The sequence below is a fragment of the Colossoma macropomum genome, unplaced genomic scaffold, assembly GCF_904425465.1.
Source record: "Colossoma macropomum unplaced genomic scaffold, Colossoma_macropomum, whole genome shotgun sequence".
In the NCBI taxonomy this organism is placed as follows: domain Eukaryota; kingdom Metazoa; phylum Chordata; class Actinopteri; order Characiformes; family Serrasalmidae; genus Colossoma; species Colossoma macropomum.
Genome location: NW_023495955.1, coordinates 147,872 through 217,237, shown reverse-complemented (window position 1 = coordinate 217,237; position 69,366 = coordinate 147,872). Strand labels below are relative to the sequence as shown.

Below are 69,366 nucleotides of genomic sequence, written 5' to 3'. Positions count from 1 at the left end.
AATGTACAGACATGACATTCAGAGTCTTTATTAAACGTCAGCAACACTTTAGCCTCAAAGTCCTCATCAGTGACTCTGTTTGGGGTGAGAATCAGGCCTGAATAATCTCTCCACTGCTGCAGAGCTGCTGCGGCTCCAAAATTTTGTAGGCGCTACAGCTTTAGCTACATTTCATAAAACTGTAGCGTCTACAGCTACTAGCTACAAAAATGTGTAGGTAACTACAAAAAGTAGCGCGCTACTTAGCTTCTCCCCCCATCCCTGCCTGCTCCCAACACACTTGATCCAACTCATCTTGATCAACAATAATAATTTCTATATTCTTTACGGATTATCAGTGAATTTGTGTTGGCTCACTAAGCATCATTATCAAACTCAGTAGCTCCTACTGGAAATGTTTTAGCTTTATCTAAACTTTAGTAGCATGTGCAATATGATAAAAACACAATGGAAACCGAAAATGAAAAATTAGCCATGAGTGAAACTAACATTGTTAAATGTAAGTAAACCTCACAGTTTTTTTTAAGTGAACTGTGGTCTCACGATCTACCACAGCAGAAGTCAAACAGTGCTGTGAGGGAATTTCTGTTTTCTGCTCCCACATGGCAGCAGACTGCTCAAGACGAAGGACTTTAATGGTAGGTTATCTTAAAATGAAGTACAGCTTAATGTGACTGTACTGACTGTCTATCCAGCTGTTTTTCATGTTGATAAAACTCTAAACTTGCTGTACTGTGATTGGTTTTACTAGTGTCCCAGCTTAAAGTAAGCTCAGTTTGTTAACTAGCCTAGCTAGCACGAAGTCAGATGTGGCTTCCTTAAACCGAGTATGAAGGTTGACGATATTTACATTAATACAGGTTTTGCTCTTGCTGAAAAAATTCTCTTTGAGAATAACTGAATTAGAAAATTCCCTCTCTATCTGTGCTGCTAGCTTTGCTATCTATTCAACTGTTCAAAGCTTAGCCAGTTAGCTTTAGTCACAGTAAGAGTGTTAATTACATTTGTTCAGCTGCATGTACCTAAAAAGTGAATACAAAAGGATTATAATTCTTTGAGTAAATTCAAATGACAGTTACTCAACTATTGTAGCTTATGTGTGTGAATAAAATGATCCACTTTTTACTCAGCTCCACTTTATATTGAAATCTTAATTCTGGTTTTCATTCTGTTGGTGTAGGTTTGGCTCCTGTTGTGCTTTATTTTGGACCGAAACTATCTTAAAAAGAAAATGGCACCAATTCAGTTTCAGGTCTGCAATTAATACTCAGTTACACTTTTAGAGGTTCTTAATGCTTTAGGAATTCTCATTGAATTATTCTAATACCTTTTACTCCTACTATTGAAGCTATGTTTTGCTAGGCTAGGCTTCTGGTTGAGTCATTATTTCATTGATGTAACTTTGTGCGTTATAGTTATATGTTTACCTGAGTATGGGTTAAGGTTGCTCTACACACCTCTGACAAAGTCCTGTTACTAGTTGGTTACAAAATGTGAAAACATATATTTTGTACAACAGGTTAAGAATGTTTGTTTTTTCCACTTTAAGAAATTTATCAGCAAGATTAAAACTCTGTCACATCAGTAAAAACACTTCTGAGAAATATTTAATGCTGAGCAACTTCCTGTTGCAGTTTTATTTAGTTTTATGGCTATGTTTCTCATCATAAGATCATGGAAATGGAACACACACACAGAGGCTTAGGAAATGTCCATTTATCGGTGCAGACGTCTTCTGTCTGCTTACTGCGTGATATCATGATATCTTCGATCAGATAAAGGAATAATTTATTTCCTCCATTAAGTAGCTGGTACTTGGTGCCATCCGTCATATTTCTGAGTGACTGTGTACAAATCAATACATGTTATCAGTCATATGTCTATATTCTGTTCTTATTTGCCAAAGAAATATGTATGTTTCCATCATAAGTTATATTTTTTAGCCTGCAAAAAAAAAAATGATTCACCTCAAGAAAATGTACAAACTTTTATGCTTTCTTGAAAATTGTATTCAACAGTTTGCTGTCTCCATGAAGCCATTTTGTTTTCTATGTGCCAAAATGCGCACAACAATATGTGCATGGAAACCCAGCTGATGACACTATGTGTGTGTGTGTGTGTAGTGATATATATATATATTATATATATATATATATATATATAGCGTCTCTCAAATAACTTGTGCTTTTTTGTTTTCCTTTTGTGGCAAAAGTGGCGCAAAAGTAGATGTAGATGGCATTAGGGACCCGCAGAAACCAGGGCCAGAAAGGTGTTCAGGTTGAAGAGAATTTTCCAAACAGGAGACAGTTTATTCACAATGTCAGGCATTTTAGGAGGGAAGGGATTTTACTGCTTTAGAGATTTTTAGACTGAAGAAAATACCAAACAAACGTAATGAAATGAGCACTGAAGATGATGTCTGAAATGTTCTGCCTTTCCTGGATAGGAATGGTCTTTGCTTTGAGCAGTTTTTATCTATTTTCTTTTTTTAATTGGTGATATTAGAGTTGCAGCTTTAAACATTGAGGCTTTGTGATCCAGAGAAACTGAAGGGATTTGTGTTACCTTTTTACAAGAAATGCACGGTGATGCTAGTAATGCTGCTGACTAGGCTACAGAGTGGGGAGGGGCTTGCCTTTTAAGTCATGACACTTCTTCTAGTGGTGGGGTTGCTATTATCACAGAATTTTAGAGGTGACAGCAGGTTTTGAGAATGGCATTTTTGTTTTTAATTGTATTTATGCCCCAACTGGGGGGAGTGGGCAGAGTGGTTTTTCAGACACTCTTGACACTATGGCCCATTCCCGTTTCTTATTTTTACCCCTACCCCTTGTTTTCAAATGTCATCTTGCCCCTTGGAACAGAGTTACAAGGAGTAGTGGTTGAAATCTTCCCTACGAAATGGAACAACCCTCAAATAAAAAGAGCATTACTTTATTAACAGGCTACTAGCGCTGCTCTGTAGGCGACGCTGCCATTCTGCAGTGATAGCAGAGGAGGGTAAAGTTCAGCAACATCACTGCTGGGCTTTAGTTACATTTAAGGTATCATATGCCTTCAAAGAGGGGCAATTATTTATTATCACCCACCCCTGGTTCTGAAAACCCTCCGTTTGAAGGGTCATGTAGCCCCAACACTTTGTCTTACCCCTCTATCTCAACAAGAATCAGGACACCCTGCCTCTAGACGAGAACACACAAAACGGAGGGGCAGGGCTATGTGGTAGGGGCGAGGGCTGAAATGGGAATACTGACTTTTTAATACTGGGTGGGATCTTAGCTGTACAGCAGTTAGCATGGACAGGAACCATATGGAGCCACATGCTGCTTCCCAGAAACAATTGTGTGAGATGCTGGAGGCCCAAGACTATGCAATATCTGGAGCTTTCACAGCAAGCAGAGACAGTATACGTGGGCTCATTCAAGAGGTAAAGCACTTTCATTGGCAAGGCTGGATCGTTTCTGTGGTTTTAGTTGTCAACTTCCTGCTTTTACACACTGTCTTATTTCCCCAGTTGATTTTTTAGACTATTGTGTGGTCCAGTGTACAATAAGGAAGTGTCACATTAAAGCACAGCATGCATACTGACATTAACACTGCACTGCTAATTTTAGAGAGTCTTTTACTTTTTTGAGATGTTTTTAACTTACAGAAAACAGCTTTTCAACAATGGTGGGATGTAGCTAAAATACAAATTAAAGGATTCTGTCAGCAGTACACTCTCAATGTCACAAGGGACATAGTCAGATCCCTCAAAGCTCTGGAGATTGAAACAGTGGCGCTCCAGGGTTTAGCAGAGGCCACAGGAAATCAGGGCATATTGAAGCTCTGAGAGCTAAAAAGACTGTATTAGCTGACCTTCTTGGCATAATAGCAGAGCAGGGCTGGGCCGCTCACATTTTCAGTGTGTGATGGAAATGGAATCTCCTTCAAAGTTCTTCTTTGGTCTCAGAGTAATAAATAGAAAGGTTTATGCATGCTTTCCAAACAGAATCAGGGCATGTCTTTTCAGAACCTACTGAAATTCGCAAGCTTTTTCAGCTTTTTCTTCCTTCCACAACCACAGCCAGCTCAGACGAGAGTTTGCAGCAATGCTAGATGCTGATCTCTCTCTGGGGGAGCTATATGAGGCTCTCCAGGGCATGGAGAATGGGCGCCAGGTATTGATGGTCTCCCTGTCGAGTTCTATAAAGTGTTTTGGTCAGTGTTGGGTCGGGATGTGCTGGATGTTCTCCAGAACAACATGAGGGAGGGAATGCTTCATTTCTGCTGATGGAAGGCCATGCTGACCTTGCTGCCTAAGAAGGGAGAGTTGAACCTTGTTGAATAACTGGCACCCCGTCTCGCTGCTATGTATGCACTGTAAACAGCTCTCAAAAGTGTTAACCTCGAGACTGGCGAAAGTGATGGTGCAAGTGGCTCACCTTGACCAGATGTACTGTGTGCCTGAAAGGTATTTTATGATAATATTTATCCAATTTGTGATCCAATTTTGCACATCTCCAGACTTTTTGGCTTGAAGACTGGTCTCATTTTTTGGACCAGGAAAAGGCCTCTGGAGAACTTTGGTTTCAACCAAAGTTGGTTTTGTAGCCATGACCAAGGTTTTGTACAGTGATATTGAGAGTGTTCTTAAAGTTAATGGTGGTTTATGTGCTCCTTTTAAAGTACACAGAGGTATCAGGCAGGGCTGTGCTCTGTCTGACACGCTGTACTCTTCAGCCATTGAACCTCTGTTGTGCAAACTGAGAGACTGCATCTCTGGTTTGTTTGTGCCTGCCTGCCTGTCCCACTCCTCTGTGTGTCTTGGCTTATGCAGATGACCTAGGTGTGATATCAAGTGCCCAGACTCGTGTAGACATTTTAGCTGCAATTTTAAATGATTGTAGGTTTTATCATCTGCAAAGTTAATTGGAATAAGAGTGAAGCTGTTTTAGTTGGGGAGTGGGATGGTGGAGAGCCCATGCTTCCAGATGGGTTAACGTGGAGGAGGGGTGATTTTAAATGTCTGGGGATGTATTTGGGGGACAGTAACTGTAGTGAGAAGAACTGGGACAGCATGGTTGAGAAGGTAAAAGGTCATCTTAGTAAGTGGAAGTGGTTAGTCACCCAGATGTCCTTTCAGGGAAGGGTACTTGTTATTAACAACCTTGCTGTGTCATCACTGTGGCATAAGCTGGCTTGTGAGGATCTGCTGGCAAAGCTGCAGGTTGTGCTGGTGGATTTCTGTTCGGGACACATGCACTGTATTCCACAGGGAATTCTAAACCTGCAAAAGGAGGAGGGGGGCAAGGAGGACAGCTGCCTTTCATCTCCAGTTTATCCAGAGACCCCTTGCTGGTCCCAGGGAACTGATTTGGAGGGCTTTGTTTTGAATTGACACTAAAGCACTGGATTTTGCTGGGGTGCCTTTTTTTTTATTGTGACCTAGAGCTGGGCGATATGGCCAAAAACGTTATCACGATAAACACAATTTTATATCGTTCGATATCGATACATACCGCGATAAATGTCAAATCATTATTTCTTTCAAGTTTGAAGGCTGATTTTTGCTCCTGGGTGGTTATTTGCTGTTTTAAACTATCCTTTATGGTCAGAATACGACAAACACTCACCAAACAGTGGAACATTTCACAGATCTGTCATGGGAGAGTGGGAGAAAGTGTCTGGAGAGCTGTTTTTTTATCAGAAAAGCACGGCTATTTTGTAATAGTCATAATTTAAGAAAAAAAACATTATTTTTAGCTGGTGACGAGCACTCGGTTACCCCGTTACAAATGACATCACAGTATTCAGACACCAGCTAGTGACGACTGGATATTAAATTTTAGTAGTTTAAGGGGTGAACCGCAAAATATCAACACCAGACAAACAGAGTCCTCCTTTTAGGTACGTTTAAACTGAAAGCAGTGCTTTTGTGTCGTGTTTGATCTACAGTATCATCAGTTTGCCGTGTCGTGCAGTGACGAAGCACTGCTTCAAGTTAGCCAGCTGCTAAAAACAGCTGTCCTGGAAAGATAGCGCTCTCCCGCTCTCCAGTGCCTCACAGCGTCCTCAGTTTACTTTTGTTTAAATCAGGGCTGTAACTCACATGAACTCACTTCTTTCTTTCACTTTTGTTGCTTGGGAATGCACTAATACTTAAGTATGACTGTCCGAGCGCTGCAACAGCGCTGTAGTTGTGAGGATTTTGATCTAACGCTGCTAAAGCTGGTTAGGATGTTAGCAAAGAGGTAAGCTCGCTGTAGGACAGTACAGTTACACCACTGACCTCGTCACTCACACTCGGTCACAGGAGAGCAGACCGCCGGTCGCTCCGCTCAAACAGGGACTGTATAACTCCGCGTTTCAGCCGTTGCTAAAGACTCATCTTACTCGTGGTCCCCTCCCTCTCGGAAGTGCGCCCTCTCCTGGCGACAGCAGTGTAGTGTTGCTTTCCTTGCAGTAGAAACCGCCACCAAGGCTTTCGCTAAAACGTGGAAGTGTGAGAATGGTGTATTATATCGAACATGTCGCATCGCTCTATCGAGGGAAAGTTATATCGCGATAATTATCGTTATCGTTTTATCGCCCAGCGCTATTGTGACCTTCTTTATTGCACAAAAACCGACTGGCTCTGCTTTATACTGGCCTCTGGGAGAACCTCTGGTCTACGTTATGCATCTGGACTTAGAGGCTACGACCACCCTTGTATTGACCAAAGTCTTAGTGTCTTCAGGAGTCACAACCCTTCGTCGGTTGGTGGACGTGGCAGGACCAGATCTCGTGCATGTGGAGAACCTGACTGCGAGGTTAGGGGTGAGATCTCTCTGTGTTGTGGCTCATCTCCTCCAGGGCTGGAGGTCGGCCCTCTCTCCTGAGGAGTGGGAGCAGGTGAGAGACTACAGTGTGGGGGTGATCAGGCCTTCAGAGCATGACCCCTTCCCACAAGTCATCATCATGCCTGACTTACAGGACTGCAAGAGCCCTCTTCTGGAGTGTGAGGGGGAATCCAGCGTGAACTTGAGGCCAGTGTCTGGTAAGCTGCTGTACAGAGCCCATGTGAAGGTGCTGAATAAGAAAAGACTGCGCAGTAGAACTGACACTCCTTGGTGTGAGGGCTTTAATCTGAGCCAGACTGGAGAGGACTGTATAAACAACCGTTAACTAAGAAGGTTGCTGATTTGCAGTGGAGGGTGCTACATGGTATTGTCTCAATGCTTTTATTGCTGTTTAAACCCTGAGATTTTACCACAGTGTCCATTTTGTTTCCAAAGAGAAACAAACATGCTTTTCTGCATTGTTTTAGGCTGCATCCTTTATTTGACATTTTGAAGAGTGTTTTATGTCTCTTAATGTGACTTTTACACTCCAGACTTTTATCCTTGGCTTTAAGTATGTTAAGAGAGAAAAGTCCAGGTGCTAAGTGATCAACTTCATCCTTGGACAGGCAAAAAAAGTGATATATGTCTGTCGAAAAATAAAGGTGGGGCGTAGTACTGGATGTGATGCCACAAGGACTCTCTCTAGACTGGTTAGATCAAGGATTTTAATTGATTGTAATTATTATAAGAGCAAGTGTGATGTGGAGGCTTTTAAAACAGTGTGGTGCTGTGGAGAGGCGGTGTGCTGGGTGTATGATGACGAGCTCGGCTTTGCTTCTGAGGTCAGCTGAGCCAAAAGTGTGTTTTTTTTTTTTTTTTTTTTTTCTTTTACTTTTTATAACAATATTTTATTGTACTTATTTATGTTTTAAAGTAATTTAAGATGACAGTGTGACAGCTGAGGGTTTTACAGAAAGACTCCTCTTCTCTTTCTCTCTTCCCCTCACTTTCACTCTATCTCTCTCTATTTCTCTCTCTCTCCCTCTCTATTCTCTCTCCTTTCTTCTCTCTCTCTTACTCTCTCTCACTCTCTCTTTCTCTCTTTTTTGTGTCAAATTTAACTCCCCTGTTTTACCATATAGCATTTTCTGTCAAAAACCTGAAACAGTTTTTCATGTTTGTACTGACTGTCCCAGGATGGTGCCACTCTTTGAGCTCCAAGGCTGAGCTCTCAGAGGATTGTGTTTAAGGGTGTAAGTACACACAAGCACAGAGCTCCAAATGTATTATGACAAATTTCTCAGTGGGACAAGCAAAATTAGCAATATGGGAATTGTTTGGGCAGGTATCTGAAAGGCAGGACACAGATGTTCTAAAACCGTTTCAGGCATTGGTGGAATCATGCATGAGAGTGGAGCGTCAGATTCCTCAACTCCCACAGACCCACACATACATAACACCTACATAGACCCACACACACACATGCATAACACCCACAAGGACCACACATACATAACACACCACACACACACATATATATAACAATATTGGACTAACTCACTCCTCACCTCTTGCAGCTCCAAATTATGGAACACTGTATAAATATAGTCACTGCATTTCACTGAAACACTTCACTTTAACAATATTAGCTGCTAGAATTACTGTATCAACCAAATACTGTATATTGCTGCTCTGATTGCTACCTCAGTGACTGCTATGCTCATGTATGCAAGGCTATCTGCTAATCTGCTAATATGTCATAGTATGTTACATCCTCCTTTGCACAGCTCCACATACTCTCAGTACCGTGTACTGCCTGTGTTCTGTTTGTATTTACTGTCTTTCGTATTCATTGTACTGTATTGTCTACACTGTGTATATTGTACACAGTGCAGACAATACAGAATGATCTTGTGTTGGTCCTGGAGGAATGTTGTTTTGTTTCACTGTGTACTTGTATAAATCTGAAATGACAATGCCTGACTTGACTTGATGGAGGACTTGAGTGTCTGTAGATGATACAAGAGTGTTGTTTCATTGCTGAAGTTTCCTAATTGTAATCTGTATCCCCTGACTTTTTCCCTTTTTTTCTCTTTATTTAATATGGTGTTTCAATAAAGGGGTTTTAAAGTCACAGTCTCTCTTTCTGTCTGTCTCTCTTTTTCTCTTCTTTCTTTGTCCCTCTCTTTCCATCTCTCTCTCTCTCACTCACTTACTTTCTCTCCTCCTGCTTTAAAATTGCTCCAAGTCTTAGTGAAATCACACATTAGAGTTGAGTTTGTTTTTATCAAACCACTGCTATTTCTGGTTTTCAGTGTTAGCTTTTTGTGTTTGTCTTTTTGTAAATAATCAACATGGTGCCTTTTAGACTATAGATTAAAGTTTTAGTTAAAATCCAATTACAGACAATAACAATAACTTAAAAAACTGAATAAAGCAGTCGGGGCTACTGAATGAAGTTTGCGGATCCAGGAGATCTGGCTTATACTGGTGAGCTGAGCTGAATGATCTGACTTACACTCATAATCAGCTCTGCAACATTTACACTTCATTCACTAAGAGTTTATTTCCGTGATTCTGAACTGCAGAACTGACTGAGCTGCTTAAAGAGCTTTTAAATGATGCTCACTGTGATCAGCTGATTTTAAATAAAGTGCTGAAAGTACTGTTGGGTTTGCACAGCTGGTACAGATGTGTTGGGCTTTAGAGAGAAACTCAGGACTAAAATAATGGGTAGTCAGTAATCAATAAAGTAGTCATACTACAGTTTGAGAGAAGTAGTTAGTTATTTGTAATGGATTACTATTTTTTGAGTAACTGCCCCAACACTTGGATCTGGGTGCCACATAGGAGCTCATACAGATATATGGTTTAACACTTTCTTACATTTATGCAGGTACTAAACGCTTTAATTAATTTGTGCTCAGATGTCCCATTTTAGAAGAGTTGAATGGTTTAATGAGTTTGATGTGTTGAAAAATAAATTACCAGGATGTTGTTATTACAAAGCCGATGTGACACAGTAAGTGTCAGACAATATTTTATTTCATATAGCAGTGGGGAAAAGGTGAAGGAGTAGGTTTTAATGGATGAATGATGCTGGACTGTGAACTACAGAGCCTGTAGCCTAAACTGAGCAGCAAGCAGTGTTACAGGTTACATTTTACAAGCTTGATCTGTAAACTGCCCTCATGAACACTCACATTTATATCCTAGTGATGTCAGCCTGCAGTGTGTTGCTGCACATCTGAACATCTCAGGCAGTCAGAGTCACTCTGTGTAGTGCAGCTGTCTCACTATCAGAACGTCACTGTTTCCACACTGAATCTCATGATTCCTTTAGAATCTATCGAGGTCTGGACCTCAGTGTCCTCACGCTGGTTATGACCATGTACACAGATACTCAATAACTCATAATGAAGAAAACAGCAGTTTATTAATATCTCTTTAATAACGTCTTTCAGACAATGTTTAAAGGAAACAGTCATAACAGGCAGAGAAAATTATTCACAATGCATATTGCTTTGTATGAATAAAAATGCTACACAAAGTATTTTGCTTTTGTAATACTGTTACTAAGAAGTTTACATGCTAGTTTAATAATACTCTGTTTTCCAGTATATATACAGTATATAATTATCACTTCAAAAACATTCGTTTAATTTAAAAGCACTAAGCAGTGTGTCTTTGTCTGTAAAACTATATAACATTATAATCAGTACTAATAAACATAAACACAGGAGTCAGAATGTGTTGTTTTCAGTAAAGATCTAAAGATGTAGGTTAGACAATCACATTTAGAAGAACACATGTTTGGTTCATCACATGCATCTGTTCAATTCATTACCTGATTTAATTTAATGAAGGTCTCATAAGATAAACTGCATATTGGATGGTAACTGTTAACGCTGGACGACCTCCAGGAGAGCTTAGATGGCCTAAGACTTTTGCACTGTACTGACCTGGGTCATTTTGCTTCTTCAGTTTTAGTTACTCATCCCACAATTCAATCTTAATAAGCGATTGACCAAAGGCAGACATTGTTCCCTTCACCAGAGCTCCTTTTCCAGAACGTGTTATGACACTCCCTGTACCTTTTCCTCTAGTAATTGGATCAGTAGTTTTATTTTTCTTTATCTTCTTGTACTGTGCTTTATCACAGTTTGTGTTTCGTTCAAAAATGCCAAGATAAAATTTGTTTTTGTATAAGTTACGGTCAAAAGGCACAGAGAACAAGATGACCAGTTCACCAACATGGCTTGTTTCTTCCTGGATGATTTGGTACATCAAGATTCCAACAGAACCACGGGGTACATTTGTGGTTTTGGAGAAGGAGCACACTTCTTGGGAATCCTTTTTGATGGTAGGTTGTGGAGGATGGTGACATTGTCCACTGGAGGTGTAGGTCCTGTTACACAGACAGAGATTATAATTCATAATGTTACATACAGATATGTAGCAGATTACAGGCAGACGGACAGTGTGAGGCAGACAGACATAAAGGGAAAACATAGTCACAAGCAGCAATTCAGAGGTCCATGAACATTTTCACAAGTATGACCATAAAATTCTGACCAGCGTGATGAGAGTTACTTTAAAATGCGACAGCAAAATCATTTCTTTGTTGGTATCTGCATTTGGCAGATTTTAAACTATGTATAATTTTTCTGGACTACTTACAGGTAACGACTTTTATAATGTGTGTTGAATATGGATCAATTGGATTGGATGTCAGTTACTAATGTGAGAATCTGATGTGGTAAATTTGTTAACAGCTTTAAAATGCTGCAGTAAACTAACTTCATCTTTGGTTTGTGCATAGTATGACAGACTTTGAACCAAAATCTCCTTTTAACTACTGACTGGTAATGGCTGTTTTATACTGTGTTGAATTTGATTCATGAGTCAACTAGACAGGATGCAACTGACTAATGTAATGAGCTGATTTAGTAAAATTTAGACCCCAATAAGTTTAAAATACTGCATTAAAATGATGTTTGGTTTGTACATGACATTATAATTTTTAAATATCTTGAATTTGATTTATGGGCATGACTACCAAATTGGGTTAAACATTGGTGGCCAAAAAAGGATTTTTGTCGTATTAGAATGTTAGAACATATAAAATGTTGAGGATGTGGCCTTAAGCTGGCTATCAGCAACACCAGCAAAGCACCCAATTAACCAGCTGGGATACTAAAGCTACCACAGCAAACATTCTCAACATTCTCTCTAATAATGTGTTCACTGTTACTACAAACTGGGTAAAGTTGTGATTGTAATTAATTCAGAAGGTTTCCAGTGACATTGAGTTCTGCAGCTTAATATCCCAGAAGCCCATTTCAGTCTGAGAGACACTCACTGACAACATTCATCTGTTCTTACCTTGGATTTGTTAGGATGAACTTTTTGCTGTTATTGGTGATTTGAATGCTGACATTTCTGTTTGTGGTTATGAACCGGGATATTTCCTCAGCAGTGTCGCTGAACAATGATGCAATTTTTAAAGGATTCATTGCCTGTTGAGAATGAAAAAATGAACATTATCATTTAAAGATGTTAGTGATTATTTAATGATGTGTAGCTTTTATCTTCGCAAAAGATGGGATACCAGCAAAAGTGGGCCAAAGAAAATCTTCATTCTGTGTTGCTCTTTGAATGACAGGAGATGATTACCTCAAGGGTGCTTCTCTGTGGGCTTTTGTTTTTTTATTGAACTCGCAGCATCTCTTTTTGTTGTGGTCACAACATCAGAGTATTTTTTAAACACGTAAGGAAGGGCTCCTGAGTAGCGCAACCGTCTAAGCTAAGTTGGCACTATCATCAGGAGATCCCGAGTTCGATCCCTGGTGATGCTACTGCCATCCGTAGCCGGGTCTCCTAGAGAGCACAATTTGCCTCGCTCTCTCTGAGTGCCCCCCCACCCCACTTCTCCCCCATCACTCAATGTGATGCTAGTCAGCGCAGGCGTCTGTTAGCTGACGTAACAGATCTGGCGGTTGGCGCTTTCCTCCGAGCGCGTTTAGCTGTCCAATGACGTTGCGTGAGCGGCAGTTCGAAAACCTACGGTGGTGCCTCACAGGTCTCGGAGGAAGCCTGTGCTAGCCTTCGCCCTCCTAGCGTTGATAGTATCGTGTGATTGGGGGAGTCCTAACTAGCGGGGGGAATTGGAAACGACTGAATTCGGCAGAAAATTGGGTAAAAATCCAAAAACTTTAGTCTTCTGAATGGCTGGTTCATGATTCCTCTGATTGTGTCCATCCATCTTGTTGCTGGTTGTCCTTGAACTCTTCCAAGCATGATGGTTTTTTCCAATGAACTGGTTCTTCTCAGAATATCTCCAAAGTACGAGCTTCAGTTTGGTTCTTTGGTTGTTGTTACAAAATTCTATTTAATTATTTGAGTAAGTGGGGTTCACGTTCTGTCCCACTTCTGCTGAACTTGCGAGGAAAAGTAAGACCTGTTCAATAAACGATTTAATTAGGTGTGGTTTAAAGAACAGTATACAGATGTGTACTTATCTAATTCATATCATCACTCCCAGAACAAAACACTGCATCGGGTGGATCGGGTGCCCACTGCTTCCTGCTGTACAATACTGTGCAAACCTCACCTGCATGAACTGACCCTCCTGATGACTCTGCTGCTGCACAGACCTGAACTATTTAATCAGAGTCATGGCTTCTCCTGTTTCTCCCCTTTTCTGTGTGTTATATTAATGGTAAAACCTGATTCTCTGTTCATTTTGCTGTTGTGTTACTGTTTGCTATCTGGTGTCGACCAGAGGAGGATGGGCTCCCCTTTTGAGTTCCTCTCAAGGTTTCTTCCTCTTGCTCTTAGGGAGTTTTTCCTTGCCACTGTTGCCACTGGCGACACTCATGGAGGCTTGGACCCAGATTTTTCTGTAAAGCTGCTTTGTGACGACAGCAAGAATGGCCTGAGTTTGATTCCCGGCCGGGCGACCAGGGTCATTTCTGTGTGGAGTTTGCATGTTCTCCCCGTGTCTGCGTGGGTTTCCTCCAGGTACTCCGGTTTCCTCCCACAGTCCAAAGATATGGAGTCAGGCCAATTGGACATGCTAAATTGCCCCTAGGTGTGTGTGTGTGTGTGTGTGTGTGAATGTGTATGTCTGTCTGTCTGCCCTGCGATGGACTGGCGACCTGTCCAGGGTGTATCCTGCCTACAGCTGGGATAGGCTCCAGCACCCCACCGCGACCCAGAAGGATAAGAGGTTTGGATGATGTGTGTGTGTGTGTGTGTGTGTGCTTTGTGATGACACCTGTTGTAAAAAGTGCTACATCAATAAACTTTTACTTGACTTGACCTAACCTGACCTTTTGAAATATCAGTTACCCTTCACATTGTGTAAAAATTTCATAATGAACGGACGGATAGAAATGATTCAGAATAACTAAGAATAAAGTCATTTTAACTTGACTTCCATTAAATGTTAATAATACAGTATTTTTCCTTCTTATGTAAATTTACCATTTTGGATATAAAAGATTTGTGTCCAACAATATATCATTACACACTTTTTCACAGGATTTTATCTTTTGTTGGGCTCCAGGTGGCAAGTTTTTTTGAGATGCTGACACTGTGCTGTGAATTAATCCTAACTGATGCAACATCCAACTGTAACTGAGCTCTAAAAACCTTTGTTTTGTGTTTTTTTTTTGTATTAGACACATTGTTGCTCATTAAAAAATGGACATGTGATAGAAAACATGGAAGATAAACAGCAGCTTCTATTATCTCAGCTGGGCCTGGTCTCCCTGCTTGCACCGTGTTATGCGTTTTAGACCACTGACTTCCTTCCCCCGTGGGGGAGGGGCTGTAACACAAAACACATACGATTTACAAATATCAACCATATCAAGAAGGCATCGGACTGTCTGACAATGCTGAGAAGTGAAAAACACCCTGGCTGGCCTCCCTTGTAGATCCATCTTATTGGTGTACAGTTAGAGACTGAGAGAGTAGCCAGTTCCTTGGAAACTATCTTGTGGTAATTGTTTCCTGTGAATGGAAGCACAAGGTAGGTGTTTCTAATAAAGTTTCTATTGCAATGATTCCATTTCTTAAAACAACTGTTTGATCTTTTATTTGCAATAATCATTCATGCAAACCTTCTCCCTCCATAAGAACAACAGCAACATATGAAATGTGTCTAAATGACGACATGGCAAAGTTAGTGTTTCGCATGTTATGTTTTTTAGTTAAAGTCACAGGTTATTTTATCTTTTCTAATGACACTCAGACGGCTTAGTTAAAGAAATACGCCCTTGTATCTTTTTTCTCACTATGTTCTTCTGGTCAGCAGCTTTAGCTACAGTAATCCAAGTGAATCACCTTCAGGAGAACACCTCTCACTTTCTGAAAAAAATAAACTGTTACTTATGTAGCTTTATTTGTGTTTAACTCTATATAAAACATCACATTCATTTGATAATCAGCTAAAAAGAAGAGCCCACCTGTGTCCCACAGCACAATGGCTCTTTGCGTGCAGTTCTGGACTTTATAGTAGGTGGAAAACTGACAGCTACTCAGAGGTTTCATGCTCCACCCAAAGGCACACTTCTTAGGCAACTTATTTTGGCTCTTGTGATAAGAACTGGAGAAAGAGCTTTCTACTATAAACACACCGGATTAAACCTGCACAACGCTGTCAGCACACAAGCTGACAAATCTTATCACATCCAGCATGTTTTAACTTGTTTTAATAGAAGGACTAAAACCTGGCACTGGTACAATTTGCATTCCTTCAGTGAGGATGTGACTACCTTTGTGAAAAAGCAGTATACTTGAATATGATGAATGATTCTTGAATATGAAGAATGATATTATTCTACTTATACTTTATTTGGTGTGCTAATTTGGCACTGACGATATACTTCATAAAAATATATACTGTGATTATTTTATGATAAAACTATACTTTTGCACATTGTGCCCTAGGAGCATTACTGCTGTGTTAAAGATGTACTTCAATGAAGTTGCTTAAAAACACGTCCATTTTGTGTTGAAACACTGCTTCATCAAATTATGCTTACAATGAACTGTGCTTTTATGCTCAAACTATACTTTCACCAAAAGAGCATTTATTTTGTGTTAAAAATGTGCTTCATCAAATTATGTGTACAAAAAACATATTTTGTGTTAAACTGTGCTTTAATGAAGAGTATTTACTTCTGCATGAAAACCGTCCGTTAATGAAGAGTATTTATTTGAGTGAAACTGTGCTTTAATATGGAGTATTTATTTGAGTGAAACTGTGCTTTAATGAAGAGTATTTATTTGAGTGAAACTGTGCTTTAATGAAGAGTGTTTATTTGAGTGAAACTGCTTTAATGAAGAGTATTTATTTGAGTGAAACTGCTTTAATGAAGAGTATTTATTTGAGTGAAACTGTGCTTTAATGAAGAGTATTTATTTGAGTGAAACTGTGCTTTAATGAAGAGTATTTATTTGAGTGAAACTGTGCTTTAATGAAGAGTATTTATTTGAGTGAAACTGTGCTTTAATGAAGAGTATTTATTTGAGTGAAACTGCTTTAATGAAGAGTATTTATTTGAGTGAAACTGTGCTTTAATGAAGAGTATTTATTTGAGTGAAACTGTGCTTTAATGAAGAGTATTTATTTGAGTGAAACTGTGCTTTAATGAAGAGTATTTATTTGAGTGAAACTGTGCTTTAATGAAGAGTATTTATTTGAGTGAAACTGTGCTTTAATGAAGAGTATTTATTTGAGTGAAACTGTGCTTTAATGAAGAGTATTTATTGAGTGAAACTGTGCTTCATGAAGAGTATTTATTGAGTGAAACTGTGCTTTAATGAAGTGTTTATTTGAGTGAAACTGTGCTTTAATGAAGAGTATTTATTTGAGTGAAACTGTGCTTTAATGAAGAGTATTTATTTGAGTGAAACTGTGCTTTAATGAAGAGTATGTATTTGAGTGAAACTGGCTTTAATGAAGAGTATTTATTTGAGTGAAACTGGCTTTAATGAAGAGTATTTATTTGAGTGAAACTGCTTTAATGAAGAGTATTTATTTGAGTGAAACTGCTTTAATGAAGAGTATTTATTTGAGTGAAAACTGTGCTTTAATGAAGAGTATTTATTTGAGTGAAACTGTGCTTTAATGAAGAGTATTTATTTGAGTGAAACTGTGCTTTAATGAAGAGTATTTATTTGAGTGAAACTGTGCTTTAATGAAGAGTATTTATTTGAGTGAAACTGTGCTTTAATGAAGAGTATTTATTTGAGTGAAACTGTGCTTCATTGAAGAGTATTTATGAGTGAAACTGTGATTTAATGAAGTGTTTATTTAAGTGAAACTGTGCTTTAATGAAGAGTGTTTATTTGAGTGAAACTGTGCTTTAATGAAGAGTGTTTATTTGAGTGAAACTGTGCTTTAATGAAGAGTGTTATTTGAGTGAAACTGTGCTTTAATGAAGAGTATTTATTTGAGTGAAACTGTGCTTCATTGAAGAGTATTTATTTGAGTGAAACTGTGCTTTAATGAAGAGTGTTTATTTGAGTGAAACTGCTTTAATGAAGAGTATTTATTTGAGTGAAACTGTGCTTTAATGAAGAGTATTTATTTGAGTGAAACTGTGCTTTAATGAAGAGTATTTATTTGAGTGAAACTGTGCTTTAATGAAGAGTATTTATTTGAGTGAAACTGTGCTTTAATGAAGAGTATTTATTTGAGTGAAACTGTGCTTCATGAAGAGTATTTATTTGAGTGAAACTGCTTTAATGAAGAGTATTTATTTGAGTGAAACTGTGCTTTAATGAAGAGTATTTATTTGAGTGAAACTGCTTCATTGAAGAGTATTTATTTGAGTGAAACTGCTTTAATGAAGAGTATTTATTTGAGTGAAACTGTGCTTTAATGAAGAGTATTTATTTGAGTGAAACTGTGCTTTAATGAAGAGTATTTATTTGAGTGAAACTGTGCTTTAATGAAGAGTTTTATTTGAGTGAAACTGTGCTTTAATGAAGAGTATTTATTTGAGTGAAACTGTGCTTTAATGAAGAGTATTTATTTTAGTGAAACTGTGCTTTAATGAAGAGTATTTACTTGAGTGAAACTGTGCTTCATTGAAGAGTATTTATGAGTGAAACTGTGATTTAATGAAGTGTTTATTTGAGTGAAACTGTGCTTTAATGAAGAGTATTTATTTGAGTGAAACTGCTTTAATGAAGAGTATTTATTTGAGTGAAACTGCTTCATTGAAGAGTATTTATTTGAGTGAAACTGCTTTAATGAAGAGTATTTATTTGAGTGAAACTGCTTTAATGAAGAGTATTTATTTGAGTGAAACTGTGCTTTAATGAAGAGTATTTATTTGAGTGAAACTGTGCTTCAATGAAGAGTATTTATTTGAGTAAAACTGCTTTAATGAAGGGTAAGTGAAACTGTGCTTTAATGAAGAGTGTTTATTTGAGTGAAACTGTGCTTTAATGAAGAGTATTTATTTGAGTGAAACTGTGCTTTAATGAAGAGTATTTATTTGAGTGAAACTGCTTTAATGAAGTGTTTATTTGAGTGAAACTGCTTTTATGAAGAGTTTATTTGAGTGAACTGTGCTTTAATGAAGAGTGTTTATTCGAGTGAAACTGTGCTTCATTGAAGAGTATTTATTTGAGTGAAACTGTGCTTTAATGAAGAGTATGTATTTGAGTGAAACTGTGCTTCAATGAAGAGTATTTATTTGAGTAAAACTGCTTTAATGAAGAGTAAGTGAAACTGCTTTAATGAAGAGTGTTTATTTGAGTGAAACTGTGCTTTAATGAAGAGTATGTATTTGAGTGAAACTGTGCTTTAATGAAGAGTATTTATTTGAGTGAAACGGTGCTTTAATGAAGTGTTTATTTGAGTGAAACTGTGCTTTAATGAAGAGTTTATTTGAGTGAAACTGGGCTTCAATGAAGAGTATTTATTTGAGTGAAACTGGGCTTTAATGAAGAGTATGTAAGTGAAACTGTGCTTTAATGAAGTGTTTATTTGAATGAAACTGCTTTAATGAAGAGTACGTATTTGAGTGAAACTGCTTCAATGAAGAGTATTTATTTGAGTGAAACTGTGCTTTAATGAAGAGTATTTATTTGAGTGAAACTGCTTCATTGAAGAGTATTTATGAGTGAAACTGTGCTTCATTGAAGAGTATTTATTTGAGTGAAACTGTGCTTTAATGAAGAGTATTTATTTGAGTGAAACTGTGCTTTAATGAAGAGTATTTATTTGAGTGAAACTGCTTTAATGAAGAGTATTTATTTGAGTGAAATTGCTTTAATGAAGAGTATTTATTTGAGTGAAACTGTGCTTTAATGAAGAGTGTTTATTTGAGTGAACTGTGCTTTAATGAAGAGTATTTATTTGAGTGAAACTGTGCTTCAGTGAAGAGTATTTATTTGAGTGAAACTGTGCTTTAATGAAGAGTATTTATTTGAGTGAAACTGAGCTTTAATGAAGAGTATGTATTTAAGTGAAACTGTGCTTTAATGAAGAGTATTTATTTGAGTGAAACTGTGCTTTAATGAAGAGTGTTTATTTGAGTGAAACTGTGCTTTAATGAAGACTGTTTATTTGAGTGAAACTGTGCTTTAAAGAAAAGTATGTATTTGAGTGAAACTGCTTTAATGAAGAGTGTTTATTTGAGTGAAACTGCTTCATTGAAGAGAATTTATTTGAATGAAACTGCTTTAATGAAGAGTACGTATTTGAGTGAAACTGTGCTTTAATGAAGAGTATTTATTTGAGTGAAACTGCTTTAATGAAGAGTGTTTATTTGAGTGAACTGTGCTTTAATGAAGAGTATTTATTTGAGTGAAACTGTGCTTCAGTGAAGAGTATTTATTTGAGTGAAACTGCTTTAATGAAGAGTATTTATTTGAGTGAAACTGTGCTTTAATGAAGAGTTTATTTGAGTGAAACTGGCTTTAATGAAGAGTATTTATTTGAGTGAAACTGCTTTAATGAAGAGTATTTATTTGAGTGAAACTGCTTTAATGAAGAGTGTTTATTTGAGTGAACTGTGCGTTTATGAAGAGTATTTATTTGAGTGAAACTGTGCTTCAGTGAAGAGTATTTATTTGAGTGAAACTGTGCTTTAATGAAGAGTATTTAAGTGAAACTGTGCTTTAATGAAGAGTATTTACTTGAGTGAAACTGTGCTTCATGAAGAGTATTTATTGAGTGAAACTGTGCTTTAATGAAGAGTTTTATTTGAGTGAAACTGTGCTTTAATGAAGAGTATTTATTTGAGTGAAACTGGCTTTAATGAAGAGTATTTATTTGAGTGAAACTGCTTCATTGAAGAGTATTTATTTGAGTGAAACTGCTTTAATGAAGAGTATTTATTTGAGTGAAACTGTGCTTCATTGAAGAGTATTTATTTGAGTGAAACTGTGCTTTAATGAAGAGTATGTATTTGAGTGAAACTGTGCTTCAATGAAGAGTATTTATTTGAGTAAAACTGCTTTAATGAAGAGTAAGTGAAACTGCTTTAATGAAGAGTGTTTATTTGAGTGAAACTGTGCTTTAATGAAGAGTATTTATTTGAGTGAAACTGTGCTTTAATGAAGAGTATGTATTTGAGTGAAACTGTGCTTTAATGAAGAGTATTTATTTGAGTGAAACTGTGCTTTAATGAAGTGTTTATTTGAGTGAAACTGCTTTAATGAAGAGTTTATTTGAGTGAAACTGGCTTCAATGAAGAGTATTTATTTGAGTGAAACTGGGCTTTAATGAAGAGTATAATTTGAGTGAAACTGTGCTTTAATGAAGTGTTTATTTGAATGAAACTGCTTTAATGAAGAGTACGTATTTGAGTGAAACTGCTTCAATGAAGAGTATTTATTTGAGTGAAACTGTGCTTTAATGAAGAGTATTTATTTGAGTGAAACTGCTTCATTGAAGAGTATTTATTTGAGTGAAACTGTGCTTTAATGAAGAGTATTTATTTGAGTGAAACTGTGCTTTAATGAAGAGTATTTATTTGAGTGAAACTGTGCTTTAATGAAGAGTATTTATTTGAGTGAAACTGTGCTTCATTGAAGAGTATTTATTTGAGTGAAACTGCTTTAATGAAGAGTATTTATTTGAGTGAACTGTGCTTTAATGAAGAGTGTTTATTTGAGTGAAACTGTGCTTTAATGAAGAGTATTTATTTGAGTGAAACTGTGCTTTAATGAAGAGTATGTATTTGAGTGAAACTGTGCTTCAATGAAGAGTATTTATTTGAGTGAAACTGTGCTTTAATGAAGAGTATGTATTTGAGTGAAACTGTGCTTTAATGAAGAGTATTTATTTGAGTGAAACTGCTTTAATGAAGAGTATTTATTTGAGTGAAACTGCTTCATTGAAGAGTATTTATTTGAGTGAAACTGTGCTTTAATGAAGAGTATTTATTTGAGTGAAACTGCTTCATTGAAGAGTATTTATTTGTGTGAAACTTGCTTCATGAAGAGTATTTATTTGAGTGAAACTGTGCTTTAATGAAGAGTATTTATTTGAGTGAAACTGTGCTTTAATGAAGAGTATTTATTTGAGTGAAACTGTGCTTCAATGAAGAGTATTTATTTGAGTGAAACTGTGCTTTAATGAAGAGTATTTATTTATGTGAACTGTGCTTCAGTGAAGAGTATTTATTTGAGTGAAACTGCTTTAATGAAGAGTATTTATTTGAGTGAAACTGTGCTTTAATGAAGAGTATTTATTTGAGTGAAACTGCTTCATGAAGAGTATTTATTTGAGTGAAACTGCTTTAATGAAGAGTATTTATTTGAGTGAAACTGTGCTTTAATGAAGAGTATTTATTTGAGTGAAACTGTGCTTTAATGAAGAGTATTTATTTGAGTGAAACTGTGCTTCATGAAGAGTATTTATTTGAGTGAAACTGTGCTTTAATGAAGAGTATTTATTTGAGTGAAACTGTGCTTTAATGAAGAGTATTTATTTGAGTGAAACTGTGCTTCATGAAGAGTATTTATTTGAGTGAAACTGTGCTTTAATGAAGAGTATTTATTTGAGTGAAACTGTGCTTTAATGAAGAGTATTTATTTGAGTGAAACTGCTTTAATGAAGAGTATTTATTTGAGTGAAACTGCTTCATTGAAGATTATTTATTTGAGTGAAACTGTGCTTTAATGAAGAGTATTTATTTGAGTGAAACTGCTTTAATGAAGAGTATTTATTTGAGTGAAACTGTGCTTTAATGAAGAGTATTTATTTGAGTGAAACTGCTTCAATGAAGAGTATTTATTTGAGTGAAACTGCTTTAATGAAGGTAAGTGAAACTGTGCTTTAATGAAGAGTGTTTATTTGAGTGAAACTGTGCTTTAATGAAGAGTATTTATTTGAGTGAAACTGTGCTTTAATGAAGAGTATTTATTTGAGTGAAACTGCTTTAATGAAGAGTATTTATTTGAGTGAAACTGCTTTAATGAAGAGTATTTATTTGAGTGAAACTGCTTTAATGAAGAGTATTTATTTGAGTGAAACTGTGCTTTAATGAAGAGTATTTATTTGAGTGAAACTGTGCTTCATGAAGAGTATTTATTTGAGTGAAACTGTGCTTTAATGAAGAGTATTTATTTGAGTGAAACTGTGCTTTAATGAAGAGTATTTATTTGAGTGAAACTGTGCTTCATTGAAGAGTATTTATTTGAGTGAAACTGTGCTTTAATGAAGAGTATTTATTTGAGTGAAACTGTGCTTTAATGAAGAGTATTTATTTGAGTGAAACTGGCTTTAATGAAGAGTATTTATTTGAGTGAAACTGCTTCATTGAAGAGTATTTATTTGAGTGAAACTGCTTTAATGAAGAGTATTTATTTGAGTGAAACTGTGCTTTAATGAAGAGTGTTTATTTGAGTGAAACTGTGCTTTAATGAAGAGTATTTATTTGAGTGAAACTGTGCTTTAATGAAGAGTATTTGAGTGAAACTGCTTTAATGAAGAGTATTTATTTGAGTGAAACCGCTTTAATGAAGAGTTTTTATTTGAGTGAAACTGCTTTAATGAAGTGTTTATTTGAGTGAACTGTGCTTTAATGAAGAGTATTTATTTGAGTGAAACTGTGCTTCAGTGAAGAGTATTTATTTGAGTGAAACTGTGCTTTAATGAAGTGTTTATTTGAGTGAAACTGCTTTAATGAAGAGTATTTATTTGAGTGAAACTGCTTCAATGAAGAGTATTTATTTGAGTGAAACTGTGCTTTAATGAAGAGTATTTATTTGAGTGAAACTGTGCTTTAATGAAGAGTATTTATTTGAGTGAAACGTGCTTTAATGAAGAGTATTTATTTGAGTGAAACTGTGCTTTAATGAAGAGTATTTATTTGAGTGAAACTGGCTTCAATGAAGAGTATTTATTTGAGTGAAACTGGCTTTAATGAAGAGTATATTTGAGTGAAACTGTGCTTCATTGAAGAGTATTTATTTGAGTGAAACTGCTTTAATGAAGAGTATGTATTTGAGTGAAACTGCTTCAATGAAGAGTATTTATTTGAGTGAAACTGTGCTTTAATGAAGAGTATGTATTTGAGTGAAACTGTGCTTCATGAAGAGTATTTATTGAGTGAAACTGTGCTTTAATGAAGAGTATTTATTTGAGTGAAACTGTGCTTTAATGAAGAGTATTTATTTGAGTGAAACTGTGCTTTAATGAAGAGTATTTATTTGAGTGAAACTGTGCTTTAATGAAGAGTATTTATTTGAGTGAAACTGTGCTTTAATGAAGAGTATTTATTTGAGTGAAACTGGCTTTAATGAAGAGTATTTATTTGAGTGAAACTGTGCTTCAATGAAGAGTATTTATTTGAGTGAAACTGTGCTTTAATGAAGAGTATTTATTTGAGTGAAACTGTGCTTTAATGAAGAGTATTTATTTGAGTGAAACTGCTTTAATGAAGAGTATTTATTTGAGTGAAACTGTGCTTTAATGAAGAGTATTTATTTGAGTGAAACTGTGCTTTAATGAAGAGTATTTATTTGAGTGAAACTGCTTCATTGAAGAGTATTTATTTGAGTGAAACTGTGCTTTAATGAAGAGTATTTATTTGAGTGAAACTGTGCTTTAATGAAGAGTATTTATTTGAGTGAAACTGTGCTTCAATGAAGAGTATTTATTTGAGTGAAACTGCTTTATGAAGAGTATAGTGAAACTGCTTTAATGAAGAGTATTTATTTGAGTGAAACTGTGCTTTAATGAAGAGTATTTATTTGAGTGAAACTGTGCTTTAATGAAGAGTATTTATTTGAGTGAAACTGTGCTTTAATGAAGAGTATTTATTTGAGTGAAACTGTGCTTTAATGAAGAGTATTTATTTGAGTGAAACTGTGCTTTAATGAAGAGTATTTATTTGAGTGAAACTGCTTCATTGAAGAGTATTTATTTGAGTGAAACTGTGCTTTAATGAAGAGTATGTATTTGAGTGAAACTGTGCTTCAATGAAGAGTATTTATTTGAGTGAAACTGTGCTTTAATGAAGAGTATGTATTTAAGTGAAACTGTGCTTTAATGAAGAGTGTTTATTTGAGTGAAACTGTGCTTTAATGAAGAGTATTTATTTGAGTGAAACTGTGCTTTAATGAAGAGTATTTATTTGAGTGAAACTGTGCTTCATGAAGAGTATTTATTTGAGTGAAACTGTGCTTTAATGAAGAGTATTTATTTGAGTGAAACTGTGCTTTAATGAAGAGTATTTATTTGAGTGAAACTGCTTTAATGAAGAGTATTTATTTGAGTGAAACTGTGCTTCAATGAAGAGTATTTATTTGAGTGAAACTGTGCTTTAATGAAGAGTATGTATTTAAGTGAAACTGTGCTTTAATGAAGAGTATTTATTTGAGTGAAACTGCTTCAATGAAGAGTATTTATTTGAGTGAAACTGTGCTTTAATGAAGAGTATTTATTTGAGTGAAACTGTGCTTTAATGAAGAGTATTTATTTGAGTGAAACTGTGCTTTAATGAAGAGTATTTATTTGAGTGAAACTGTGCTTTAATGAAGAGTATTTATTTGAGTGAAACTGCTTCATTGAAGAGTATTTATTTGAGTGAAACTGTGCTTTAATGAAGAGTATGTATTTGAGTGAAACTGTGCTTTAATGAAGAGTATTTATTTGAGTGAAACTGTGCTTCATTGAAGATTATTTATTTGAGTGAAACTGTGCTTTAATGAAGAGTGTTTATTTGAGTGAAACTGCTTTAATGAAGAGTATGTATTTGAGTGAAACTGTGCTTCAATGAAGAGTATTTATTTGAGTGAAACTGCTTTAATGAAGAGTATTTATTTGAGTGAAACTGCTTCATTGAAGAGTATTTATTTGAGTGAAACTGTGCTTTAATGAAGAGTATTTATTTGAGTGAACTGTGCTTTAATGAAGAGTGTTTATTTGAGTGAAACTGTGCTTTAATGAAAAGTATTTATTTGAGTGAAACTGTGCTTTAATGAAGAGTATTTATTTGAGTGAAACTGCTTCAATGAAGAGTATTTATTTGAGTGAAACTGTGCTTTAATGAAGAGTATTTATTTGAGTGAAACTGTGCTTTAATGAAGAGTATTTATTTGAGTGAAACTGCTTCATGAAGAGTATTTATTTGAGTGAAACTGTGCTTCAATGAAGAGTATTTATTTGAGTGAAACTGTGCTTTAATGAAGAGTATGTATTTGAGTGAAACTGTGCTTTAATGAAGAGTATTTATTTGAGTGAAACTGCTTCATTGAAGAGTATTTATTTGAGTGAAACTGTGCTTTAATGAAGAGTATTTATTTGAGTGAAACTGTGCTTCAATGAAGAGTATTTATTTGAGTGAAACTGTGCTTTAATGAAGAGTATGTATTTAAGTGAAACTGTGCTTTAATGAAGAGTATTTATTTGAGTGAAACTGTGCTTTAATGAAGAGTGTTTATTTGAGTGAAACTGTGCTTTAATGAAGAGTAGGATGTCAGGATACTTTTATCAATGAGAATTCCTCTGTAATGTGTTGTTTGTTATTCATGGTGCAGCATTTAAGGTGGAACAGGAAAATCAGAAGTTGACTTCAGACACCAGAATGGAACCGCTGCCCTATTTAATGTGGAGTGGGCAAATTCAAGATTCTGGGGAATAAGAAGCTGAGTTTAGCCTTGTCTACCTTGATAACCCAGCTGCACATGGACCACAGAGTATGAATGTGAGAACTCAAATTGCTTAAAATGGCATTCTGGGCCCCATGCTGCCTCCAACTTCAAATGCATCTTCAGTATTTACTACTCAGAATCCAGTTCGTTTGCTTGCTTCTGTAGCTGCAACATGCTGGGTTTGCCTGCCAATTTGTTTAATATCTGGCAATGGTGAAATGGTGCTGGGAAATGAGCAGTGGGCAGGATTACAGGCCAACACAGACTTTCCACTCCAGAACAGAAGTTTCAAAGGAGAACATACTGGCTGTAGCACTGTTCTCGAAAGCCAGTATTTCAACTTAGCATGTTTCCTTAATGGAGATCCTCCAGGCCTGCACATTTCAGTGTTTTCCTGCTCCCAGGGTTGGGATAGCTACTGAAAAATTAGTACCTAGCTACTTTGTAGCTACTTTTCCAAAATTTGTAGCAGCTACAGAAAAAGTAGTGGCTACTTTTTAGATACTTTTTGAAAAGTAGTGCGCTACTTATTAGCTACTTTCAAAGCACGATGGTCAGAATGTTTGTGAATCTCCACCTGACACACCAAACAAGCCCAACTGACAGTGTGAACAAGACACTGAATTTATTCATGTGCCAGAAAGAAACAAACAATTGAAAAGCTGCAAATATACAAAAAGATCACCAAAAAGTGTAACCAACAATCAAACTTACACAACCAAAGCAAAGTCAATCATTCCCTGTTTTTCCTAAGAAACATAAACAAAAATAACTGAATACAAACCAAATAATTTTGTGCAAAGCACTGTCAACTATTGAAATAAAACTGCTCCAATTTAAACATTTCAGTAAAATGTACAGACATGACATTCAGAGTCTTCATTAAACTTCAGCAACACTTTAGCATCAAAGTCCTCATCAGTGACCCTGGCTCTGTTTGGGGTGAGAATCAGGCCTGAATAATCTCTCCACTGCTGCAGAGCTGCTGCAGCTCCACAGCAGAAATAGAGAAACTGTAGCGAAAATTATCGCTATAGCTACAGAAAATTTTGTAGGCGCTACAGCTTTTAGCTACATTTCATAAAATTGTAGCGGCTACAGCTACTACCCACAAAAAAATGTAGTTAACTACAAAAAGTAGCACTCTACTTAGCTTTTCCCCCATCCCTGCCTGCTCCCAACACACTTGATCCAACTCATCTTGATCAACAATAATAATTTCTATATTCTTTACGGATTATCAGTGAATTTGTGTTGGCTCACTAAGCATCACTCATCAAACTCAGTAGCTCCTACTGGAAATATTTTAGCTTTATCTAAACTTTAGTAGCATGTGCAATATGATAAAAACACAATGGAAACCGAAAATGAAAAATTAGTCATGAGTGAAACTGACATTCAGTTAAATGTAAGTAAACCTCACAGTTTTTTTTTAAGTGAACTGTCTGTGGTCTCACGATCTACCACTGCAGAAGTCAAACAGTGCTGTGAGGGAATTCCTGTTTTCTGCTCCCACATTGCAGCAGACTGCTCAAGACGAAGGACTTTAATGGTAGCTTATCTTAAAATGAAGTACAGCTTAATGTGACTGTACTGACTGTCTATCCAGCTGTTTTGCATGTTGATAAAACTCTAAACTTGCTGTACTGCGGTTGGTTTTGCTAGCACTGCTTCCAAGTGTCCCAGCTTAAAGTAAGCTAAGTTTGTTAACTAGCCTAGCTAGCACGAAGTCAGATGCAGCTTCCTTAAACCGAGTACGAAGGTTGGCGGTATTTACATTAATACAGGTTTTGCTCATGCTGAAAAAATTCCCTTTGAGAATAACTGAATTAGAAAATTCCCTCTCTATCTGTGCTGCTAGCTTTGCTATCTAGTCAACTGTTCAAAGCTTAGCCAGTTAGCTTTAGTCACAGTAGGAGTGTTAATTACATTTGTTCAGCTGCATGTACCTAAAAAGTGAATACAAAAGGATTTATAATTCTTTGAGTAAATTCAAATGACAGTTACTCAACTATTGTAGCTTATATGTGTGAATAAAATGACCCACTTTTTACTCAGCTCCACTTTATATTGAAATCTTAATTCTGGTTTTCATTCTGTTGGTGTAGGTTTGGCTCCTGTTTTGCTTTATTTTGGACCGAAACTATCTTAAAAAGAAAATAGCACCAATTCAGTTTCAGGTCTGCAGTTAATACTCAGTTACACTTTTAGAAGTTCTTAATGCTTTAGGAAATTCTCATTGAATTATTCTGATACCTTTTACTCCTACTACTGAAGCTATGTTTTGCTAGGCTAGGCTTCTGGTTGAGTCATTATTTCATTGACGTAACTTTGTGCGTTATAGTTATATGTTTACCTGAGTATGGGTTAAGGTTGCTCTACACACCTCTGACACAGTCCTATTACTAGTTGCTTATAAAATGTGAAAACATATATTTTGTACAACAGGTTAAGAATGTTTGTTTTTCCACTTTAAGAAATTTAGCCTGCACAAAAAAAGTGTACAAACTTCTATGCTTTCTCGAAAATTGAATTCAACAATTTGCTGTCTCCATGAAGCCATTTTGTTTTCTATGTGCCAAAATGCGCACAATAATATGTGCATGGAAACCCAGCTAATGACACTGTGTGTCCTTCTTCAGTAAGATAGATATATATATATATAGCATCTTTAAATAATTTGTGCTTTTTTGTTTTTCTTTTCATTTTTTCCCACCGGTTAACTTAACAGAGTACAATCTTCAACACTGTTTTGTGCTATTCAGAGACAGCAGTTCATATAGTTTGGGTAATGTTGTTAGACAGTTTGGCATTTATTCACATTCAGAATTATTGGCCTAAGTTTTCTATGCTGCATGGAGTGTCGTTTCTAGGACAGTGTAAGTGGGGTGTCTGGGAGTGGCTCAGACAAGGCTTTCAAAGACCATGAACACAGAATTATATTGAATTACCAAAACACAGTTACAGAACCTTTGTAGCTCACATTTTCAGTGTGTGATGGAAATGGAATCTCCCTCAAAGTTCTTCTTTGGTATCAGAGTAATGAATAGAAAGGTTTATGCATGCTTTCCAAACAGAATCCATCTTGCAGCCATCTTGGTTGTGTCACATTAAAGCACAGCATGCACACTGGCATTTCAACACTGCACTGCTAATTTTAGAGAGTCTTTTACTTTTTTGAGATGTTTTTAACTTACAGAAAACAGCTTTTTAACAATGGTGGGATGTAGCTAAAATACAAATTAAAGGATTCTGTCAGCAGTACACTCAATGTCACAAGGGACATAGCCAGAGCTCATCTCCTCCAGGGCTGGAGGTCGGCCCTCCCTCCTGAGGAGTGGGAGCAGGTGAGAGACTACAATGTGGGGGTGACTTTTACACTCCAGACTTTTATCCTTGGCTTTAAGTATGTTAAAAGAGAAAAGTCTAAGTGCTAACTGATCAACTTCATCCTTAAACAGGCAAAAAAAGTGATATATGTCTGTCGAAAAATAAAGGTGGGGCGTAGTACTGGATGTGATGCCACGAGGACTCTCTCTAGACTGGTTAGATCAAGGATTTTAATTGATCGTAATTATTATAAGAGCAAGTGTGATGTGGAGGCTTTTAAAACAGTGTGGTGCTGTGGAGAGGCGGTGTGCTGGGTGTATGATGACGAGCTCTGCTTTGCTCCTGAAGTCAGCTGAGCCAAAAGTTTTGTTTTTTTTTCTTTTACTTTTTATAAGGAGATATTTTATTATACTTATTGATTTATGTTTTAAAGTAATTTAAGATGACAGTGTGACAGCTGAGTGTTTTACAGAAAGACTTTGTTTAAATAAAGGACTGTCAAGTCAGTCTCTTTCTCTCTCTCTCTCCGAACCCCCCACTTTCTCTTTCTCTCTATTTTTTCTCTCCCTCTTACTCTCTAATTCTCTCCTCTCTCTCTTTCTATTTCTGTTTTCCATATTTTATGTAGGCAGAGAAAAATGAATGAATAAAGTGGCACTTTCTAATTTTTTCCCATCTAATCCTTCACAGCTTCTGTGTAATTTGTGGATTTGTGGATTTCTTAAATACTGTGCCATTAGTGTTCTAGTTAACAGTGAACTAACGTCGAGGCTACAAGCACTAAGAAAAGATGCCATGATTGGTGCGCTGACAGGAGCCGCCCCTCGGCAGCTCTGATTGGCATTTGTTTTGACACAAATGTTCAGACATTATACAGCGAGCACATCTGAAAGTTGAGTGCGCGCTGCGGAGCTAAGAGCAGAAATGATTTGCATGCACGTGCGAGTTTTGAAGGTGAAGAGCATGATTGAGCAGGTTTTCCAGTTCTGACTGAAACCAGAGTGTTTTGCTGAGCAAATCCTGAGGCGTTTACCTGCGCACTTCGTGCTGACAAGTGCGTTCAAGTTCATTGGCTGCGCGCTCAGAGCACCGCTGTCCTCTCAAACTGGAACATTCCTCTCTCAAACATCAGGATCTTCTCTCAAACATTTTGGCACAAAACTAACTCCATAGCAGGCAGGCCAATTTAGCACCAGGACTCTTTTAATACAGAGCAATGCTGTTGCAATACATGCAGAATGTGGTTTGACACTAAATTGCTGAAATAAGCAAGACCTTCCCTGAAAAAGATGCTGTCTGGGTGGCAGTATATGTTGCCAAAACATGTATGTATCATTCAGCATTAATGGTGCCTTCACAGATGTGCACGTCACCCATGCCATGTGCACTAATGTATCCCTATACCATCATGAATACTGGCTATTGAACTGTGTACTGATAACAAGCTGAGTCGTCTTTAGCCCAGAGGACGCAGTGTCCATGATTTCCAATTTCAATTTCAAATGTTGATTTGTCAGACCACAGGACACTTTTCCACTTCCCCTCAGTCCATTTTGAATGAGCTCAGGCCCAGAGAGGGTGGCAGCGTTTCTGCATCATGTTTATATATGGTTTCTTCTTTGCATTTTTGAGTTTTAACTTGCATTTATGGATGCAGCGACAAACTGTTTTCACAGACAGTGGTTTTCTAAAGTGTTTCTGAGCCCATGCAGTGATTTCCACTGCAGAATCATGTCTGTTTTTAATGCGATGCCACCGGAGGGCATAAAGATCATGGCCAACGTATACCGGTTTTTGGCCTTGTCCCTTGCATGCAGAGATTTCTCCAGATTCTCTGAATCTTTTAATGATATTATGCACCGTAGATGATGAAAGTCAAAAGTTTTTTGCTATTTTATGTTGAGAAATGTTATTTTTGAATTGTTGAATTTGATCATGCAGTCTTTCACAGAGTGGTGAACCCCTCCTCATCTTTACTTCTGAAAGACTCAGCCTCTCTGGAATGCTCTTTTTATTATTTTTTTGTTTTTAGCATTACACAACTTTCCCAGCCTTTTGTTGCCCCCGTCACATTTTTTTTGAGACATGTTGTTGCCATCAAATTCAAAATGGGCATATATTTTTTTCAAAAAACAATAAAATTTCTCAGTTTCAACATTTGATTTGTTGTCTTTGTACTATTTTCTATGAAAAATAGGGTTTAAATGAGTTGCACACCATTGCATTTTGTTTTTATTTACATTTTGCACAGCGTCCCAACTTTTTTGGAAATGGGGTTGTACCAAAAAGAATGGATAAAGAAGAAGTTAATGTTTTGGAATGGCCAAATGATAAAGAAGAAGTTAATGTTTTGGAATGGCCAAGGCAAAGTCCTGACCTTACGGAAATGTTGTGGAAAGATCTGAAGCAAAAACAAAGGTTCACAAACTTTTGGCTCACACAGATATGTATTATTGGATCACTTTCCTCAAAAAATAAATGACCAAGTCTAATATTTCTGTCTCATTTGTTTAATTTGGTTCTCTTTATCTACTTTTATGACTTCTGTAAATCTGATGAAGTTTTACATCAAATTTATGCAGAAATATAGAAAATTCTAAAGGGTTCACAAACTTTCAAGCAGCACTGCATATATAATGAGCTCAAACACTGTAGTTCATCTTAAAATATGACTTGTATTTTCCTGGCAATTTAAAAAGTCAGAAAGAGATTTTAACACATACCTGGTGAAGGAGGTCTCTCAGTGGCTGTTTAAGTATGCAGAGCTGGAGTTCTTCTTAGCAGTGAATCGCAGGGCTGTGTCCTGTACGGTCAGACAGCTTGTGGTTATATACCAGCCCATAAAACCAAAAGAGGAAGGAAATTCCAGATTGAGCTGAAATAGATTCTTCTTTTAGAGCTCTTTTTTGTGAACACAGCCCTTGAGCAATGTTATCTGGTATACCAGCTACTGAGCAGCATTATATATTATATATTATATAACAGAGAGATCATTATAAAAATTAGTTAACCACATCAAGAAGTAATTTGTATGTCCAAAAGTATCCAAACAGCTCTACTTATTAGGGAGGTCAGCTACTTTAAGGTTATCCATTGACAGGTATTATTGTGTAATCTATATAGAAAAGCAATGACCAGTAGAATGTGCCATGATGTTGAGTTTTGACTTAAGAAAACATCTGGTTTGCAGCTTTAAGAGGCTTAAAAGTAAATCATTGTCTTCATTTTCTTTTCAGCAACTGTACATAGATCAGGCATAACATTATGACCACCTCCTTGTTTCTATGCTCACTGTCCATTTTATCAGCTCCACTTACTATATAGGTGCACTTTGTAGTTCTACAATTACAGACTGTAGTCCATCTGTTTCTCTGCATATTTTGTTAGCCCCCCTTTTACCCTGTTCTTCAGTGGTCAGGACCCCCATGGACCCTCACAGAGCAGGTACTATTTGGGTGGTGGATCATTCTCAGCACTGCAGTAACACTGAGGTGGTGGTGGTGTGTTAGTGTGTGTTGGGCTGGTACAAGTGGATCGGACACAGCAGTGCTGCTGGAGTTTTTAAACACTGTGTCCACTCACTGTCAATATAGTTAAACCTATACTATTAGAATATAATATAGCTATACAGCAATTACAGTGTAAAACCAAACTCTTATTTGGCCTTTAGCAACAGAATTAGGGGTGAAAACCTTAATGTCGAACGTTTTTTGCACAGATTTCAGTGTGTGACTCTTTTTTCCATGTTATGTTATTTATACCTTATCAATGTGAGGTTGTATGTCTGGTCCATGTGCATGTCTAGTGGGTCTTGTATAATATGCAGTCTTGGGTTGCCCAAGAAAAACTTCCCCTGGTGAGACAAAGTTAATCTAAATCTAGCTTGACTATGAGTTAATAACTATTACCACCAACCCCAGCCGTCCCCCACTTCTGACCCCCCAGTGTTCACATATTGCCACTGCAACAATTATAGGTATACTTCAACTTCAAAGATCCGGTCAGACAGCATCACCCAGCACCCTTAGTTCCAGTGAAGAGGGATGTTAATGCTACAGCACACAAAGACATTTTACATAGTTATGTGCTTCCAGCTTTGTGTTAGCAGTTTGGGGAAGAGCGTTTCCTGTTCCAGCATGACTGAGCCCCTGTACACAAAGCGAGCTCCATAGAGACATGGCTTGACTAGTTTGGTGTGGAGGAACTCCAGTGGTCTGCACAGGGCCCTGACCTCAACCCCACTCAACACCTTTAGGATGAAATGGAAAGTTGATTGTGAGCCAGTGGAAACTGTTAATGCTGTGCCTGACTCGCTGTATGGCTGGTCCCAGCAACAAGAATATGGAACTTGATTATTATACGCATTCATACCGCAAAACTGATTGACCATTTGAGTCCCACCCGGACCTTTCTGTCGAAGATGCTTCCAGTGTTCAAGCACACACACTTGTTCCCACACACTGTGTTTGTATGATGGTGTGGATATGATGGTGTGGAAATGTGAAAAAGAAATCTTATATCCTCATTATAAGATTAGCTATATTTGTATTAATCAAGTAATTAGCTTTAATCAATCAGCATTAACTTTCTGGCAAGCGATCTGCAGAAGACATAGTACCTGACACGCTGACATATCACTCTTTTTTAAGAAACATACAGGGCGCAGATATTTCCTGTTTACGTGAGAAGATAAATAAGACATCATCTGCCTCTGTGGTTGATGTTCCTTTATTGAAATAGAATCATTATCTTCTTCTACAAATAGGGCTTCTGTCCTGAATGTAAAGTGACTCCTGAAGGGTGAATGTTCTAGCATATTCTAGGTGTTATTCTACATGTGCTAGCTTTGTTTTTTAGGTATCATATTAGAAAACCCATATTTGGTAAGGTTTTACTATATAAACAGTCATAGCTTTATAGTGTTTGTCCTGAAGGGCCTATATAATCCATTGTCAGATTATGAATGATTGAAATTTCTGCATGACTTCTCGTCTTTCATTTGACTGAAAAAAATTTCCAGAACCGTCCTCTGAAAAGCAGCACCCATGTTTGTGTTACACACGTGAGAAATGAGAAGCCTCCATATTCGCATGAATTTTTAAAGAGTTTACTTGCGATCTTCACAAGCTGAAAGCACAAACAATGCACATTTCAACACTGAAACATGGCTGTACACATGGCTCTTCATCAGCTGCTTCGTCTGAAGACCATCACGGCTCTGCTGCAACATCCTCTTGCTCTACCACCAATTCTGGATCAGCTGCCTTCTAACACTTGTGGGCTTGTTCCCCCCTGCTTGGATTATCAAATTCTTCACACTCTTGGTGACTGCTTAACTCTGGTTCCTCCCCAGGAGGTGAGGGCATGTGCTGGGTTTCAACAGCTTCTGTACTCTGCTTGTTTTCACCCTGGCCAGGTGTTATTACTGGTGTTGTGGTAATAATTGCCCAGCCAAATTCATCCTCTGAACTGGTCACATCCCCAGCTATTTCCTGTTTCCCTCTTTTGTCATACTTCGTGCTCTTCACTGGTTTCTTTTGTTTTTCTTCTGTTTGCCTTCTACTCTGCCTTCCACAGGTTCTTTTTCCTTGACTGGCAGGAAATCACAGGGCAGTAAGAGGTTATGATGGAGAACCCGTGTTTGACCTGGACCCTTTCTCTGGTCGTACAACATACACAGGACCATCTTCACGCTTTCTCTCAGTTACCACATGAAACTGTTCCTCCCAGTAAGGCCTGAGCTTCCCAGGGCCTCCTCTCTCAGCAAAGTTGTGTATCAACACCCTGTATCCTGGTTGTAAATCAGCTCCATGCACCTTCCTATCATACCTTTCTTTGGTTTTATCACGCTCCTGCTGAGCTGTCTGCAAAGCCAGCTTATAAGCTTCTGCCATTCGCTGTCTCCACGTGTCAGCATACTCATCATGTAACACACACTTGTCACTAGGTGGCAACCCTAAACATGACGTCTACAGGGAGTCGAGGATTTCTCCCAAAAAGGAGGTAATATGGTGCAAACCCTGTTGCCTCACTGTGTGTACAGTTGTATGCATGGACCACTTTGGGGAGGGAGCTCTTCCAGTCAGCCTTAGCCTCTTCAGTCAGGTTCCGGAGCATAGAGAGGAGCATTTGGTTGAACCTCTCTACTTGTCCGTTGCCCGCAGGGTGATAAGGTGTTGTGCGTGAACCGTGGATGCCACTGTATTCTTGCACCTTGGCAAACAACTTGTTCTCAAACTCCTTGCCTTGATCATGATGGAGTTTTGTGGGGAATCCAAACGTCAGCACAAAGTCTCCAAAAATCTTTTCAGCTGTGGTTTTTGCTGATTTATTGGTGCATGCATACGCTTGTGCGAAGCAAGTAAAATGATCTATTATGACCAATATGTACTCGTATCCTCTGACACAGCGTTCCAGGTGTAGAAAATCAATAGACACCAGATCGAAAGGATAAGTGGTGACAATATTGACGTGTTAGTGTGTGTTAGTTTGTGTGGGTGTTTATGTTTTAAGCAACTGCATACTCTGGTAACATAGTGATCCACATCTTTCTGCATGTGTGGCCAATAGAATCTGTCTCGGATCAGGTTTAGTGTTCGTTCAACCCCGAGGTGTCCCATTTCTTCGTGTAGTTCCCTATTTATAAACTGATGGAACTTCTTGGGTAATACTAGCTGGTTTCGGGTTGCAGACTTCCGATACAGAATGCCGTCCTTGTCGACATACAGGCGGCTTCTCTCTCTGTCCAGGACTACAGCCTCATTACGCCAATTTTTCCCTTGCATGGTTGGCCAGTGTTTTGTCATGACATACTGTCTCGCTTTGCTATTGACTGGGTCCAGCTCTTGGGCTTTTCTGATGTCTTCTGAGGGAATCTGTGCTATTGGTGGGGCTGTTCGCTCTTGATTGCCCTCTGCCCATGCTGTTACAATAGTGAGAGGGCACATCCAAGGAGTGTGCTCCTGGGACTCGAGCTGAAGTTGTAATCACCCTGGGCTGCACTTCCTGTGAGCATGAACACATGTACTGCTCCATGTCCACGGGCATGCGTGACAAGCCATCTGCATCTCCATTGGTCTTACCTGGATGATACTTGATAGAAAAATTAAAGTCAGCCAGCTCAGCCACCCATCTGTGCGTGGTGGCATTCAGCTTTGCTGTGGTCAGGATATACGTTAGTGGATTGTTGTCTGTATAGACAACAAACGAAGGTGCATAGTATAAATACTCTCTGAATCTCTCACATATAGCCTATTTTAGAGCCAGGAACTCCAACTTTCCTGAGTGAAGATGGTAATTCTTCTCTGGTGGAGTTAGCGTCCTTGACCCATAGCCTATTACTTTCAACTTCCCTTGCTGCCTTTGGTACAGTACTGCACCAAGTCCTTCCTGAGAGGCATCACAATGAAGCACGAATGGCTTTTCAAAATCTGGATAGCCCAAGAGGGGTGGTTTAAGGAGAAATTCAATGAGTTTGCAAAGGACTTCCTGGTGCTGTCCTGTCCAGGAGACCCGCTGATGGGATGGTAACTGGTCAACTTTCTTCTGCTTTGCACCACCTTTACTCACAGCTTGGTCACATTTCCTGCTCTTAGATGTCTTTCCACACGATAGTAGGCTATAAAGAGGAGTGGCAATTCTTAAAAAATTTGGGATATATGGGCGATAATAGGAAATGAATCCCAGCAGTTTTCTCACATCTCCCACTGTCTCCGGTTTGCGATCTTTTAATGCCTGCACTGGAGCAAGCTCGGTCGGATCCATTGTATAACCCTCCTTTGATACTATCCTACCCAGGAACTTCACTCTATCTTTGAACACCTCACACTTTTTGGCAGTAAGCTTCACTCCACGTGCTTGGTAACGACGCAACACCTCCCTTACATCACAGAGATGGTTCTCAAATGTTTTACTGTGTATGAGATCATCCAGATATAGCTGGCAGGTCTCATCTCTCAGGCCAGAGAGGCACTCCTCCATACTACACTGGAACTCTGCTGGGGCCGAAGACAGGCCAAATGGGATCCGGATCCACTCATATAAGCCCCAGGGTGTAATGAAGGCTGTGAGGGGTCTGCTCTTGCCCTCAAGGAAGCCCTGATGGTAGGCCTTGCCCTGATCCAGAACAGAGAACCATGCACTACCACTGAGACTGTTGAGCATGTCTTGCACCCTAGGGATGAGATGTCTGTCTGGAATAGACTTCTGGTTAAGCACACAATAGTCCACACACAGTCGTAAACTCCCATCTTTCTTGCGCACACAAACAACCAGGGATGAGTATGGAGACCTAGACTTTTTAATCCAACCCTTGTTTAGTAAATCCTCTAAGTACTCTTTAACCTCTTTGAGCAGGGGTTTAGGTACAGAAGTATATGTACGCCTTACAGGGGTGGTGTCCTTGAGCCTGATCTCCAGCTGTAGGGATGGGATGCATCCAATGTCATTTTCATTCCTGGAGAAAGCCCTACACTCCTCCCTTAGCATTTTCCTCACCTGCCTCTGTTGTTCAGGTGTCAAGTGGTCAATAGCTACAGGTGGGTCCCACAGTTCTTCTTTTGTAGGCACCTTTGGCTTTGTAGGGACCTTAGCTGTTCTACATTCTTCTCCCAGGCTTTCAGTATTCTGCTCTGGAGTGTGCTGCACCCCATCAAGAGTGTCAGGTGGCTCCACTCTGACTGATTTTGCGTCCACTGGATACATTGCTTTGATTTTCTGAAAATGGCCCAGAACTGTGCGAGGGGTGAGTATAATATTGTGGTTGCTAGTGTTTGTGACTGGAATGGCAACCTTAGACCAGTTCCCTTTTTGCAGATAAACAACTGTCTCCATAATGCTAATTCCATCTGGCCACTTAAAGGTCTCTACCGGCTCAAACAGGACTTCCTGTTTGGTGAGAAGGGGAGCTGTTCTCACACCACATTTGACTTCTCTCATCTGGCCTGCTGGAATTACTGTCTTCCCCCGTCCAACTTTTACAACTCCCTCCTTCTCATCCTGTTCCCTATCACATACAAGCTGCAACAGCAACTCTGCCTTTTTGGAGTCAATGGAAAAAGCATCACTCACCACTTTGGCAGTGACGTCTGGCAGACGTTCTGCGCCATTTATCATCAAGTGCTCGATCACATTGTAGCCAATGATTGGTGGTTCTGCAACTCCTGGCTCGTTAGAAACTAGCACTGGTACTAACAGCTCTGGACTGAGGCTACTGTTTGAACAAAGCTGGAACCTAAGCTCTACCCAGCCTGAAAAGGGTATGGGTGTTTGGTTTGCTGCCCTTCCAATGAGGGTCTCCTTTTCACCAAAAACAAACACCCATATTATGTAACATGATGTGAGAGAAGGACGCCTTTCTCCACCGGTCATTGATAATGGTGACCTGTGACCCAGTATCCCACAATGCTTTTGTGGCTACACCCTCAAATGAGCAGTCTACGATACATTTTTTTCCAATCAGGGCCTGTAGCTTTGCCTGACGGCGTAGGGAGAGGTGGCTGACGTAGGTGGTGCCTGTGGCCTCCGTAGCTTTAACAGGCTGATCTTGCTCTGGTTCAACCTGACCCTCCTTATTTTCCAGTTTGATGTAGCTTGGAGACAATGGTTCGGCTACTGCACTGGCTGTTACATTAACTTTATTGGGTTTGTCCGCTGATCTTTTCGGCCCCCATGAAACATGGCTGTACACATGGCTCTTACAATGCACTTGATTGTACAGGACCCTCTCGCTGCACTAGATGCCTAAATGCCTGAGTGAGCAGTACATTCCTGATGTGTGTTCCCCGACGAAGTATACTGCAATTATTTATAATGAGGATTACAGTGCACAGTGACAAGAACTAAATAAAACACAATAAAAATTAAGAAAATTGTGGGGGGGGTCCCGACATTGCATATTCCCTAGATAATCTTATCATTAACAGATGAGTTATGGGAATCAGCCAAAAGAGTCAGTCCTTCTTTCAGTTTTGTATATCAACAGTCCTTGACATCACATGTAACTGGTTTACCATGTCATGCCAGTCACAGGAACCGCTGGCCTATTATTTTCTATCTTTTTAGGCAATTTAAAATATCCAGCTGCTCTTTACATTGAGTCAAAATTTCACCACAAATGCACCAATAGAAAAGTGCAAATTATATATTGGAGGAAAGATATCATTTTGGAGACAAGGTTTTGTTTCAAAAGCCACACTTTGTTGATGACATTCACATGTATTTTCGTGCATTTTGTCCAAAATTAATTCAGTGAATCTGCTAACATGAGGTTGTGAGGTTGTATGTCTGGTCTATGTGCATGTCTAGTGGGTCTTTTATAACATGCAGTCTTGGGTTGCCCAAAAAAACTTCCCCTGGTGAGACAATAAAGATAATCTAAATCTTGCTTGACTATGAGTTAATGACTATTACCACCAACCCCAGCCGTCCCCCAACTCTGACCCCCCAGTGTTCACATATTGCCACGGCAACAATCATGGGTATAGTGCAAACTTCATGTGTTTCAGCATCCCTGTAGCACTCCTGGTTCTAGTGATTGTTCTGATAAAGTCTCAGCCAATTTGGCAGGTGCAGTTTTGCTGCCCGAGGAAAGTTTTGCTGTGTGATTCTAATGACAATTGCCCAAAAACTCTCTTTGTACGTTACCTACCTAGATTGGAACCATTCATTAGATGTGTGGGACTGCAACACATTTGAGTTATGCTAAATCAAAAACTAACTCTCATACAGGCTGAAAAAAAGGTATTTGGGGTCATTTTTTTCTGGTTATGGCATTTACAGTAGAGAGAAGGAAACATAAAGGACTTTCAGGAGTTTCAGAAAAAAACATCTGAATGCCTCTTTTAAAGCAGTACAAGCTACTCAGAAAGAAGGGAATGAAATAAAGGAAACAGCTCTGCAGAATCATGTTGCATTAGCTCTTCTCTTAGCAGAGAAGAAGGTGTTTGTCAGGTTCTGGAAGGTCAGTGTTACACTTATACACTATGTGGCCAAAATTATGCAGACACACCACCTATTTATTTAGGTCAGGTGTTTCAGCCAAACCCCTTGCTAACACGTGTATAAAGCCAAGCACATAACCATGAACGCTCCTTACACACATATTGGCAGTAGAATGGCTAATACTGAAAAGCACACTGCCTTTAAACATGGCACTGTCATAAGATGACACCATTGCCATGAGTCAGTTCATGAAATTTCTGCCCTGCTAGATCTGCCCCTCTCAACTATAAGTGCTATTATTGTGAAATGTACATTCCCAGGAACAACATTATCTCAGCCACAAAGCCGTAGACCTCACAAACTCACAGAGTGGAGCCATCGAGTGCCGAAGCATGTAGAATGTAAAAATCTTGTATTCTCTGCTGCATCACTCACTACAGAGCTCCAAACTGCCTCTGGAAGCAACACCAGCACAAGAACTGTGTGTCAGGAGCTTCACGAAATGGTTTTCAATGGCCGAGCAGCTGCACACAAGCCTAAGATCACTATGCGCAATGCCAAGCGTTGGCTGGAATGGTGTAAAGCATGCTGCCACTGGCCTCTGGAGCAGTGGAAACATGTTCTCTGGAGTGATGAATCACGCTTCACTATCTGGCAGTCTGACGGATGAGCCTGGGTTGGGTGGATGCCAGGAGAATGCCACTTGCCAGAATGAATAGTGCCAACAGGAAAGTTTGGTGGAGGAGGGATAATGGGCTGGGGCTGGGGCTGTTTGGGCCCCTTAGTTCCAGTGAAGGGTGACGTTAATGCTACAGCACACATTTTACACAATTATATACTTCCTTTATATTAATTATATACTTTGTGGAAGAGCCTTTCCTGTTCCAGCGTGACTGAGCCCCTGTGCACAAAGCGAGCTCCTTAAAGACATGGTTTGACCAGTTTGGTGTGGAGGAACTCCAGTGGTCTGCACAGAGCCCTGACCTAAACCCCACTCAACACCTTTGGGATGAAATGGAAAATTGATTGTGAGCCAGTGGAAACTGTTAATGCTGTGCCTGACTCGCTGTATGGCTGGTCCCAGCAACAAGAATATGGACCTTGATTATTATACGCATTTGTACAGCAAAACTGATTGACCATTTGAGTCCCACCTGGACCTTTCTGTCGAAGATGCCTCCACTGTTTAAGCAGTCTTGGCCCACACACTTGTGTTTATATGATGGTGCGGAAATGTGAAAAAGAAATCTTATATCCTCATTATAAGGTTAGCTACACTATATTGCCAAAAGTATTCACTCACCCATCCAAATCATTGAATTCAGGTGTTCCAATCTCTTCCATGGCCACAGGTGTATAAACCCAAGCACCTAGGCATGCAGACTGCTTCTACAAACATTTGTGAAAGAATGGGTCAGGAGCTCTCAGGAGCTCAGTGAATTCCAGCGTGGTACCGTGACAGGACGCCACCTGTGCAACAAGTCCAGTCGTGAAATTTCCTCGCTACTAAATATTCCACAGTCAACTGTCAGTGGTATTATAACAAAGTGGAAGCGATTGGGAACGACAGCAACTCAGCCACGAAGTGGTAGGCCACGGAAAATGACAGAGAGGGGTCAGAGGACACTGAGGCGCATAGTGCGCAGAGGTCGCCAACTTTCTGCAGAGTCAATCGCTGCAGACCTCCAAACTTCATGTGGCCTTTAGATTAGCTCTCCAACAGAGTCCTGACCTCAACCCGATAGAACACCTTTGGGATGAATTAGAATGCAAACTGTGAGCCAGGCCTTCTTGTCCAACATCAGTGTCTGACCTCACAAATGCGCTTCTGGAAGAACTGTCAAAAATTCCCCTAAACACACTCCTAAACCTTGTGGAAAGCCTTCCTAGAAGAGTTGAAGCTGTTATAGCTGCAAAGGGTGGGCCGACATCATATTAAACCCTATGGATTAAGAATGGGATGTCACTCATGTTCATGTGCGTGTGAAGGCAGAAGAGCGAATACTTTTGGCAACATAGTGTATTTTTGTATTAATCAAGTAATTAGCTTTAATTCATCAGCATTAACTTTCTGCCTGGCAACAAAGCAATCTGCAGAAGACATAGAACCCGACTTGCTGACATATCACTCTTTTTTAAGAAACATACAAGGCGCAGATATTTCCTGTTTACGTGAGAGAATAAATAAGACAGCATCTGCCTCTGTGGTTGATGTTCTTTCATTGAAATAGAATCATTATCTTCTTCTACAAATAGGGCTTCTGTCCTGAATGTAAAGTGACTCCTGAAGGGTGAATGTTCTAGCATATTCTAGGTGTTATTCTACATGTGCTAGCTTTGTTTTTTAGGTATCATATTAGAAAACCCATATTTGCTAAGGTTTTACTATATAACCAGTCATAGCTTTATAGTGTTTGTCCTGAAGGGCCTATATAATCCATTGTCAGATTATGAATGATTGAAATTTCTGCATGACTTCTCGTCTTTCATTTGACTGAAAAAAATTCCGGAACCGTCCTCTGAAAAGCAGCACCCATGTTTGCACCCCCTGAAAAATGTTCCATTTGCTTCCATCAAACAGTCTATTTTTGTTTTAACTTTATTTGCCCATCGTAGTATAAAGGTGAATCCATCACTCACTTAGAGTCCTGATAAAACATTATTATTCTTCTTGCATTAACATAAAGGTGTTTAATGTCTGGATGCACTACAGTCAGAGTTCTAAAAGTAGACCTCACTCTATCACTACTTCTTTATGATCGATACATACAGGTGGCTGATGTGTGGCCCAGCCTATCACAAAGAAGTTCTGTGGTCTATGTGAGGAAATAAAATATTTCTTATTTTTCGGCTGCGGTTATTAGAAGCAGCTCACGCTGCAAGAACAATACAAGCCTCTGTAAAGTCAGATGTTAAACAGGCTGATTGTACAGATCATGTAGCGCTGACATGCCAGTCCTTTTATTTACCATCCAAAACCACCAGTGAACCTACACATGTTTTTGAGTTTTATAAGGAATGTTGATGATTTGAAAATAGTGGAAAATCTGAAATAACACGTTTTCTTTGGGGACCATTTTGCCTCACAACACCCTGCCTGCATTCAAATCCATGAATGGATTTCAAGGCCACAAATTTCATAAAACTATAATAAAACAGTGTCACAGACATCAGGCAGTGAATTCATGACCATTTCATGTAGTAACTTTCTGTGAGGAAGATTTTAGAGGTGGACATCTGGTTCCTGTCACCACCTCTGTGAACAATTCTGACTCGGTAAGTTTCTCTAGAACGGAGCATTTCACACCAAACCGGAGAGACTCTGTTAAAACATTATAATTACAATACATGTATATTATAATCTTAACCATATATGGTCAAGATTATAATATACTATAATATTATGCAGAAATTCCCATTTAACACAGCTTTGAACAGGTCCAGTAGTAAGCTCACACTTTCCTTTTTTCACTGTCTGTGCAGAACCTTGTATTGTTTTCTATCTTTTTAGGCAATTTAAAATATCCAGCTGCTCTTTACATTGAGTCAAAATTTCACCACAAATGCACCAATAGAAAAGTGCAAATTATATATTGGAGGAAAGATATCATTTTGGAGACAAGGTTTTGTTTCAAAAGCCACACTTTGTTGATGACATTCACATGTATTTTCATGCATTTTGTCCAAAATTAATTCAGTGAATCTGCTAACATGAGGTTGTGAGGTTGTATGTCTGGTCTATGTGCATGTCTAGTGGGTCTTTTATAACATGCAGTCTTGGGTTGCCCAAAAAAACTTCCCCTGGTGAGACAATAAAGATAATCTAAATCTTGCTTGACTATGAGTTAATGAGTATTACCACCAACCCCAGCCGCCCCCAAACTCTGACCCCCCAGTGTTCACATATTGCCACTGCAACAATCATGGGTATAGCGCAAACTTCATGTGTTTCAACATCCCTGTAGCACTCCTGGTTCTAGTGATTGTTCTGATAAAGTCTCAGCCAATTTGGCAGGTGCAGTTTTGCTGCCCGAGGAAAGTTTTGCTGTGTGATTCTAATGACAATTGCCCCAAAACTCTCTTTGTACGTTACCTAGCTAGATTGGAACCATTCATTAGATGTGTGGGACTGCAACACATTTGAGTTATGCTAAATCAAAAACTAACTGTCATACAAGCTGAAAAAATTTGGGGTCATTTTTTTCTGGTTATGGCATTTACAGTAGAGAGAAGGAAACATAAAGGACTTTCAGGAGTTTCAGAAAAAAACATCTGAATGCCTCTTTTAAAGCAGTACAAGCTACTCAGAAAGAAGGAAATGAAATAAAGGAAATAGCTCTGCAGAATCATGTTGCATTAGCTCTTCTCTTAGCAGAGAAGAAGGTGTTTGTCAGGTTCTGGAAGGTCAGTGTTACACTTATACAACATTATCTCAGCCACAAAGCCGTAGACCACACAAACTCACAGAGTGGAGCCATCGAGTGCTGAAGCATGTAGAATGTAAAAATCTTGTATTCTCTGCTGCATCACTCACTACAGAGCTCCAAACTGCCTCTGGAAGCAACACCAGCACAAGAACTGTGTGTCAGAAGCTTCACGAAATGGTTTTCAATGGCCGAGCAGCTGCACACAAGCCTAAGATCACTATGCGCAATGCCAAGCGTTGGCTGGAATGGTGTAAAGCATGCTGCCACTGGCCTCTGGAGCAGTGGAAACATGTTCTCTGGAGTGATGAATCACGCTTCACTATTTGGCAGTCTGACGGATGAGCCTGGGTTGGGTGGATGCCAGGAGAATGACACTTACCAGAATGAATCGTGCCAACAGGAAAGTTTGGTGGAGGAGGGATAATGGGCTGGGGCTGGGGCTGTTTGGGCCCCTTAGTTCCAGTGAAGGGTGATGTTAATGCTACAGCACACATTTTACACAATTATATACTTCCTGCTTTTTGTCAGCAGTTTGTGGAAGAGCCTTTCCTGTTCCAGCATGACTGAGCCCCTGTGCACAAAGCGAGCTCCATAAAGACATGGTTTGACCAGTTTGGTGTGGAGGAACTCCAGTGGCCTTCACAGAGCCCTGACCTAAACCCCACTCAACACCTTTGGGATGAAATGGATAGTTGATTGTGGGCCAGTGGAAACTGTTAATGCTGTGCCTGACTCGCTGTATGGCTGGTCCTAGCAACAAGAATATGGACCTTGATTATTTTACGCATTCGTACATCAGTCCCACCTGGACCTTTCTGTCGAAGATGCCTCCACTGTTTAAGCAGTCTTGGCCCACACACTTGTGTTTGTATGATGGTGTGTATGAGGTCAGTGTCTGACCTCACAAATGCGCTTCTGGAAGAATGGTCAAAAATCCCCATAAACACATTCCTAAACCTTGTGGAAAGCCTTCCTAGAAGAGTTGAAGCTGTTATAGCTGCAAAGGGTGGGCCAACATCGTATTAAACCCTATGGATTAAGAATGGGATGTCACTCAAGTTCATATGCGTGTGAAGGCAGAAGAGCGAATACTTTTGGCAACATAGTGTATTTTTGTATTAATCAAGTAATTAGCTTTAATTTATCAGCATTAACTTTCTGCCTGGCAACAAAGCAAACTGCAGAAGACATAGAACCCGACTTGCTGACATATCACTCTTTTTTAAGAAACATACAAGGCGCAGATATTTCCTGTTTACGTGAGAGAATAAATAATACAGCATCTGCCTCTGTGGTTGATGTTCTTTCATTGAAATAGAATCATTATCTTCTTCTACAAATAGGGCTTCTGTCCTGAATGTAAAGTGACTCCTGAAGGGTGAATGTTCTAGCATATTCTAGGTGTTATTCTACATGTGCTAGCTTTGTTTTTTAGGTATCATATTAGAAAACCCATATTTGGTAAGGTTTTACTATATAACCAGTCATAGCTTTATAGTGTTTGTCCTGAAGGGCCTATATAATCCATTGTCAGATTATGAATGATTGAAATTTCTGCATGACTTCTCGTCTTTCATTTGACTGAAAAAAATTTCCAGAACCGTCCCCTGAAAAGCAGCACCCATGTTTGTACCCCCTGAAAAATGTTCCATTTGCTTCCATCAAACAGTCTATTTTTGTTTTAACTTTATTTGCCCATCGTAGTATAAAGTTGAATACATCGCTCACTTAGAGTCCTGATAAAACATTATTCTTCTTCTTGCATTAACATAAAGGTGTTTAATGTCTGGATGCACTACAGTCAGAGTTCTAAAAGTAGACCTCACTCTATCACTACTTCTTTATGATCGATACATACAGGTGGCTGATGTGTGGCCCAGCCTATCATAAAGAAGTTCTGTGGTCTATGTGAGGAAATAAAATATTTCTTATTTCTCGGCTGCGGTTATTAGAAGCAGCTCATGCTGCAAGAACAATACAAGCCTCTGTAAAGTCAGATGTTAAACAGGCTGATTGTACAGATCATGTAGCGCTGACATGCCAGTCCTTTTATTTACTATCCAAAACCACCAGTGAACCTACACATGTTTTTGAGTTTTATATGGAATGTTGATGATTTGAAAATAGTGGAAAATCTGAAATAATACATTTTCTTTTGGGACTATTTTGCCTCACAACACCCTGCATGCATTCTTCCACCATGAATGGATTTTAAGGCCAAAATCATCTCAAAACTGTCATATAACAGTTTCTCAGATATCAGGCAGTGAATTCATAATCATTTCATGTAGTAACTTTCTGTGAGGGAGCTTTTAGAGGTGGATATCTGGTTCCTATCCCCACTACTGTGAACAATTCTGACTGTTTCTCTACCAAACCAGAATGACTCTGTTAAAACATTATAATTACATGTATCTTATAATTTTAATCATTTAATTATGCAGAAATTCCCCTTTAACAAAGCTTTTAACAGATCCAGTAGTAAGCTTACACCTTCCTTTTTTCACTGTCTTTGCAGAGCTTTGTATCATTTTTCATCTTTTTAAGTAACTTAAAATATCCAGCTGCTCTTTATATTGAGTCAAATTATTTTTTATGCCATTTTTTGTTGTTGTTTTTTTTTTTAGAGGATAGATTAAGGTTTTAGTTCTAAATCAATTACAGATATTATCAATAACTTGAAAAAAAAAAGCAAACAGGGCTACTAAAGGACGCTTTGGGATCCAGGAGGTCCGGCTCCTTCTGGTAAGCTGAGCTGACTGATCTGACTTACATTCACAGTCAGCTGGATCTGGGTGCCTCATAGGAGCTCATACAGATATAAGGTTTAACACTTTCTCATATTTATGCAGGTACTAAACGCTTTAATTAATTTGTGCTCAGATGTCCCATTTTAGAAGAGACAGTTGAATGGTTTAATGAGTTTGATGTGTTGGGTTGTATGGTTTGACTGTACATAACAGTGCTGTGAAGACGTATTATCAGTCGTAGCTTTTGTTTATTCCTTTAGTGTCCATTGGTATAAACATAAACAAGGCTATAAGCAGGTTATAAATTTTCGTAAGGTCCATTTTGACAAAAAGTTATCTTATTTACATTAAACTGCTGAATGTGTGTTATACAACAATTTCAACCATACGGTTTACATCCATAATGTTCATCTCTCTTTCTGTTCATTCTTTCATTTCTCACCCCTCCATTCTTCTATAAACTGCTATTACTGTTCCACAAAATGATTTAAATTTTATTTACCCTTTTATTTTTAGTTTTTACTGATTATCATTTCCCTCTTACCTTCCATGAACCAGGTGAAAAAAAAAAACTACTAGGACGTTGTTATTACAAAGCCGATGCGACACAGTGAGTATTAACTGAAAGGAAATTACGTGGATTTTCTTAAAAGGATAATCTTTTTTGTACAAAGCTGTTTTACAAGCACACCAAATTCATTGAATTAATCATCGTATGTCTGTGTCAGGACAGAACGTCTGTTGTGTTCGGCCTTTCTGCATCCTAGTCCATGAGGACACTCATGCAAGACTGGCTATGTGTGTCTGCTTCAGCATTTAGCTGCGTGTGGTTTCAAAGCTGCTCTTGAGCAGCTGCAGTACTGTCAAACAAGAGTTTCCTATTTCAGTTTCACTTTGACAAAGGGAAGCCATAGACTGTTTAAGGACAGAATACAGGTCATTTAGGCCTCCCTCCACTAAGAAAGGCCTAATGTCTTTTCTGGAACTGATCAATTACTGTCATGCATTGATTCCAGACTGCTCTTATTATGACAAGATTTTGAGAATGTGTTGCAAGTTGGATGTTCCTGACACAATGACTTGTTACTCCCAGCTCTCAGGTCCAGATTATAGAATGATCCTATCTCAGGTATAAGGGTCAAAATAATGAGTGGAAGAGGCAAGGGGCATTTCATTATTGTGGAAAAGACGGGCATTGGATCAGAGAATGTGGGAAAAAGTGCTCTTATGAAAGTCAATCTCAAAAACCATTTCAGACTCAGACAGAGGCCCTAAAACACACACCAGACAACCTGTTGTCTGGAAACCGATGAATGCATAGGGCTGCCCATAGAATGCACGTTGTTGAAGGTACACCTAGTTTGACAATGCTTATGGAACTGTATGTAGATGGCAAAAAAGTTTCTTGTAGACACTGGAGCAACACTTTCTTCAATTAGTGTTAAAGAATATAATGGGCCAGTGTAAGGTGCCAAATTTAATGTTTAAAAACACCTCAGCTGTCAGTAACCTGTCCAAATCATTGGGGAATCCCTAAATCATTATGAGCAGAATACAAGGACCAAGTGGCTCTATTAAATTGTGTACCATTTAAAACGATTGAATGGACCACAGAAATGACAGAGGCCCTCTCAGCACTGAAACGGTACCTGCGCTCTGCTACAGCAGTAGGCCTGCCTAACTATACACAGTCTTTTCATCTGTACATGCATGAACATTGTGGGGTCACTACAGGTGTGCTGGCTCAGCAGCATGGGGGCCACATTAGACCTGTTGCATATTTATCCAAAACATTAGATGTAGTGGCACGAGGGCTGCCTGCTTGTTTGCGGGCTGTAGCTGCGGCTGCCCTGATGGTACTGGATGCAGAAAAAATCAGCCTTTTCACACCCAATGACATTGTACACTTCACATCAGTTGCTTACTATCCTTAACACCATGTCAGTGCAGCACATGACAGCACAAAGGGGCAGTGCTTGCGAGAACATTTTGACATGAACTAGCAATTTGTCTATTGAAACCTCTTCACCACAATCTCCAGCATTTCATTTGCATGAAATGTTGTCTCTCCCTGATTCTGAATTTCTGCCTGAGGCTCACAACTGTTGTGCTGACATCATAGAAGAGTCTGCCTGTCATGCTGATTTGTTGTTGTCATCATTAGAGCATGGTGAAAAGGTTTTTGTAAATGGCTCATGCTGTAAGCCCTGTGATGGTGTTTTTTCTATGTGGTTATGCTGTATGTCAACTTCCTAATTTGGTAATTGAAGCACACTTCCTTATCAGTCAGCACAGATGGCAGAACTTGTGGCCCTCATTAGGGCATGTACTCTAATTAAAGATCGAGACGGCAGCATCCTGACTGACAGCAAGTATAGCTGGGGTGTGGCTTATAATTACAGCTGAATCTGAGCCCAAAAATGAGCACCATGAGTTCCCTAGTTTGGGAGAGGAAGCAGCTGGTCATTTTCTAGCAGATGCTGTTGCGAAACACGCTGTGAAAATGGCCCACCATGTCCGTACATTAGTCAACAAAAATTGTTCTTTCTGTTTTCTCTCATCCATTGTCCACTGATCCTAGACTTATTGACATTGCCATAATAAAAGAAAATGCCTCACAAGTAGATAAGGACTACTGGTCTTCACAAATTGTAATGACTGTTCTGATGGCATTTTGACCTGCCCTGAGGGTCACACAGCACTGCCAAAATCTTGCTTCTGTCAGTGCAGTAACCAGAACAGCTGTTTTGACTAATGCACAACCAAAATGGATCCATGCTAGTAGAATAAAAGGGCCCCCCAGATAGATTGAGTGGTAAATATTTGGCTGTGTGTCCCTTTTGTTGTTTTTCTCTTCTTCTCTCTCTGTCAGTTTCTCAGGAGTGGATGTGCAGCCCTTTCCGGTTACAAAGAGGGGTGAATTGCTCTAGGCGGACCCCAGCTGATGAGGACTGCAGTCCAGACAGATCATCACCTCTATCCCTGGTGAATAATCAGAACTTGTTCCGGGCTCCCACCTGCAGTCTCACTCTACCACCAGGACTGTGGCAGAGCCATAGAAGACCCCACCGCCTGACCGAAGCTATCGTGAACCTGCTAAAGAAGAAGGGAAGTGACTACTGTTCGTGGACTTGGTCCTGTTCACGATTCCAGACAGCTGATCCTGATCCTGACAGATTTCCTTATTTTCGTGTGACAGTATGTTGCTACTATTTAAACCCTAGAAAACCAGATCAAGTACTGTGCAAAGTTTCATATTGTGGCTATCCTTTAAACTGAATTGTCTTCAATATTTGTGGTTCCAGACTTTCTCTCTTGATCCTAGATGAACTTCAAGGAGACAGGAGTGATCAAGATGAGTTACTGATGACGTTGCGGGATGATGTGCTGGCAACCTCTCTCCCAGTGACCTACGCTGCCTGTCCCCTCAGCACAAAGTTGCAAACAGGCCAGAAGACCGTCTGCATACTTCTGCATGAGTGAACCTTTTAAATAATTTTGCTTTTTTGCTTATGTTAGAGTTATGTTATACCTTGTGCTTGTAATCTAATGCTCTGTTGAAAGATCTTCTACCCTTGCCACGGCATCTGTCCATCTGTTGTCCGAAAGAGTTTCTAATAGGTCTCATGAATACACTGGCTATGGGTCTATTGATGGCTTTTTTGTGTAAATTTAGACAGTTTCCATTTTTAGATTTGGTTCTCTCTGTAACATTATTCTATTTTATTTTGTGTGCTGCATGCTGACATGGTTTTCACTAGTCACAAGTTGGTTGACTTGTGGAGTAAATGCCCGAGCATGCTCAAATCCACCTGGGAGTGTGAATATCCTACGCCAAAACGAAGTTGGTAGGCTGGGACTTTTCCTGTACTAACTTGGCCTTGTTGCAGGTTTTTCGCCCAGCCCTTGTGGTGGACACTCCTTTTTAAGAGTGTTGTTCCTAGGTAACAAAAGAGGGGAATGAAAGGAAATTCCATGGATTTTCTTAAAGGATAATCTTTTTTGTACACAGCTGTTCTACAAGCACACCAAGTTCATTAAACTAATCATCATATGTGTGTGTGTCAGGACAGAACGCCTTGACCTGCAAGTACATTTCTTGGCAGCCACGTCTTGTTCAGCCGTGGTTTCCTGTTTCTTTCACACCTCACCTGCATATTGTTCTTAGAAATCTTGTTTATCTCTGTACTGACCAATTGCCAGCCATGTCTACTTCTAAGTGTATAAAAAGGCCCTTCTGTTCAAAATAAATGAGTGTGTCTCGGAAATTTGATGCACGTGTGTGTGTGTCTTTGCTTCTTGCGCACTCCCGGAGCTCCGATGGAGAACAACCAGATAGAGAGAGGTCAAGGTGGGATCAGACAGGGCAAAGGAAACCATTCCTTACATTAGCCAATATTTTTATTTTATACAGCAGTGGGAAAAAAGGTGAAGAAGTTTTTAATGGAAAAAATTGAAGCAGGAAACTTTTTTTTGACTATTTTCCATATTTTATGCAGGCAGAAAAAATGAATAAAGTGGTACTTTCTAATTTTTTTCCTATCTTATCTTTCACAGCTTCTGTGTAATATCTCCTTTGCTGATTTCCTAAATATTGTGCCATTAGTGAGCTAGTTAACAGTGAACTCTAATGCTTGTTGTAGTATATTATGACACAATTCAACAACTTCAAACTGTGTCTCTGCTAGCCGGCAGTGTTAAGGATTACATTTTGCCCTCATGAACACTCACTCAGTGTTTTTACGCTGGTTATGACCATGTACACAGATACTCAATAACTCATAATGAAGAAAACAGCAGTTTATTAATATCTCTTTAATAATGTCTCTCAGGCAATGTTTAAAGTCATAACTAAAATTAAAACAGTCATAGCAGGCAGAGAAAATTATTCATAATGCAAATTGCTTTGTATGATAGAAATGCTGTAAGCAGAAATACACAAAGTATTTTGATTTTGTAATACTGTTACTAAGAGGTTTACATGTGAGATTATCAATGCTCAGATTTCCAGTATTTAATTAGCACTTAAAAACATTTACAGTACTGTGTAAAAGTTTTAGGCCTCCATTAGTTTTATTTAAAAACTCTCTCTCTGATTTTTGCCAGTAAAAACTTTGCCACATTACAATCAATATGAATAAACATGCATTCAGTATTCAGAATGTGTTTTTTTCAGTAAAGTTCTGAATATGTAGATTAGATAAATACAGTTAAAAGAACACAGGTTTAGGTCATCACTTAGATTTGTTCAATTCATCACCTGATTTAATTTAATGAAGGACTGATTAGGTAAACTATATTGGATGTTACTCTAAATACTGGAGTTTAGATGGCTTAAGACTCTTTGCCTCTTCAGTTTTGGTAAAAGGCACCAAGACTCTCTTCCCACATTTCAACCTTAATAATCGATTGGCCAAAAGCAGACATTGTTCCCTTCACCAGAACTCCTTTTCCAGAATTTGTCACCCCCTGTCCCTTTTCCTCTGGTAAACGTCATACAGCCGTCATAATACATCTGGTTGAATAGATTATCATCACATGAAATGTATGGTTCATAAATGCCAAGAGCAAACCAGTTTTGATACCAGTTGTAGTCATAGGGCACAGAGAACATGATCGCCATTTCACCGAAATGTTTTGTTTCATTATTGAGGATTTGGTACGTCAGGACACAGACAGAACCACAAGCTGTGTGTGGAGTTTTGGAAAACGAGCATGCTTCTTGCGGCTTTTTTGCGATGGTAGGTTGTGGCGGTTGGTGACAGTATCCACTGGAGGTGTAGGTCCTGTTATACAGAAAGAGAGATTATAATTCAGAATGTAGAATACAGATCTGTAACAGGTAACAGACAGTGTGAAGCAGACAGACATAAAGGGAAAATTTAGTCATAAGTGGCAATTCAGGGCTCCATGCACCATTTCACAAGTAGGCCCATGAGATTCTGAGCAGCATGATGATTTTGGGTGCTAGTGCCTTTAAAATGCTACAGCAAAATCAGTTCATCTCTGATATGTGCATCACATTTCCTTCTTTCTTTCTTTCTTTCTTTCTTACTTTCTTTCTTATTTATTTATTCATCTATCTTCTCCAGCATTATCAATGATAACGTTAACAATATAAAAATACACTTTGCCATGGTTGACAAACTAACATAGCAATATGGCCCCTAAACTAGTATCAACTGAGAGATGTAGAGGTTGCATACTTTTTTAACACTACACTTCATAAACCATTTATACATCTAAATCCACCAAAGAAGCCATTTCCTCTCCATCACCACATAAAGATATCATGGTTAAAATGTCCCAGTTTAGTGCTATCAATAATGAAATATTAATTGAACTGGGTGATCTTACACCATCTATGAACTTGTTAAAGAATGTGTTTCACTGAATAGTATTGGACATACTTCAGACAGTAAACACCTCACTCATATTAGGCATAACACATCAAAACTAAAGTCTCTCTTAAAAAAGAAAAATCTAGAAGCAGCTCTATTGAGTATTTACAGACTGATTCCAAATCTACCTTTCATTGGAAAAATTATTGAGAAAATTGTCTTCAAGCAACTCACTGGCCTTTTTGTCCTTGAGTAGCTGTCTATACACATTTCAGTTAGGATTCTGCACTAATCATAGTACTGAGACTGATCTAATGTATGTTATTAATGACAATTAAATTCAAAGTCTGTTAAACTATCTGCTCTACTACTGCTTGATCTCTGCGCTGCCTTTGACACCATTGACCATAACATTCTTATAGATAGACTTAAGACCTGGGTTGGACTCTCAGGAACTGTTCAACAATGGTTCTGCTCAAGTCAAGTCAGGTCAAAGTTTATTTATATAGTGCTTTTTACAACAGGTGTCGTCACAAAGCGGCTTTATAGAAAAATCCGGGTCCAAGCCCCCATGAGCATTGCCAATGGCAACAGAGCAAGAGGAAGAAACCTTGAGAGGAACCTAGTCTCAAAAGGGAAACCCATCCTCCTCCAGTCGACACCAGATAGCAAACATCATCATCATCATCATCGTTAACCGCGTAGTCCAGCTAGGGTCGCGGTAGCAGTTAGGAGAGCAGAGAATCCCAGACGACCCTGTCCCCCGCAAATTCCTCCAGCTCATTCCTGGGGACCCCAAGCCGCTCCCAGGCCAAGCTGGAGATATAATCCCTCCAGCGTGTCCTAGGACGACCCTGTCTTGTCCCAGTAGGCCGTGCCTGGTACACCCCCACCGGGAGGCGTCCAGGGGGCATCCGGATCAGATGCCCGAACCACCTCAGCTGGCTCCTCTCAATGCGGAGGAGTAGCGGCTCTGCTCCGAGCTCCTCCCGGATGGCCGAGCTCCTCACCCTATCAAATAGAGTGTAGCCCGCCACCCTGCGAAAAAAGCTAATTTCTGCTGCTTGTATTTGTGATCTCATTCTTTCAGTCATTATCCATAGCTCATGACTATAGGTGAGGGTTGGGATGTAGACCGACCAGTAAACAGAGAGATTCGCCTTACAGCTCAGCTCCCTCTTCACCACTACAGTCCAGTACAGCGACCACATTACTGCTGCCACCTGTCCCAGCCTGCAGTCGATCACACGATCCCTCTTCCCATCACTTGTGAACAAGACCCCGAGATACTTAAACTCCTCCACCTGGGGCATGTCCTTTCCCCTTACCTGGAGTGGGCATGCCATCCTTTTCCAGGCTAAGACCATGGACTCAGACTTGGAGGTGCTGATCCGCATACCAACCGCTTCACACTCAGCTGCAAATTGCTCCAGTGTGCGCTGGAGACATCCATGTGATCCAGCCAAAAGAACAACATCGTCTGCAAATAGCAGAGACGCCACCCTCTGGCCTCCACACATAATGCCCTCCTGACCACGGCTACGCCTTGACACCCTGTCCATGAATATCACGAACAGGAGTGGAGACAGGGCACAACCCTTGCGGAGTCCAACACTAACACTGAAAGAGTCCGACTTAATGCAGAGTATACGAACACAGCTCTCACTCCAGGAGTACAGAGATTGAATGGCCTGGAGTAGCAGCCCCGGCACCCCATACTCCCGGAGCACCTCCCACAAGATATCTCAGGGAACACAGTCGTAAGCCTTCTCCAATGCCACAAAACACATGCAGACTGGGTTGGCAAATTCCCATGCCCCCTCAACAATCTGTGAGAGGGTGAAAAGCTGGTCCATTGCTCCACAGCCGGGACGGAATCCACATTGTTCCTCCTCAATCCGAGGTTCAACTATCGGTTGAAGTCTCCTTTCTAGCACCTTGGCATAGACTTTCCCAGGGAGGCGGAGCTGTGTGATACCCCGATAGCTGGCACACACCCTCCTGTCCCCTTTCTTAAAAATAGGGACCACCACCACTGTTCCCGAGGTCCATGCAATATTGCAGAGGCGTGCCAGCCACGACAGCCCCACAATATCCAGAGTCTTAAGCATCTCTGGACGAATCTCATCTATCCCCGGTGCTTTGCCACTGAAGAGCTTGCCAACTACCTCAGTGACCTCCACCAGGGAAATGGAGCTTGACACATCAGAAGCCTCTGGCCCTGACTCCCGTGAGGTAGGCATGTCTCCCGGATTAAGGAGTTCCTCAAAGTGCTCCTTCCACCGACTGACATTATCCTCATTTGAAGTCAGAGTTTCTCCACCCCTCCCGAATACAGCTTAGGCACAGCCACCCCGACCACTCCTGAGTCGCCGGACAGTTGTCTTGAACCTCGAACCGAAAGTCTTTTTCCATGGCTTCTCCAAACTCCTCTCACATCCTGGATTTTGCTTCTGCCACCATGGTGGCTGCTACCTTTTTTTGCCTGTCAGTACCTATCAGCTGAGTCAGGAGTCCTTCGGGCCATCCAGTCCCTAACGGCATCTTTCTTCAGCTTGACGGCCTCCCTCACCCCTGGTGCCCACCAAGGGGTTCTTGGGTTACCGCCCTGACAGGCACCAACAAGCTTTTGGCCACAGCTACTCCCGGCAGCTTCCATAATGGAGGTTTTGAACAGGGTCCATTCAGATGTCCCCTACCTCCTCCGGGACATGAGAAAAGCACTCCCGGAGGTGGGAGTTAAAATCATTCCGAACAGGGGCCTCCGACAGTCGTTCCCAGCACACCCTCACTATTCACTTGGGCCTACTAGGTCTGACCATTGGTCTTCCCTGCCATCTGATCCAACTCACCACCAGATGGTGATCAGTTGACAGCTCAGCACCTCTCTTCACCTGAGTGTCCAGAACATATGGTCCCAAGTCAGATGAAACGACAACAAAGTCGATCATTGACCTATGACCCAAAGAGCTCTGGTACCATGTACACTTATGAACATCCTGGTGTTCAAACTTGGTGTTTGTTATGGACAATCCATGCCTGGCACAGTCCAATAACAATTCACCATTTGGGTTTAGATCGGGCAGGCCGTTCTTCCCAATCACACCTCTCCAGGTCTCCCAGTCATTGCCAACATGAGCATTGAAGTCTCCCAGTAAGACCATGGAGTCTGTAGGCGGGAACCTTTCCAGAACCCCGCCCACTTGCTCCAAGAAGGCCGAATACTCCAACCTGCTGTTTGGTGCATAAGCATACACAACAGTCACAGTTTTCCTCTCTGCGATTTTAATTCGCATTGAGGCGACCCTCTTGTCCACCGGGACAAACTCCAACTGCACAGCTGCCAGCCGGGGACTCGTGAGTATCCCCACACCTGCCCAGCGCCTCTCACCCTGTCCAACCCTGGAGTAGGAAAGGGACCAACCCCTATCAAGGAGTTTGGTTCCAGAGCCGACACTGTGGGTGAAGCTGAGTCCAACTATATGTAGTTGGTGCCTCTCAACCTCCTGCACAAGCTCCGGCTCCTTCCCTCCCAGTGAGGTTACATTCCATACACCAAAAACCAGTTTCTGCCGCAGGGACCTAGGCCACCAGGGCCCCACCCCCCCGCAATCTCCCACTGCCTTTACGGCACTGCACCACTCCCCCATGCTCGACCTTGCGGGTGGTGGGCCCACATGGTCTCCCCACTTTGCCTGAGCCCGGCTGGGTTACGTGGGCTGCCTGGCCACCAGGCGCTCGCCGGGGGACGCTACCCCCAGGCCTGGCTCCAGGGGTAGGTCCCGGTGACCCTCTCCCGGGCAGGGTACACGATTGTCCGTGTCCATTTTTCATAGAGGATTTTTGGATCAAGTTAGTCTGGGTCTTCACTCCAGACCTGTTTGCCCTGGGAGACCCTACCAGGAGCATACTGCTCCCGACGACTTAGCTCTGAAGATCCCTAGACCACACAAGCCCTCGACAAGGCCCCAATCCAGGAAGGCCCCAATCCAGGAAGGGATAGCAAACATCATTAGTATAAAATATTAGAATACAAAACGGGGAAAACAGGTGGAGCAATGGTTAATTAGATAGTTTTAGTTTATGCAGCAGCAGCAGCATCAGGAGAGTCATTTCATGAGGGTGAGGTTTGCACAGCGTTGTACAGAATGAAGCCCAATGGTGGTCAAAATGGTCCAGAAGGCTGGCGAGCAGTGGGTACCCGATCAAGGCAGAAGAAGCAACAGCATCAGACGCACAGGATGGGCAACTCGGCAAAGAAAAGGAAACACACAGTTCTGTAAGGAGTGACTGATCACAAATTACAGTATTAACAGAGCAGCAGAGACTCTGGCAGGTCTAGTTATTACAGCCTAACTAAAAGGGAGAAACCAGAAGGTAACAGAGACGTGAGGCTCCTTGAGATGTCAGCGCCCCTGATGGTTCATAGTATGAGAGAAGCACACTCAGCTTAAAGCTTTATAGGTCAGTAAAAGAATACTGTAATCGATGTGAAATTTAACTGACAACCAGTGTAGGTTTGATAAAACTGGGTCAAACTCTCTAGTTCTTGTGAGGACTCTGGCTGCAGCATTCTGGACTAACTGAAGCTTGTTAAGGCTTTTGCTGGAACATCCAGACAGCAGGGCATTACACTAATCTAGCCTTCAGGTAATAAATGCATGAACTAACTTTCCTGCATCCTGCAGAGATAATGCATTTCATAATCTAGCAATACTGTGGAGATGCAGGAAGGCTATTCTACTAATATTTGTTATATGTGCGTCGAAGGACAGATCAGGATCTATCATGACACCAAGATTTTTTACAGATGAACCTGACACAACTGATAAACTATTAAGTTTTAAATATTAAATATTATACCAAAATATTAAGTGTTAGTAGCATATATAATATGAATAATGTAGGTCTTAAAACAGAGCCCTGTGGAACACCATACTTTACTTTTGCGAGGACAGATGATTCACCATTTACATTAACAAACTGATAGCGATCAGTGAGGTAAGATCAGAATCAGGAAAGATATAAAGGGGAGAGTCAAGATATATAATTTGATAGTTTGCAGGGATCAAGATTAGCTTTCTTAATCAGAGGTCTAATTACTGCTAGTTTAAGAGTTTTGGGATATAGCCAAGGCTAAGAGAGGAGTTTATTATTGATAGGATAGGCTTGGTTATTTTTGGCAAAATTTCTTTGAGTAAACGAGTTGGAATATACAAGTACAAGTAGAAGATTTTGCGGAGGAAACTATTTTAACTAGTTCATTTTGTTGAAGTAAGGTAAATGATTCCAGCCTCTCTGCAGTTGTTACAATATTCTCATGATTTAGACTGGCATTATAAGGCAGCAAGTTTGTAGAGTTTAACTGTGCATTCTGAATTTCCTGCCTAAAGTTTTCAATTTTATCACTAAAGAAATTCATAAATTCATTGCTGCTATAGGCTAATGGCATCTGGGGTTCAGTAACTGTTTGGTTCTTAGTTATTTTAGAAATTGTACGAAATAATAATCTAGGATCATTCTTATTGTTTTCTATGAGAGGAGAGATTTGAGCGTGCTGCAGTAAGTGCTCTTCTGTAGTCTATAAGGCTCTCCTTCAAGGCGGACTGAAACACTTCTAGTTTAGTTGGGCACCATTTTTCACTCTTTTTCGTTGTCTGACAGTGTTTTAAAGCTCGAGTATGATCATTATACCATGGGGCGAGTTTTTTCTGCCTTACTATTTTATTTTTTAATGGAGCCACATTATGTAGAGTAGATCGAAAAGTATCTTCTAAGAACTTGGTCATAATATCTAATTCGGTAGGATTAGATGGACAGCTGACAGAAGCTGATAATTGTGGGAGGTTTCTGATAAAGCTACCAGCTGTGGAGAAAGTTATAGTCCGCTTAACACAATAGCATGGTGATGCATTAGTGATACATTACATTACCACTAAAACGAATTTCATACGAGATTAGGTAGTGATCTGAGACTGCTGTGCTCTGGGGGAGAATGGCTAAATGATCTATGTTTACACCAAAGGTCAGAATTAAGTCTAAAGTGTGGCTGCAGTTTGAGTGAAACCTACAGAGTCTAAGATAGATATAAATGCCTTACTTAGTGCATCTTGAGGTTTGTCAAAGTGCATATTAAAATATCCGACAATTATTACTTTATTTGAATAATTTATTAAACTTGATAGAAAGTCTGACAATTGCTGTAAGAACTGAGAATACGGCCCTGGCGGTCTACAGATTGTAATTAGTGAAAAGGAATTCTTATTTGTTCCTTGATCACTTTTATTAAGAAAGAGAACTTCAAAAAAAGAGAGTTTATAGCCTACTTTCTGGCTCACGCCTAAAGCTTTAGTATGGATTTTTGATGCTTTGTTTTATTCAGGGAACAGATACAGTCTCAATTGGGTGGAACCTATGTGGCGTCTCAAGGCAGCTCGCAGACAGTCGGTTTAGCCTGTTTGTCTGCTGCCTGGCCTCGGCCCTGGTTTGTCAGCAACTAACTGTCCTACATACATCTTTTTACATTTTAATCTGAATTATTTTTGTCTTTTATCATTTGTGAAGGCTGTAGTATATAAAAGCTATTGTATAGATAAACTTACCTTGCCTATAAACAGCACTCTCACATAATCGTCTTTTCTGTCCAAGTGAGTCACTGACAGGTGAATGGCGGAGGATATAGCATCCTCTTTAGACCAGTTAGGGCGACATACAAACTGAAATAGATTCGCTACGTAAGGAAGACGATGCATGAACTGAAATGGATCCAGCCTAGCATTTACCACCTTTACTCTTCCTGGCACACCCTTTTCAACACTTTCTCCTCTAGTTAGCGGCATTACGCAGTCCTAAGGTCTGGTTTGTGAAGCAGCCTGAGGTCATGAAGCACCTTCAATAGTCCATCGTTCTCAACTGTAAATAGTGTTTAGTTGGCATGATAAACGATTATACTTGACTAATTTTTTATCTTACCATCAAATAGCCTACTTTAAAATATAATTTTTAAATATACCATCATCATACTCTTATAACTGATTGGTAAAGCTGTCAATGTCAGATTTTTTACATAAACATAATTGATGCTTTATTGATGACAGCTGACTGTCTCATTTTCCATAACTGGGGTGGCCAGACAATTTTTTCAGTGACAGTGAGTTCTGCAGGTTAATAACCCAGAAGCCCATTTCAGTCTGAGAGACTCTCAGCGACAACATTGATCTGTACTTACCTTGGATTTGCTAAGATGTATCCATCACTGCAATTGGTGATTTGAATGGCGACATTTCTGTGTGTGTTTATGCTCTGGGAAATTTGCTCAATGGAGGTGCCAAACAGGGTCGCGCTAGACAAAACAGTTGATGCTGCTGCAGCTGCCATTGCCTAATGAGAGTGGAAAAAGTATTAATTAATTGACCAAGTGGGTTTTAAGGCCTGTCATAGGATATAAAACATCATATTATTGGTTAGTATTAATTTGCTCTACCCACTGGTGCATGGTGAAATCATCATCAGAAGGCATTTTTGAGGCAGGACAGAAAAAGAAATTTTGACAAAAGACTACAGAAAATCAAGAACACAGGATCTGATGTACTGAGCCTATTACACCAATTTCTGCTTGCATGTTCTGTATGACCCTGGCACACAAGCCTAAACACTTTTATGGGCCGTGTACCTGGAAAACACTTTTCTGTCCCTCAGGCGCATGCATTTGAGGGAGGGACGCACAAAACATGTCGGGATTGCAAAAAGGGGGTGGAGATATTGAAAAAGCAGCTGATTACATATTCCACTCACTTAGCTAAATCTCAAAGACATGTTGTTGAGAGCATCCTTTAACAATGACTGCAGACAAAGTGGCTAGACAGACACAGAATCTGAAAAAAAATTTTTACACTGTTTTTACACTATTCATAGTAATCGATTGTATCATTAAGAGGGCCGCGTCACCATGTTGGTAGGTGAGCTGTAACTCTGCCTGTGCTCTGATAGAGCTTGTCTCATCACCATTACTGCAGATACAGCCCTGCAGGTGGATAAACACCAATAAAACAGACCAGTATGAACACAAAAGGATGAAAAGACACTTTAGATGCATCTCCAGAAAACACTATGAGAAGAAGATTAGCTAGATTGGTGGATCCGTATAACCTGCACATCTCCAGAGTTCAGAACATTCCAGTGTGTGATATTTTACAAAACTAATAAAAGAGATATAAAGCCAAAGTCAGCTTCATATTCACCAGCTTCTCATTTGAACTTTCTGTTCCACCTTGAAATGGAGCTGCAGTTACACTGTGGTGCCTTAAACACACAACCCCAATTCCACAAAAGTTGGTACGCTGTGTAAAATGTAAATAAATCGAAATAAAAACTGAATGCAATGATTTGCAAATCTCATAGACCCATATTTTATTCACAATAGAACATAAAAAACATATCAGATGTTGAAAGTGGGACATTTTACTATTTCATGAAAAATATTAACTCATTTAGAACTTGATGGCAGCAACTCATCTCAAAAAAGTTGGGACAGGGCCATGTCTACTATTGAGTAGCATCCCCTCTGTGCGCTGATAACAAGCTGGATGGTCCCTCTCCTCTTGAGTCCGCAGGACACAGCGTCCGTGGTTTCCAAAAAGAATTTCAAATTTTGATTCATCTGACCACAGAACAGTTTTCCATTTTGCCTCAGTCCATTTGTGGACTGTGAGCTTTGGCCCAGAGAAGTTGGCGGCATTTCTGCATCCTGTTTATATATGGTTCCTTCTTTGCATGATACAGCTTTAATTTGCATTTATGGATTGCACGGTGAACTGTGTTCACAGACAATGATTTCTGGAAGTGTTTCTCAGCCCATGCAGTGATTTCCAGTACAGAATCATGCCTGTTTTCAGTGCAGTGCCGCCTGAGGGCCCGAAGAGCACAAGCATCCAATATTGACCGTTGGCCTTGTTCCTTGAGTAAAGTGATTTCTCCAGATTCTCTGAATCTTTTTATGATATTATGCACTGTAGATGGTGGGATATCCAAAGTCTTTGCAATTTTACATTAAGGAACATTTTTCTGAAATTGTTCCACAATTTTTAGATGCAGTTTTTCACAGATTGGTGAACCTCTGCCCATCTTTGCTTCTGAGAGAATCTGCCTCTCTAAAATGCTCTTTTTATATCAAGTCATGTGTTTGTTGCAAATTGCTCCTCCAGCTACTTTTCCAGCCTTTTGTTGCTCTGTCTTAACTTTTTTGAGATGCTGCCATCAAGTTCTAAATGAGTTAGTGTTTTTCATGAAATGGTAAAATGTCTCACTTTCAACATCTGATACGTGCTCTATGTTCTATTGCAAATAAAATATGGGTCTATGAGATTGCAAATTATTGCATTCTGTTTTTATTTACATTTATTTACATTTTACACAGCATCCCAACCTTTTTGGAATTGGGATTGTAGAACAAATTACGAAAGTTGGCGAATATAAAGCCAACATCAGCTTACCTTACTAAATGCAATAATTTACCTAAATAAATGCATTAATTAACCTCAATAAACACATTACTTTACCTCAATACACAAATTACTTTACCTCAATAAATGCTCCGCTCAAATTTTCTCTTGGAGATGTTTAATGAGCAGCTGTTGAACGCGTCTCATTGGGTGATCTAACACCGCGTCCCAAACCTCACACTTCTGTACTTCACCTACTACACTTCTAATGGTATATGTGCTATTTTTACACACTATTTAGTGAGCTAGTATGCAGTTTGGGACAGGGTACTCGTAACGCAGCAGGAAATCTCAGCCGTTTAGATTTCAGCTTTCATTTGCTATCACTACAACAAATCTAAAAAATTAAGGCAATACATTCAAATATATCAGTTAATATGCTTTAAAAATGAGACTTAAAGTGATCCAAAAAACTATTGTGTTTTACTGCCTCTGCTTGATCAGTTATGGATTTGTCATCTCATTACAAACAGCCACAGCACTGCTGAATGAACTTTATGTTGCCTACCAAAATGGTGGCAGTGTGCTTGTGACATCATCGGAATACTATCAGTCAGATGTGAGAAGATGCAATACGGAATGTGCTGGGATGCACTTGCAGTCCATATTATCATTCAAACTCTGTTATCTTAGCCAGATCAAATATTAATCCTGTAGATCAGAGATCATCAAATCTATACCTTTAATCCAGTCTCCAGTCCTGGATTTTGCAAACACTGGTGGGTATAAGCCTAGGTGGGCAATCAACTCCATTAGCAGTTCAATTAACTACCAGTGTTTACGAAATACGGGACTAGAAACTGGACTCAACGTCCAGATTTGAAGACCTCTGCTCTAGATCATTGGTCTCCTGAAGATCCAAGTTCCAACCACAGTTGGCCACTCCTGCTCCAACTAATCAACCTCTTCCCAAGTGATTGGCTGGATCAGATATATTTGAGTTAATTAACAGGCAGGGCAGCTTATTGGATACAAATTGGAACTAATCTCTTCATGAAGGTAGCTCTCCAGGACCAGGGTTGAAGACCACTGCTGTAGAATGTTTTGGTGGGAAAGAACTTCATTAATTAACACTGTTTTCTTTTCATCACTGAAATGTATTTTGTTTTGTTTCGAGCTTCTTGATGGTTGCATTAAACCAGTTCATCTTGTAATTGTTATTCAGCCAATAGTGTTTTTATTTATTGTTGTTGCTTTGCACAGAATTAAGTAAACACTAACATTATCTGTGTGATAATTGTACTTTATGTGGCTAACATTAGCCTATCAACTGAATTATGTAGCTAACATAGCTTACCCAGCAAACTTGGCTTGAATAGACTTTATATCGACACGCTTCTGACAATGTGTGGTACATTACTTCTGATAAGGTTTTTTTGTGTGCTAAAGGTTGGTCATGTTTGTGTTTTTTTCTGAAAATGTTGTCATCTTTTCTGTTTACAGGTTGGAAATAACATGACAGAAATTCTGCAGCAAACTTAATAGATGTGTTTTCAGTTTAACAGTAACCCAATAATAATAGGGTAGAACGAGATGGGATGAACCCAGTACTGGGTTAACGTAACCATATTTTAACCCAGACTGTTGGGTTATTCAAGTCAGATTAACCCAGTGTGTTGTGTTATATAGTGACCCAGCACTGGGTTATGGATAGTGCCCAAATTGAGTTGTTTTTAACCCAGGATTATTTTGAGTTTGGGCAGACCTAACCAATTAAACATTTTGGGTTTTTTTTGTTTGTTTGCTTTGTTCGTTTGTTTTTGAAGTGAAAAGGAGTAAAGACAAACTCTGCAGCAAAAAAAAATAAATAAATAAATAAAGAAATTCTTAATAACACCACCTTCAGGGTAGATTTTGGGGTATGTTTAGGATCATCTTCCTGTTGTAGAAGCCCACTTTTTTTTTAGCTTCAAATTCTTGACTGACTGAGTTGCTTCCAGAATGTGCAGACATTTGGTAGAATCTATTCTTCCTTCTACTAGTACAATTTTTCATGTGTCACAACTCCAGGGTATAATAGATCCACCACCATGCTTAACAGTTCAGAAAGTCATTTTTTTCATCAAATGCTGCTTCTTTTTTTCTCCAAACATACTTTTGGTGACTGTGACTAAAGAGTTTACTTTTTACTTCATCAGTCCAGAGCACTTGTTTCCAAAATGCCTCTGGATTATCAAGATGTTGTTTTGCATACTTTAGCCATTGACTTTTGTGATGAGGTTGCACATTTCCTTTTGGTCACTCTTTCATGCAAATCATGTTTGTTTAAGCAACACTGCTCATTAGAACAGTGCACCAGCACTCCTGCTTGACCTAAACCCTCCTGAATGTCCTTTACTTTCAGATGGGGGTTTTGCTTTGCCTTTCTGGCAAACATATGAGCAGTTCTACAACATATGAGCAGTCCTACAACATATGAGCAGTTCTACAGCATATGAGCATTTCTATCTGAGAGTCCTCCAGATCTTGCCTTGACTTCCACAGATCCCTTTAACTGCTATTTCTTAATGACATTTCATACAGTGAAAACTGCAAGCTGGAAGTGCTTTGATACATTCTTATAGCCTTCTATTGTCTTGTAGGCATCAATTAACTTCATTTAACTTCATTTAAAGCTCCATTGAGTGTTAGCACAAGGATTGAAGAGTTAGAGAATTTATTACGCTCTGGAGTTCTCATTGGCTAACGGTTCCTAATGGCTATTTTTTATGTGTCAATCAAGGCTTTACAAGTTGAGGCTTACAGCTTTAAGTTCAGAAATGTACTGGAAGGGTGTTCAAACCTTTGCACATACTACATTAACCTTTTTTTTTTTTCTATATTTTAAGTTTAGCAGATTTTTTTTTATTTCTCAAATAGCGTCCTGCAAATGTTGCATTCACAACTTTTCTCTTCAAAAATCAACAAAATATGTCATGTGGCCAAGGGTGCCTGAATGTTTGTGTAACTTTAATGAGGGTGCCCTGTTGCATTTACCAACAAAAGTCCCACTTTTGCTGAGTTCACCTTAAATATGACTAGTATTTTCCAGGCAATTTCAAAAGTCATTAAAAGATTTAAACACATACCTGACCAAAGAAGTCTCTCAGTGGTTGTTTAAGTGTGTAGAGCTGGAGTTTGTCTTATAGAGATGAATCTTAGGTTGTCCTATTAAGTCAGACTGCTTGTATCTATATAACAGCCTATACAACCACAAGAGGAAGGAAATGACCAATTGATATAGATCCGTCTTTGACCAAGAGTTCTTGTTCTGTAAACTTTATTAAACTTAACCACGTTAAGAAGTACTCTGTGTAGCGGCTCTTCCTTTCACTTTCCTTAGCCGCTTATGGAGCAGGTTACTGGTAACAAGCCAGATGCAAAAAACTTCTCAGAAACAAAAATCTTCATGCAAAAAACTTTTACTATTCCAGTATTGATGTTTACAAGTCATAGTTGGCTCATTAGGATTTCGGTCAGAAAACTATGTTACTCCTAACCTGACCGTCTTAAATCTGTTAACTCAACACTCACATTCAAGGACGCTGTACGGAATGTTCCATTACTATATTACACGGGGGGGGGTTTCTTTAACTGCAACAACAATCCAATAAATATCATGTCAAGCAATTATATTAAGGTTTAACACAATATCAGAATAATAAAAAAAAGCAAATGTTTACTGAACACTATAAGATTCTTAAATGGCTCCTACATTTCCGGCCCCTAATTGTCTATGCAGTGGGCAGAACAATTACCAAACTTACTCAACAAAGGAGCCATTATACGCACATTTGATAATACTTATAGTCATAAGAAGCTAAATAAGACTAAATAAAGTCATTTCAAGAGTTCAGTGAGTCTCTTTATATTGCCTCTTGTATCAGACACAGTTTACTCACGGGTCTTCTGCCGCACCTGGAGTAGTGGGAAGTATTCTTTTACCCACCTTGCCCAAAAGATGTCAGCAATATATTGGACCTGCCGCCAACGCCGTCGTGCATACTGATCATCTTTAGAGAAGACTCCAGGTGGGATGTTCAGTTCCATCTTCAACAGCAACAGGTGGTTGGATTGTCAGATTATTTTGTGAGGGGTCTGCTGCTGATTATGGCCTCCACTTCGCACATGACAGTCTGAAGGCCCTCATCATCCAATGACTTGAGCACAGAGTTCATGATTTTTCTCATGATTTGAATCTGCTTTTCCCATACGCCGCCATGATGAGAGGCTGCAGGAACGTTAAAGATCCACCTGATATCCTTCTTCGTCATCGCATTCTCAATTATACCTTTGGTTCAGATCTTTCTGCGCCTCCTGCAGTTCTCTCTCTGGACCGACAAACTTTGTACCATTATCTGATCGCATGATCTTAACCTGTCCTCTTCTGCATAAGAAGCGACGCAAGGCGTTAATACAGGAGTCAGTATCAAGACTGTGAGTGATTTCGATGTGCACAGCTCTTACTCTTAGACAGGTGAGAGTTACCCCATATCTTTTGACTCTGCTTCTTCCACACTTAACTTCAAAGGGCCCAAAGTAGTCTACCCCGACACTGGTGAAAGGAGGCTGATCGGGTAAGGCGCGGTCCTCTTGCAGATCTGCCATTTTTTGTTCTCCTGTCCTGCTGTTGAGCCTTCTGCATACTGTGCATTTTGAAATAATTTTCCTTATAGCTGAGCTACTTTGAGGAATCCAGTATTTCACTCGCAATCTGGCGAGCATGTAATTGCGACCATAATGCCCAGTCTCCTTATGAATGTGTTGGAGAATAAGAATTGCAACCCGAGAATGTTTTGAGAGGATTGCAGGGTGCTTTATTTCTTCCGGCATTGACAATTTAGAGAGTCTGCCACCCACTCTTAGTATTCCGTTCTGCAGAATGGGATCTATAGATCTGACTGGTTTTCTTCACGTGAGCATTTTTCTCCAGGGCCTTGATTTCATCAGAGTATTCCTGCTGTTGACTGAATCGTATAAACTCTGTTTCAGCCTTGTCCATGTCCTCTAGAGAGAGAGAACTTGATTTCAGAGTCACCTTGTACTTCTCAACGCGGGTTCTGGTAAGTTCGTCTTTTCTGTTTGGGGAGCTTTCAGACTGGCTGATCTCATTCCTCAATGCTTTCCTCTTCTCTTTCAGACACAGCAGTACATCTTTGAGCCACAGCAGCCACGCTACTGCTCTCTTTAGCCTTGGCCAATCCGAGTAGTAGTCAACCAGCTTGTACATTGCGGAAGCCCTTTCTTCCACTCCTACCATGCTTACCACTGCACTTATCTCCACTTATCTCTGGATCATTTTCTATGGATGAGCCTCCTAGGTCAGGTTGCTCTGGCCATTCGTTTCTGGATCTCACTAAGAAACTTGGTCCTTGTATCCAAGTCTTGCTCTGAATGAAGTCCCTCATTTTCATTCCTCTAGATGCTTGATCAGCTGGATTAACTGCAGACTGTACATACCGCCACTGTGATGGCTGTGAATGTTCCCTTATCACTGCGACTCTATTAGCGACAAATGTCTTGAAGCGACTGCTTTCATTTGTGATGTATCGTAGAACTGTGGTGCTATCTGTCCAAAAATGGGATTCTTGGAGTTGGAATTGAAGTTCATGTCGCAGGATCTGATCCATTTTAACAGCAAACACAGCTGTGGTCAATTCCAGTCTCAGAATTGTGACATGCTTTAAAAGTGCCACTCTTGCCTTTCCCATCAAGAGAGTGCAGTGCTTCTTGTCCTTGTCATCAGTCAGGAGCAGGTAAGTAGCAGTATCATAGCCATTTTCTATTGCATCAGCAAAGTGATGAGAAATTCTGCAGACTGCAGGGGTCCAAATCCATTCGGCTGAACATATCTTCTTACAGCAAAGCCTTCTAGCAGTTGTAGGTCTGCCAACAATTCTTGCCATTTCTGTGCACGCTGGCCCTTAACCTCTTAATCCCAACCATGTTTTTCCTCACACAAGGCTCTCATCATCAGTTTTGCTGGCAGAATGGAGGGTGCCAAGAATCCAAGAGGATCATATATGGAGCTCACAATCGACAAGATTCCTCTCCTTGAGATAGGCCTGTCTTGTAGTTTCATCTGGAATTTGAAGCTGTCTGAGTTAGTGCACCATTGAAAACCCAGGGCGCGCTCCATTGGAAGTATGCTGTGGCTTAGG

At 39.5% G+C, this 69,366-nt stretch overlaps 2 protein-coding genes across 2 annotated transcripts; both read right to left on the bottom strand.

The window, feature by feature from the left end:
• Nucleotides 1-10,761: 10,761 nt before the first annotated feature.
• On the bottom strand, nt 10,762-32,073 carry LOC118803741 (bryoporin-like). Its single transcript, XM_036564229.1, has 3 exons — nt 31,991-32,073; nt 12,189-12,322; nt 10,762-11,211 (listed from the first exon to the last, which is right to left on the bottom strand). Exons 2-3 carry the CDS (start codon nt 12,317-12,319, stop codon nt 10,794-10,796), a joined length of 549 nt encoding a protein of 182 aa, XP_036420122.1. The 5' UTR covers nt 12,320-12,322; nt 31,991-32,073; the 3' UTR covers nt 10,762-10,793.
• A 20,664-nt stretch (nt 32,074-52,737) lies between these two features.
• On the bottom strand, nt 52,738-68,435 carry LOC118803744 (DELTA-stichotoxin-Hmg2b-like). Its single transcript, XM_036564234.1, is given in 4 exon segments — nt 52,738-52,840; nt 52,842-53,171; nt 60,955-61,106; nt 68,121-68,435. Coding segments are annotated over 4 exon segments (900 nt in total).
• Nucleotides 68,436-69,366: the final 931 nt, after the last annotated feature.

Coding starts and splice junctions, on each gene's coding strand:
- LOC118803741 (XM_036564229.1), bottom strand. CDS start 12,319: ATGAATCCTTTAAAAATTGCATCATTGTTCAGCGACACTGCTGAGGAA. Junction 11,212..12,188: donor TTCATCCTAACAAATCCAAG/GTAAGAACAGAT, acceptor TCTGTGTAACAG/GACCTACACCTCCAGTGGAC.